This window comes from Carassius carassius, chromosome 34, assembly GCF_963082965.1.
Source record: "Carassius carassius chromosome 34, fCarCar2.1, whole genome shotgun sequence".
Classification (NCBI taxonomy): Eukaryota; Metazoa; Chordata; class Actinopteri; order Cypriniformes; family Cyprinidae; genus Carassius; species Carassius carassius.
This window is the reverse complement of record NC_081788.1, coordinates 21,289,054-21,354,811: the sequence shown is the minus strand read 5'-3', so window position 1 is coordinate 21,354,811 and position 65,758 is coordinate 21,289,054. Positions and strand designations below refer to the sequence as shown.

Genomic DNA, 65,758 nt, shown 5'->3' with positions numbered 1-65,758 from the left:
TGCAATCAACATAAATTTACCAGTGAACTTACCTGAGGAAAAGTGTGGAAGTGTGCACTGTGTGGAAGAGTTCAGTCAGTCGCACAGTCAGATAGGAACTTTGAACTTCACTCTGAATCATTTGAGTAAATTGGGAAATAGGATGTTATCAGCTGTTATGCAGAAGTGCACATGTCTATTGGAAGAAAGACTTTGGACTGCCCCTAGTCCAAGTCCCACTGCGACCGAGAAAACACACTTTAATCTGAAATTTAAACAAACAGACCAAAGGATACATTTACATTCACGTTTCAAAGCTATAGATTATTTTTTATCTATTTGTGTTTTGTATTAGCAATAATTCCTGGTTTGTTAAAAATATTTTGCCACCCTATCAGAAATAGAAGGGTATTCTGGGCACCGACAATTAAATTGATATGACCATGTAATTTAATTTATCTGGCTGGCTAAATGCTTTTAAATTTAAAGTATGCTGCAAGTAAAAAAAAAAAAAAAAAAAAAAAAAAAAAAAAACAATCTTGACTGAATCAGGAGAAAAATATGTGAAAATAAAAGCACTGTTTACAAGTCCAACCCAGTTCTAAATAAATATATGGTTTAACATGTGAGAGGACAACAGGGGATGGACACCAGTTTGAAGTTAAAAATGCATTCATGATGGATTTGTTTTTTTTTTACAAAAAGCAGCTTTTCACTTCACAAGACTCAAGTTTGAATGGAGTTGTGTGAATCACTTGTGGATTGTTGTGATGTTTTTATCAGCTGTTTGCACCCATTCACTGTAGAGGAGCCATTGGTGAGCAAGTAATGTAATGCTAAATGTCTCAATCAAATCAAATGTTTTAACAAAACAAAGTTACCTATAGAACTATAGAACTTATCACCCTGGCGATGTAATGTCCAACCCCAGGCAGCTGTTTCATTAGTCCTGCTGTGGTCTTTGGCATCTGTCCATCCAGTTCTGATACTACCTAATGCAGGAATCAACATGTATGTTGTGCAGGTATGTGCAGATTACATAGATATATGAAAGCAAATCTTAAGTAATGCAGAATTTAGATAAATCCTATATAATTTCTGCATTACAACAGTCTATTTAAACCTACCTTACAGATCCACGACCCAGCCACATTTGGTTCACTTCCTGCAGGGAGACAATAATGCACCGCTGTCAGATGCTCACTATGTCTCTGTCTGTTTATGTCTATGGATTTAACTATCACCTCCAGTGTCGCTGCAGCAAGTTTTACCACAGTCGGCAATCTCTAAAAATAAAGACACAGAAACAGCATAAAACGTGGCATTCCAGAGGTACTGTGAGAGGAGTCAGACAGCTCACCTACCTTCATCCATCAAGTAGTCTATCACTGTGGAAATTTGATTCTGCTGTAACATGATCTCTGAGACCCACACTGAGTACGGCATGAGAAGAAAAGAAAAAAAGTGGGGACTGTTTTTTTTTTTTGTTAATCATTCTTTGATAACCATAGAAGATAAATGTTCATCTTACACACTTTTTGAAACATTTTCTTTCCATGTTTCCAACAAGAGTTTTTATGTGCATATATAGACCTTACCATAAAAGACTCAAACAGTCTGGTGCCCATAGCTCTGCATACATGCTATTCCACCATGCGCACAAAATGCTAAACAGACATTATACATTAATATCAGATTCTCATTGGTCTATTGCTTGCCCAGTATTGCATTTACTTATGGCTGATTCAGAATCAGAGTATGTAAGAATAAGTGAGTGAGTGTGGGTAGAAGGTGGTTTTAATTGTACCTCCAAAGCCAGGCTGGCTTGTCTCTGGGCATCTGTACATGTTCCTGGTTCCCCATTGCAGAAAAGTAAGAGATGGATCACTCTGAGAGAGAGCAGCTCTTTGGATATCTCCTCACTTGTCTGTGCCAGAATCCTGTAACATCATGTCAATATATTGTACATAATAAACACACAGATCAGCATGTCTTATATAATATTTTCCATGCTGTATGTCTTGAATGTATCCATTGTTTGACATACCTGATGGTTTTTGCAGAAGCTGCTTGCTGGAGAAGCACAGGGAGTGAATCATTCATTTTGGATCTAACAAAACAATCAAACTGTTTCGGCTGAATTTCAATTACAACACAGGACTGTTTATAACTTTTATGTCAGACAAATCAATAACTGAGAAAGATGCTAATTCAAGCCACAATCCATGTTTGTTTCTCGTCTCATCTGCATCTACAAAGCCCAAAGGGTAACAATTGGGAGGTTGTCTCCATGCTGCAACGTGATCATAATGCAAAGCAGTATTGTTATTGGAGAACCACATTTTCAGTTGCAAACAACAAATACCTTGCCAGTTAAACAAGTTTTGTGCCTTGTTTTAATTGAAAAAAGATGAGCAACAGATCATACCCTCCAGGATGTTTTGTTTGGTTTTTCTCTCTTTAGTTGGTTTGAGAAAAGCCACCAGACCCCTGAGCAGAGCCAGTCTAACCTCTGATTGCATGAGCTCTGTTATCAGTTCTATGGCTGGAAGTAAAAATAAAAGTAGAAATGAAACGGTGGGATTCACAGTAGGGTAAACAACAAATAATTTCAAATTTGAAATGTACACTTGCCTTCTTATTGTACTTCTAAATGTAGGACCTCAGCAGATTCAATAAGGGTTACACTATGCTATGATGGGCTGTTTTTAAAATGGGCTGGACAAAACAAAATTATATACATTGTAGAAATTATACAGATGTATACAAATTATAAAAAGATTTGATGCAGTGTGACATCCCATACGTATTATTTAAAATGATTTTAAAACCATTTTTCTAGTCCTCAAATAATTATTTATTATGAATGCAGTTTTCATGAGCTCATATTATTGGAGAGACTATCTGGAATAATTTTTATTATTTTTTTAAAAATTTACTTTTTAAAAAATGTATTTGTCATATCGCAAGATAATTAAAGTGAGCTGCAAAACAGCCAAAACGTAAAATGGTGACCCGTAATAGCACATACAATATATACTTTTCTCATATAAATTAATTTAAAAACTTGATGTTTGATACAAAAAAAAATAACTTTAATGCAAACTTAAATGCATATACAATGGTACAGATTTTTTTAAACAATTAAATATTCCTCTGATGCTTATTGTCATCCAGCAAAACAGTTGTACATGAACTATACGTAGGATATATAAAACAAGCTGCTGTGCTCTTGGTGAAGTGCAGGTCAGCAGGGCGACAAGACCCTTGTGCACCTGATTCTTGTATTTGGGGTTTTCATGGGCTAAAGATTGTAGCAGGGCGGCGGCGGTCTCCTGAGTCCCCTCTGTCTCAGATTTGGCCAAACATTCAGCTATGGCCTTCACACAAGTCAATCAGAAAAGAACAGATGGGAGAGCTGAAATCAGTTCATGAGCCAGTATATACTGTATGTGTGTATATAAAGTTGTCAGAGCTTGCCTGTCAAAATTCCCAACCTTCAAAATGGATCCAGGTTGGATAATGCAAGGTTTTAACCTCACAATATTTCATGGAAATGTTGCAAACTGTCATTCCATAATACATCACTGAAAAATGAGCTGGAGTTGTTTCACTTCTTGATTGGTAGTTTGCTGTGTAAGTACCGTAGCTTTCACAGATAAGCTCTTTATATTTTTGGCTAGCATTGGCGATGATCTGGAGCAGACAAAGAGCCTCGGTTTTATCCCCATCTTTGAGTTTGTCTTGTCCTAGAATAATAGGGTGTATGCACTCCACCCACCACCAGAAGCTCAATCATGTACTGGTGACTGATCATGAAAATAATTAAAATGAAACCATGTTAGGATATATAGTGTATCTGTTAGAGAATTTTCTAGTGTTTAATTTGCACAACGACCTTGGGTGCTTGACATCTAGTACTAACATTAAGTTCATAGCATTCATTTAGTATTTTACCTGCTGTTGGCAGAGAGGAAAACCACCACTGCTCTCAGCTGAGGGTCTAGACATGTTCCAAACATATAGCTGGAAACAAAACATGCAAGGAGGCATACATGGCATTACTGATATCTCTCAGTTAAACTTTTGTAAGTTTTAGTCAGATATTTAGAAGGAATCTATTCTTTTTAGAGCACAGATAAAGCATGATCATATGTGTGGATACGTTAGTTTTATCCAAGCAGTGAGCTGAGCAAGAAACAGGCTGGTAACTTGAGCAAACTCAAGCTCCAGTTCAGCACATGTCTTTCCTTTGTTCATGGGCAGAAAGTCACTTAGCATTTGACTGTGCACCGTCTTATTGCCCCGATCTCACTCATGGAGGAAACACATCACCTGACTGATGGACGCCTGCTCCTTACTGCTAGACATGACTCAAGCACTTCACAGACTGTGGGAAACAATTAACAAAATCAGCTTTAGTGTGTTACTAAATGTACTAGTGTTGTCCAGCACAGACTGTCATTAATAGATCCAGAGCAAAGATTTTAGATATATTTAATAGATTCAGTATGAAATCACAACATATAAAACATTTTGTCAATCAAAATGTGTCATAAAGAGACAAATGTACATTATTTCTAAATGTTTATTTAGATAAGCTTGGTTACTTCTTTTTTTTTACATAAAACAATGTAATGGACAATAAATGAAGAATTTCACCAAAAACCTCATATATCTCACATTGTCTATTTTTTTTTTACATAGGTAGAAGGAACGTAGACTTACTTTGCCAGTAACAAAGTGTTGTTTTCGTCGAATTGTGTGGTTTTTTCCCATTTGTTTTATAACGCACACTCAAAACTGAAACCTATTGACTTAACATTAACAGTTTTACAATCTCTATCATATTTGATATGTTCAAGGCATATCACACATGATATATCACACATGCTTTGGTTTGTAAATAAACTGTTTACAGGCAAGTTTCTCATCCTCACTTCCGCCGGTTTGTAGTTGCCATGGTTACTGACGCTTACGGTGTGTTTGGTGTGAATCAATTAGGAGATTATTAACCTTATTTCACTTCACTTTAACATTAAAAGAGGAAACAGATATAGAAAAAAAGATAATGAAGAAAAGCATGACTGTTGCTGTAGTTTCATTTTATTTTATTTCAGCTAACCCAGAATGACAATTTTATATTCGACACAAATTTAGCAACATGAAGGTGCAACCCATTCAGGTGGATACATTCAAACCTGTTGAAGGCTACCTGAGAATCAAACGAGCTGTAGCCTATAGCTTAGTCCTCTACAAAGATCATACATATTAAAAACAATAAGTTCTCTACTATAGAAATAATATGCTGATGATAAGCTATTGTCATCAGTAATAGCTAACTGAAAGCGTTTTTGTTAGTTTTCTCCCTTCATAATATAAGGTTCAAACCTGTTGCTGGAAAGGGTTAATAGAGATGAGTCTTTAACTGAGATTGAAATATTTTTTACATAAATGCATAGATTTTCTCTCACCCACAGAGAAACGCCCTATAGCACACTCCATTGAACATAACACCTGTCTTGATTACCCATTTAAGTCTGACATGAGAACCAACATCATGATTGCACCGTACAAGGCTGGAAAAAAGGCTTCATGTCTTGTGTTGTCGGGCAGAAAGGTCAAAAGTGCTATTTATCCTTTCCTAATTTTTGGCATCTTGCACTTTCTCAATTTCCTGTTGAAAAAAAAAACAAAAACTCAGTGTTATTTATTTATTTATTTATGAAATTAATAAAAAGTATGCAATCTTTTTACAGAGATAAAATAGTTTTACCTCAATAAGAACACTTTTGAGTTTCTCATAGGCTTCTTCCAGGTCATCATTAATGATTACAATATCAAAAACCCCAGGTTCCTTACCTACAGAGGAGAAAATGGCAAGGGAATAAAGGTTTTCTCCAAAGCACAAACAATTTACTGTAAATGTCACTTACTGAGTTCCATGTCAATCCTCGCTGCCTCCAAACGCTTCTGTAGACTGTCCTCTGTCTCTGTTTGTCTGTCTCTCAGACGCTTTTCCTGTAGGAAAATAAACCACCTTTCTGTATTTTATCACAATTTAAATGCTATATATCTGAAAATATTTCTATTAACTTACCAGTAACTCAATTGAAGGAGGTTGGATGGAGATATATATGGGGTTCAGATCAGTCTTTTTAATGTTTTTCACTCCTTGTATGTCAACATCCAAGATGCAGATGAGATTTTGTGCCTGAACGTCTTCTATGGATGATTTGCTGCAAGTGACAGTAAATTTAATGAGCAATAACATTTAAAAAAAATTTTGGTTATTAACTAGGCTATACACTTATGGACAATCTCAGCCATTTCAAAATGATTACTGTTGGGCATTGGCATGAAGACAAAGAAATAGCATTGAAGTACCTCTCTGCTGAATTAAGAGGATAATCAGAAACCAGGTGTCAATTTACAAATAAAATGTACCTGGTTCCATACATGTTCCCAGAAAACTCTGCATTCTCAATGAATTCACCCTTATCGATTCCATCTTGCATCTTCTCTCTGGTGACAAAGTGGTAATCTGGATTGGGGATGGAAATAAATAAAAATGAATCATAAAACCAAACAACTGTTGACAACTGTGACTGTTAACAAGGAAATATTGTAAGCTATTGTCATCAATTGATCTGAAAGGGTGATTATTTGAATCAGGTAAACAGAAAATATCAAAAGCAAGATCTGTAAAAAAAAAAAATAATAATAATAATAATAATGATTGATATTATTGATATATATATATATATATATATATATATATTTTTTTTTTTTTTTTTTTTTTTTTTTTTTTATTAACTTTGTGACATTTCTAAATTCTTTCTGCTCAGCAGGGGGCGCCAAATGTTTATTTCAGAATCTCTGCACGAACGGTTGATCTAACTAAATGATACGAATCGTGTGAACTTCTAAAATACAAAAATAGCTGCGTTCGCACATAAAATACTTTAATAATATCACAAAAAAACAGTCATTTTCGTAAAGGCAGTGAGAAAGCTCCAGCACTGCGTGTTGCTGGATTCATACCATTCTGATGGTTTAACTCCACAAACAGCACACCAGAGGGGATCTAAAGAGGGACGGAATGGTTCTGCAGGCAACACAAGACAAACAATTTACAACTACAGGAGGGCAAACACTGACATCATCCATGTCAGCACTGCAATGGAGACTCCCATTAGCATAACAACATTTGTCTGTGGGAAAACATAATAAGGATTACAAAACAATGAAATTAGCAATGGCTGTTTATAGGCTAGTTACACAGAATTTTAGATGCAGTATTTCCCGTTCCACCTTAAATGTCTCAAATAAACCTGTATTTCTTTCCATAGTTTTTTTTTGTTGTTGTTGTTGTTTCAACTGTTGTTTTTTAGTTTTTGAATTTGTGTAAAAATGTGCAGAATTCATTAATCTGCGACATACTGATGCTTATTTTTACCCTTGTTTAGGAAACTGCTTAAGATTGTTCATCAAATTTCCCCCAAATAAATTGTGATGTTAATGATTTCGTCTCTGAGTATCTGTGCTGTGGTGGGGAAGTGATTGCAAGAGTTCACATCACATGGAAAACCTAGGGATCACGGGGGGCTATTTTCAAAGGCTTTTTACTCCAAAGTGCACACTGGCATTCATGTCAGAGAGAACATGTGATGTCCACAATCATATCTTTGTCATTTTGGCCTGAAATGTAATTCGCTTACAATGTTTTACATTTTAGAAAGATGAAAGTAACCCCCATTACTCTCTCGTCACATTAGATTTGCCAATAATCAGTAACAACCAATAATGGAAACCAAATCTACACCTTTAGATGTCTCAGAGGACAGGACGTCTGCTACAGGAAGTAATGTAGCCCCCAGAAGCATTGGGAGACAATTCAGCCCTATAGAGAAAACAACAAGGCACATTGGGGAATAAAAAGAGAAATTTACCCCTGTGAAATGTGTTGAAATGAATCTTAACAGTTCACTTGGGAGTAAGAAGCAGCAAAGAAGAAAGTTATGGACAGGTATGGTGGAGGGGCTTTCAAACATAATGGGAGGTGGAAAAGCCTTTTTTCAATGCTCCACTTGCTTGTTTTCTTTTCTTTTTTTTACCTTAGTTTTTTAGTATATTTCTAAACTCGTATCTAACATCATTTGCTTTGCTGATAAAGCAAGCCTCTTAATTATTTTGAAGTGGGACATTCTGCCCTACCTTTTCCATTTTCCTCTCCTGGCCGAGGATTTCTGGTGGTGTCTGCAGAAGGAAAGAGATCAAACTATTCATACAGCATTCCTGGCATTTGGTTGCTTGTCTTGTGTCTTGTATTTGTCTGTAATGCTACATACGGGAGACGCTGAATCCAAAAACCCCTTCATATTCTTTCATGAGTCTCTTCAACAGGGTACTTTTCCCAGCTCCTGATGGGCCACTCAGAACTACAGGCCTGGGTCCTGACATTTCCCTGAGACAAACAAAACAGGTGCATTTGTTTTCTTAAAGTGTATGTGAGATGTTTAAGTTTTTTTGGTGAATAAATCCACAAACCAATGCAACACTTATTTTTAATGAGTTGCAGGTCTGTTCTAATAGGGTTGTAGGTAGCTGGGAAATGTTTTAAATGTATAGTAAAAACAGTAATATTTTGAAATATTTTGATAATTTAATATATATTGTAATTATCATGAATGGTGAACACCATTATGCTGATTAATATCTGTATGGATTTTTTTTTCAGGATTCTTTGATGAATAAAAGTTCACAAGAACAGTAATTAATTAATTGTAATATGTCACATTTGTTCAATTTAATGCATCCTTTCTGAATAAAAGGTAGTGTAATTAAATGCAGCTAGGACAGCAAAATAAAAAAAAACATTTCAACTTTTAGAAAGCAGGTGAAATGCTTCCCATATCTTTTGATGTCAATCAAACTTTAGTGTATTTTGGCAGAAATCCATCTGTCTCTACATTACCAGCCAACTAGCTTGCGTGATATGACTTCAATATCAAGAACACAAACAATTTAAAAGAAAATGTAAAATAGACTACACATTAAACAGGTTCACTTGCAATGAGGACGAGACCATGAAACCATAATAATACAAGAGAGATTTAGATTTAGAGCTACATCATACTATTTTGATAAACCTTCCATATTGAACATGGATTAGGTCAAGTAGGTGGCTTTGGTCTTGGTGCCCAGCTGAGAGAGAGAGAGCTATAAACTAGAGGAGCTGACATGGACAGACACTTGAGCCCGTTGCATGCCTGCGTCTCTCCAAGAGAGAAGCTCAGGAACTAATCCACTGATCCACTGGGTGATTAGTGATTTTTTTTTTGAGGTCTGTGGACTGGGTCTTGTAATAATGAACAGGGCACCTATTTCCTGACTAAGAAACTGTATTTATTTTTTATTAGTATTATACATTTATTTTTGTCAAAGTAACTTTAATGTGTTGATCCAAATGGCTCAGAACATATAAAAAAATATTCTGTTAAGTTTTATAAATAAAATTTATTGAAGAGTCTTTTTCACAGTAATGCAATTTAGCAAAGCATTTACATGATTTACATGACAGCAAAGGATTTACATGTTCATGTAAAGTGCCATGGAAATATCTTAATGAAGTCAGGTGAGGACGGTGAAGAGGATTACCCAGCATGTAAGCCAAATGACAGAGGCCCAGTGACCTGATGCCTATCTTAATGTTTTCTACAATGTCTCTCTGGAATCATGTTTGGTTCATTTTTTTAGGGACTATGCTGGAGACAAGACCAACCAACTTGACACACAATCTGATCAGGGAAAAAAACTACAGTTGCAGTTACAGTTGTACAGACTGTTTTCTGTTTATTTGATCAAATATCCCTGATGGCTCCTGAATGTTCCAGTTTTTCTATCTCAAGATTGTCTTTAGATGATGATTAAAAATAACAAAATAAAAACAATATTTAATGTGTGCAAATATGTGTCCATTATTCTTTTTAGATTGACCACATTTCATCTATGTTTAATAACAAAACCTTCTTATCATGAGACAGTCTTGCCTAGTTCCAACATGACAATAAACCATAAATTTGACCTATAATTTTTGAACACCAGAAAAAAAAAATCAAAGACAGCTCTTACCTTGTCTGTGCAGGTTAGATGGTGAAGTGAGTGTGTGTTTCTAACTCAATGACACAGCTTACTGCCAGTGACAATTACCACCTCCTCTGTTTACTCAGCCAATCAAATTGCTGGTTGCGTGTATCTGTTGTTATGACGGAGATAAGTAGTTACTAATCATAATCAAATTTTGAAAAGCCATAATCAATTATTTTTCTTGAGAAGTATTGGTGAAAATGTTCAAAAGCTTTTTGTAGTCTAGACTTATGTGTCCATATTAACTCCCGGCCCGAAAAATGTTCAATATATAACTAAATATATATCTATAAGCTAAATAACTATAACTATATACCGTTTACATATATATACCTACAGCATATAACTCAGATGTGAGACAACTAGCCCCAGTCTATCCTGAAATGCATTGTAAATCATCTAAATAGGGCAAAACTCTAATTATATAATATTTTTGTCAATTATAAATAATACTCAAACTATGCTACAAAACTCTATATGCATATATTTTCAAGCAATATGGAGTTTTACTAAACTAAAATTCACTATCAAATTTGAGTACTGATACCTATATAAAATACTAAGATACAATGTGCTAAATAATAATTATTAAAATGATATTATTGATATTATTATTCATAGTCAGATAAAAATGTTATTTAAAGATGTATTTGGGAGACAAATGTTATTTAAAAATGTTATTTAAAGGCTCTGCGAAATTAACAAATAGATTCACAGATCCGAATCAAACAATAATAATTTTGTCAATTAAAGTTTCAAATTTGTCTCAAAAAGTCTCCACAGAGTGTCCAAAAAGTTTGGTCTGCTATGATATCCCTTGCAAATTGTCCAAAAAAAATAATTTAATTAGGGTTGCTGGGGCTGGAAGTGTACATAAAATTTTTGATCACATTTAGGAGTAAAATACACTGTGAGAGTAGTGCAGCAGTTCCTTCCTTTTACATTAGACACAAGGCGAGGCTAATCCAAAGCTAACCTAAATTCACACAGACGATTGTCGGTATAGTGCTGCTAATTAGAGATATGTCAGGACACCAGCCTCAGACATCCTTTTATCAGGTCATTCATTACAGTCATCTGTAAGAATGGCTGAAACGAACCAGGTGGTGTTAAAAGATACTTGTGATGCAATAAACAAACTGAAAAGAAAGAGGAAATTCTGATTATTTATTGTACCTGCTACTTTCTCAGCTCAAACAATAGAGGTACAGGTAATGTCAGCGACATAGGTTTGATACCCAGGGAATACAGTACATCAACTGATGAAATGTATGCAATGTAAGTACTGTAGCTTTAGATAAAATGTCAGTAAAATGCATAAATGCACTTCCAAATAGGTCCAGCTTCACATTTGGAGCATGGTGATGGTGCTGAAAACTATTTTAAGGCTGACAATGACATTTGATAGACAACAACTTTAGATTTTATTGTATTTTTTTCTCAAAGAAAAACAGATGGGTCTGTACAAAATGTATCATCACAAAACAAAGCTGGTTTTATGTTTCATTCTATTTTAGTTCTATCAAAAGTGCTTCATGATCTTTCAGTTACCTGTAGTAACTTGACTAGAGTAACAAAACTATTGCTAAAATACCACAAAGGAAATTTAATTCCTTTTCTGTTAGTTCTGAGCTTAGTTCCTTGAGTCATAATGTCATAGAGTGACTCAGTGTTAACAGACCTTTATTCTGCTTGGCAGTGGAGAGGAGTGAAGGCTAAGCAGAGATCAACCTCAGCGTCCATATCCTGCATTTAGATTCAATTCCACCTGCTAAGGAAGGGGAAGCACGTGTTCTTCGATGCAGCTCTGCTGTACAGTACATATCAATACAATAACCTGTCAATCATTAATTAATTCATTACAGGAAAGTAGACAATTACATCTACACAGCATCTTAAAAGTTGAAGCAGAAGAGCAAAAAAAAGTCCAAAATATACAGGGAACTACTTCAACTCAGAATATCTGTTGCTGAACCTATTTTTATTTATGCGTGAACTGTTTGATAAAATTATCACTTTTTGAATCTACAAACCTTGTGAGAATGGCTTTGTAACTATGCATCATATTCAGTCTCCTGTCTTTGAGATTTTACGCATGCTAAGCATAAGGGGATAATGAAACAAAAAATTCCTAATATGAACAATTACACTACGGTACACCACCTGTGTAACAGCTGAAATGATCATTTATCTTAAACCATATTTAAAGAATCCCATTCAATATTAAATTACAGTTACATAAGTATGAATTTTTTTTCACATTCTACACAAAACAGTTTATAAATGATTTAGGAGTTAACTGCTTGCCATTTCAGATATAAGCACTGCTAGATCCAAATTAGAAAATAGCTCTTCAGTGTAAACATTCACAAAACTGTTTGACAGATTGCTTTAGAACTTTCTCAATGAGAATAACTTAATATTTTATAAAACAAGATTTTATACATAGAAACATTTTGTGATCAGTTTTACTGTCCTTACAATATTGTTACGGCAGATTTGTACTTTAAAACTTTACCATTTCATTAAGAAATGAACACAGTGGTCTTCATGTAACTGGGTTGCATTCTGAAAGGAACTTTTGGGCAATGACTCTGTTAGGCAAGACGTCCTCTAAGTTTTGCATCAGCCCAGAAAGGTTCTCCTCAGTAAAAGTGATCCGTTTGTGTAGAGTGCAAACAGGCAGATGACAGCACAGCTGTAACTCTTCACAAATACACTTGTCTCAGGTCCCCGGGTGAGGTGATAGTGTTGCACTGTGGACACAGTTTCTTGGCTCCCTGCAGGAATGAGGGACCGATCAAGATCATTTAACAGTCAAAAATTTGTTGAAGTCACATGGTTGTGCAGGAAATCTTTTGTTAAGTACAGTATGATACATGTTCATCTCACCAAGGTGCGAAGCCAGCATTCCTCACAGTGGACATGCCAGCACTGGATGGAGGTCAAAGGTACTGTGTAGGAGTCCTGAAAAAGTATATGTACACAATAAAATTACATGCATAAGAAAAACGTATTTTTCTGTTTTCATTGATGATAATAAGACACCTTTATTTAGTTGATTCAGTCATCAACCAGTTCAGCTTTCTTCCAATAGTGTCTGTGCAATCAGTCAAGCATCACCAACTAAGCAAGCCATAGCAAGCCTAATAATATTTTATGATATTACTGTTTTTACTCTATTTTTGATTACATAAATTTAGACTTGGAGAGCATTAGATACTTCTTTCCATAACATAAAAAAATATATTACTAACCCCAAACTTTTGAAGAGTAATGTCTACATAATTAATATATATATATATATATATTAATATGAATATAAAATATACATTTCATTAAATAATACATTTTAAAAAATCATTTTTGAATAAATATGCACGGTCAAGCTTACCATGCAGATGAGACACTTGAACCTGTCCCCTCGTGTGAGCTGCTTCTCCAGATCTCTGATCCGTGTTTTCAGGACCTCCAGCGTACAGAGGGAGGGGTCCTCCGGTAAGCTAAACGAAACAAAGAACGGATCAAAAATGGATCAATCATGCTTATTAATGATTCATTCCAAAACATAAGTCAAACACATTTCAGTGGTCCTGCCAAAATGTAGCCCCGCTGAGAAAGAACTGATTTGTGTGACTCTTGACTATTGAATGGGTCAGCCATATATAATTCCTCATGTGTCCCTTCTATGTGCAAACTTGATCTCAGTTGCACAATTAGTAATGCATTAAAATATCTCCCAGTGCACACAACAAAAGTTAAAACTTCCCAACAGGATTTAAGAAGAGCTGTATCATGATCATGAAGAGATCTCTTCCAAGAAAATGACATTGATGTTGGAGAGGAGAAGGACGAAGGAGATTGGGTGGAGGCACTTGAATCTTAACATGTATCTCGCATTTGAGTATCACAGCTAATAGTGTCTGGAATACATGCACAAATCACAAACCACAGCTCGATTAGGATATAATAAATATCAATTAGGATTGATTAAAAAATTGCCATTTCAATAGCTTTGTAATGTCAGTTTTGTAATGAGCAAACGTTTTATGACGTATTAATGCATTAAAAATTGTGCATTAACGTCACAATTAAACAGAAGTAGGGACAAATCCTTTCTTTGTATTCTGATTTTAAAAATTACAAAATGGGACACTTTTTATTATGGATGGATGCTCTTTATTTGACGTGTTTTGGACTATTGAAAAATAACACCCATTCACTTCCATAATAAAGCTTGAAAGAGCCAAGACATTTTTTTTATATAACTCCGATTTGATTTGTCTGAAAGAAGAAAGTCATATACACATACAATGGCTTGAGGGTGAGTAAATTATGGGGTAATTTTTGGGTAAACTATCCCATTAAGGTATACTTACATCTCTAACTCGCTGTTCTTACAGGTTCTTGGAGATGTTGTGTTTCTATTGTTGTCAAACTCTATATTGCTTGTAGTAGGAGTTTCTGCAGACATAGTACAGCATTATGAATCATTTGATTTATGCAAAAGAGCACATGCACTATTATGTATATACATACAGTATAGACAGTATAGTATAGTATATATGTGTACTGTTGTACTGGTAGATGTGTGTGTGTGTGTGTGTGTGTGTGTGTGTGTGTATAAACTAACTACATTAAACATTTACTAAACTAACATCTGTAAAAATCTTTTTGCTCACCTGAGTTTGCCAACTTGGTTTGCTCTGGAGATAGCCTGCTAGTTGTGTCATCACTTTTAAAGCAAAAAAAAAAAAAAAAAACAGTATTAATAAAGTAGCGTATACGCCCTAATAATATGCTCTTATATGCGTGTGTGTGCATACTTTAAAACAGCTCCTCTTAACGCCTGCCTCTCCTCTGTATCTCTGGGTTCATTTCCTGAACAGGGAATCACATCTGCCTCTGTGTATCTGAGATAATTTGCTGAGGAAACATTTCTTACTATCAATAATGCTTTCATGAAAGAACAAAAGATCAGTGCACATCCTTGCTATGCTATAAACTGTGCTGACTGACAGCAAAAACAAGGATACTGTGCTTTTCCATATTCCAAAGTATCATCACCGTCCACATCCAGATCTGCATCACTGTCCTGATGTTCTTTCAATGTGCTGCTCACCAAACCTTAAGACATTTGACATGAGGATTCATTCAATGACAAAAAAAAGCCTTACAGAACAAGAGTGCCAAAGGAATAGAGAGTGTGAAATTCAAAAATAGGTTGAGACACAAATGCACTCTACTGATGAACTGCAAAGTGCTAATAAAATCAAAGTGCTTTTAAGGACACGGGGTCTGTATGACCTCTGAGTTCTTTGTGATCGGCTCTGTCTCTGTTTTTGACCCCTGTGCTTTTACAGTAATCTCCTTCTCATGAGGTTAACATCATTACCATTATCTCACGTGTCTGTTGTGAACTAATCACTCTCACACACACACACACACACACACACACACGCACGCACGCACGCACACACACACACACACACACACACACACACACACACACACACACACACACACACACAGGGGTGTTTTTGTGAAAAGTGGGGACATCCCATAGGTGTAATGGTTTTTATACTGTACAAACTGTATATTCTATCGTCCTACACAAACCCTACACCTAACCCTAACCCTCACAGGAAACTTTGTGCATTTTTACATTCTCAAAAAAACTTATTCTGTATGATCTATAAGAGTTGTGATTCTATACAGAGTTGTGTCCTGATATGTCACAAAAACAAGAGCACACACACACACGCACACGCGCACACACTCACACACACACACACACACACACACACACAAGCTCTGTTGCAAAACTAAGTGAGCTTGCTGTTTAGATAATACATATGCAGTCAGTTAAGCTCATAAGCAACTGATTTGGGAACAGTGTGCATTGGCATTAACTCTACAAATAGACTTGTCTTTTGCATTTGATTTCAATAGATTATTACTATATTTAGCATAATGCTATTAGCTTACACAAAAACTTATACATGGTTATATATATATATATATATATATATATATATATATATATATATATATATATATATATATATATATATATACAGTACAGACCAAAAGTTTGGAAACATTACTATTTTTAATGTTTTTGAAAGAAGTTTCTTCTGCTCATCAAGCTTGCATTTATTTGATCAAAAATACAGAAAAAAAATGTAATATTGTGATATATTATTACAATTTAAAATAATTGTTTTTAAATTTATTATACTTTATATTATCATTTATTTCTGTGATGCAAAGCTGAATTTTTAGGATATAAAAATTATAAATATGTAAGTCTGTATATATTTATATATATATATATATATATATATATATATATATATAGTCAGTCTTTTTTCAGTCTTTCTACTTCAAATTTCTAATTTAATTAAATGTTTTACTTGACTAATTTCTTTGTGGAATTTACTAGCAATTTCTGAATGAAAATAGTTTTGAAGTAAATACTACACATTTTTTTCAGTGTAGCATACTTAGAAATTGGATTAAATAATCCGTTTTCAGATGAATTTACTGTTCATAGATACATTTCAGTATTGCATTTATTTATTCATTTTTCAACATTAATTTTTTATTCAATGAATTTGTCTGTAGACAGTTTTGTAGGTTTTTGGACACAACAACTGATTTCAAATGGCCTTTATGTTATACATTACGATTTCTTAAGATATTTGTTTTTTTAATCTGATAGCTGACTCCAATCTGACGATTTATACTGTAAATATGGACTGATTTATATGGATGTATTTGATTTGTATTTGGTGTGTAGTTAAATTAATGTGAAGTGTTTGTGTTTTGTACCGCTGAAGCCTCTGAGAACAGAAACCATCTGTATTCTTCTCTGTTCGGCCCATTCAGAATCCCTCCCGGCTGACAGCACAGAGCCATCATCAACAACACACACACCGTCTCTCTGTAGAAAACACATATCAATATCTCTGGTGAAAATGTCTGCACCAGCCTCAAGACAACAATTTAATTTGGTACCTGCCCTGAATGCCCTCTTGGCACAGCTGAAAGGTTTAGAAAATAAAAAGAAACAAACATTTCACATGCAGGTTTATAGTTTGTCTGATCCTTATTGCCACATCTATCTGTCTTATACATCATACAACTGACTTAGCAGAACAGGAGAGCTGACATCTATCTCATACTGCCTGTCAGTACAGACATCTCAAACAGTCTGTGATCTGTCAGTGAAAGCAGATCTAGAGAAGATACAGGCTAAAGGGGAAGGACGGTTCATTGTTTTGAATGAAACCTTTAAACATATGCACAATGAGAAATTAGCTGCATTTTCATCATACCTGGTCTTCCTCTGCTTTCCGTCTTTTCAGTTTCCAAATTCGTGCTGTAAAAAAAAAAGAAGAAAAACAATGAAACAAAACAGCTAAAATAACTAAACAACAACTAAAATAAAGACAAATAAAAGATTTCCAGAATTCTCTGCATCTCCTTTTCTTGAACACACACACAGAAGAAGTACAATTCAGCATTGTCGAATTAAAATCTGTGTTTATTGCTGAGCTGCTAATGATGTTATGGGACATTAATCTATAGGAGCATCAGTTCATAATATAGTCAAATTAGACTGTAAAAACAGAGCTGAAGCTGTTACAATCACAGTGAAGTTGAGCATAACAGAGAGATGATCATTAATCAATTAGCTGCGACCAATCATCCAGTGCACCTTTTTTAGATGTTAATGAAATAACATAAAAATTAACAGTCATCGAAAAATTCAACATGATAGAGTATCAATATTTCACAGTACGGAGATTCAATACTCTGTATATTACTGTGCCAAGGGCATAATAATACATTAAATACTATAGAAAATTCACTGTCTCATTCTACATTTTCACTTTTTTTTTTCACTTACATCTGCAGAAAATGATTCTAGTCATTTTTTCCTTTTAGATTATTTTAAGTAACTGCTGATAGGTATTCTAGATAAATCCTCTTTAAATACCTAATTTTACTAAATAAAAGAATTAAGTGTTGGTTTTGTTATGTGTCATCTGTGGAGAACAGCTTACCAGACAGTGGGCAAGAGGAAACATGTGGGAATCCACAGTCAGGCCAATCATGAACAGATTTCACTTTCTGTTTGGCGTAGCACCTGCACCAGCAGAGCTCCTTAACTGTTAACATATCAAAAGGTTAAAGGTCAATAATCTGCTCTGCTCGTAAGGGTGCTAGGTCAAATGGCAAGGGTGGGGCTTTAACTGGGACTGTTCAAACTGTAAGTTAAAGTATACCAGTGCTGTCTTATTTATAATAATGACTAAATATCAGTTTCAAAGATCAAAGAATGTCTTAAGGAATATAACAAATGTTTGTATTAATCAATAGGAGATTCTTTAATTTGGTCAGATCCAAGCTCTCAATGAATGCTTATGACCCTGCATAGGAAATGACTGAATGAAAAAACTGAGAAATACAGTACATGGAGAATATTTTGAGATACTGAAAGTCATTGACAATATACCATTGAGTCTTGTTTGCCTGTTTGCTCGTACTCGCAACAATGTCTGAAATGAAAAAGAGAAGAACAAAAGGTAAACAAATATATATATATATATATATATATATATATATATATATATAGTAAGTGTGATATTCTAAGGACAGAATTATCTGTAAGATAATAAGTGATATTTATACTTGCACGGCACTAAAGCCAAAATAAATTATAAAATTATTATGTGATCAACATATACTTTGTTAGGTTTATTTTTCCACTCGCTATTAAATTGGTAAAATTATGTTTTTTTTAGAAACATTTTAAATTATATATAAATATGTATATTTTTTATTTTATTTCTTATAAACTAAATAATACATTTGTCAATAATTAGAAATCAGAATGAAATTACAATGTTAAAATTTAGCACACTGCCTTTAAGAACATAAATACATATATTTTAATTACATTAACGTCCAGTAGATGGCAGCACTATACTGAGATATGTAGTTTAGGAATGGATTCACAAATTCTGTGTGATTCCACCTGTAATTGTTAAAAGTTCAATTTTCTCCACAAGAGACGTGCAAGCTAATGCAGCTAGATGTATATAATATGTATTTTGTGCTCACCTGGTACCTGTCAGAGTGCACAGCCTCATCTCCGGGACGTGGAGAGGAGGCAGAGGAGGAACCCTCTCTCTTTATATGCATTGAGAACAGAGTCTGAGAGAGGTAGAGTGGTTATTATTGCCTGTAGACATAGATAAATTGTATATAACAAGTGTGGATAGTGGATAGTATGTACCTTAGGCGCACCAGCAGCAAGACACTCCTTTTGAGCGGGACCCTGACTGTAAACAAAAGAGAGTGTTATTAACACATATTTCATCACCACAATCCCATTACCCACAAACCTCAGCCTCATTTTAAACACAAAGGTTGAACCAGAATATGCAATGCTTGGAAACAAGGGATAAGGTTACATATTGTTCTCATTTGCATACTACATTTTTCTTCACAGTCAAATTAATATAATGTATAAAAAGCTGTCTCCACTCAGGTCCTGTAAAGCAGGAAGGATCTAACACACCCTGGGGCCGAGTTCAATTTTACACAATTACTGTCCACAGCTCTGACACTAAGCAGATTATGGCTATAATTTCTTTATTGGAGAAATCTTTCATGTGTTCAAAGTGGCTAATGTGCAGCCCTGCCTCGTCTGAAGCTGATAGCAAACGTTGAGGAAATGCGTTATTAGCTTGCTGTGAGATTCACAGGGACTGCCTTGAGCTTGACTGGATGTGAAATGTCAGGAACAATGTAACAGCATGTAATTTGTGATGTTGCAATGATGGAGGAGACAAGGAGAAGGGTGGAGGCATGGTGCACATGCCCAGAGGCTGTAGATAAATATGCCATCAAGACCTGGAAGCATTTAATATGCCTTTGGAAAGGACAGGATACAGGGAGGAGGTGTCTGGGAATTTGTGTGTGTGTGTGTGTGTGTGTGTGTGTGTGTGTGTGTTCAGAGTCTCAATCTGCTTTAATTCTGCCCTTCCTCCATCTCTCCTGTTTTTGTCTCCAGTTTTGATGTCTTTACTATGGGCGGTGATGCATTTTCATGAGCCTAGATGTGATTTAAGTAAGAGTGACAGAAGAGCATGCTGACTGTCAGCGGCACTTTACTGTCTACATGCTCCGACCGATGCAAAGAGACTAAGGCAGGTTGATAGACTGATTGTCTCAGTCATTATAAGGATTGTATTATGTTCATTACAGGAACAAGACAGGTTTCCTCTGTAAAAGACTGTAACAGCAGACAGCACTGGGATACTCTATTAATTTATTTACTTAAATAAATACATTTTAAATAAAACAATGTATATATGCAATAAATATATATTGTATTTGCATATATTATGCTCCAGCATCCCCTCAACCCAGCAGTTTGAAGAAATAATAACTGGAAAGATTTATGTATAAATAAATAAATGTTATTGTTAGATTTTTATTAGGATTTTTGATTATGGCAACAAAATACATTGAAGAACCACAAAAATTGGGTCATCATTGGGATACTCTCGATTTAAGTACTCAGATTAAATAAATAAATGTTTAAAATGTTATTGTAAATAAAATAAATTCATTTATTTCTATATGGTTTGAATGAATGAATGAATGAATGAATAAATGAATGAATGAATGAATGAATGAATGAATGAATGAATGAATGAATGAAAATTAAAAGGCTGCTCCAAGTGTGTGTCGAGAATGATTCGGACCATGTACCTATTGTGCAGCTGCATTAGACGCTCCATTTCCTGCTCCATGTGTTCTTGCAGCTCTCCTGGCCGCAGCACAGTATGACAGATTGGACACGTGGGCGTCTGAGTGTCGTAAAGGGCCTTCACTTTACCTAGAGAGACAGGTGACAGAGGGACAACAAAAAAGACATTCTTTATTATTATAAACCTTCATTGAGCAATAAAGAGAATTCTTTACAATGATAAAAATCATCTAGTCCAGGCAGATGTGTCACATAAATGAAGCTCATCAACAGCAAGACATTGAGTAGCAATACCTGTCTCATAGCGAGGCCATCACAGGCTAACAAGTGGCCAGATCAAAACAAATAGATCTGAATAAAACATGGATCTGCATGTAAACGTCAACTGGAGCCATGCCCTTGAGAAAGTGACAGTCAGCCCCACTGTGAGTCCCCTCTCTTTTAAATTTCATCTACGGTTCAGCTCAAATAAATTCACTGACAAATACTAACTGCTTGCATCTCTGCCTAAAGGCAACCAACATCAGTAAACAATGAAATTCCATGGCTGAAATTGAATTTATAACCACATTACCTCCACTGATAATGTCAGCAAATAACAAGATGATAAAAGGAATTTGATTTGATTCTGACACGAGCATGTCTTTTTTCCCTCCTCCTCCTGAAGGGACTCTCATCGGGGGAATTTGAGCGAAATAATGAAAAGAAGAAGAACGATATTTTAAACCTTAACATGGATACACTGCCTTAATTAATATACATAAAATACCTAAAACCAAGGTGTAGTTAAACTCAACTGCTTAAATTAAGGGAAAAAAAAGATAAGATAAGAAAAGACAGTTCTATTAATTTGGTAATTATGTTAATTCATGTTGCATCCTAAATGCATACTGTATATTACAAAAGTTTAAAAAGTTTTTTTCGCTTTCCCTAATTGCATTTATCTGCGTTTATTTGATCAAAAATACAGTAAATATTGTGTATTTTTGTACTATTAAAACTGTTAAATATAATTTAAAAAAATATATATATATATTTTATATTTAAAAAAAAAAAATATATATATATATATATTATATATTGAATAAAAATATATACTGTAATTGCAAAGCTTTTATTTTCTGCAGCCATTCTTTCAGTTTTTGGTGCTCAATTCACATTTCTCATTATCAATGTTGAAAAGAGTTGTGCTGAGCTAATGATGTACAGTATAATGTCTGCACAAAAAGGGTGTGCAGAGGTATGCAAATATATACGTTGACAAGCAAATAGGACAGCCTCAGACCTAACAATGTGATTGGACAAACTTTTTATGGTCCTGCACCTTCCACAGACAATACATATAAATAGATTTAGACCACTAAACTTACTGATTGCTATCAGGATGTGAAGAGACTTTCAACCAGCACAACAAAAAATGCTTTTGAACCAAATCACCTACCCTGCCTTTAACCCAAATTTTAGACACTGTATATAAAATAAAAAAGAAATGTTAACATACTCCTAACAAAAAAAAAAAAAAAAAGTTATAGGTTATTCCCCCAAGTTATAGGATGACTGCACATGCCAGTATCCATATGACAACTGCCACTGTCATGATGGGAGACGAATCGTGAGACGGGCCATGAACTGACCTTTCCAAAATGCCACATCTCATCCTGGTTTTCTGTCACATTACAACAATATGTCACAAGCCTGAAAAATACAATACTAAAGGCTTGTATTTCACAGAGCCACATGCAAAGGGGTAAATAGTCATATTACTGGAGGCCAGATGAACCTTGCTCTCTCAGTAATTGATTGACGTGAACTGTACTGGTTGCAAAGGCTTTTTCAAAATGTCACAATTTAGGATTTCAGACAGACTTATCAGTTTCTTATGTTCAGTTATCCATGTAGAACATTTTAAACTGAAAACTAGAATAGAATAGAATAGAATGGAATAGTGTGACATTAGAAATCAAGTAAAGGGAGGTCCCTTAATGGTTTCTGCCATGATTTTGCCTTTCAATAACTCCATAATGGGCGCGACCTTTCAGTAATCCGAGGGCATGCGAGAGGCAGGCGATTGGCAGGGGTCTTGTTCCCAGGCAGACTTTCCGAGGAGAGTGGCAGTTATAAAACAGAATTTGGCCACTCCATACCTGCCATGAAGCCTGTCAAGTAGCCTGAACCCGTCTGGTTTGTGTTTAAGACATCAAATGTTTCATTTTATACAGGGGATTTCATTATTCCTTCAATATGCTTTCTGAAGTGCAGGGAGTATGCAAGCTCCAGTAAGTGTTTTTATTGAGGAAAATAATGGGCCATTGAAAAAGGCTATTTAATAGGCAACATAATAGGCAATGTAGCAACACATCTGCTGTGGAAAGTCATTTATTTCATTTTCAAAGGAATTTTTTTTAATTCAGACCTTATTTCATTAATCGGCTTAGAAACAACTTAATCACTCTGGCACTGGACCATGTACATGTGGGAAAATGTCCAAATTTGCTGTTATTGAGGGTAATCAATGTCTGAAATGGGAGGCAGGGTGGAAATATTACTGTGATAAGTCCTAGAGCTCAGCTAAAATTGCGAGAGAATGAGAGACGTGAAGGGACATGCACTTGCATGTTCGATATTATAAAGCGATCTATTAGATTAAAGTGAAAAAAAAGTCAATGAGCTCATTCTTTTCTGTTCCCGCCTCCACATACTTGACAATCAGTATCTTGTTAATGAATATTTTTAAACAACTCCCGTCAAAAAAAATTATGGTACACTAAAAAAGCTAGAAAATACTACAATGAACCTGGGAATATTTGATTTTGATATAAATGTCTTCTCCAGTATATTACTAACAATGCATATTCTTTTAGTAAAACAACAACAAGGCACACGAAAAGCATGAAAAAATCATGGTCTCAGATACAAAGGAGACTGATCAATGTCTTTGAAATCCCTCCATCATAAATGTCCCCATAAAGATGAAGGATAGACATCTATACAGCTGCCCGATAAAACTGTGGCACTCATCACTCCAGAGAGCCGATCGCTGCTTTTTACTGTGTGTAGTGTCAAAGAGTTCAGCCCTGGAGAAACATTTAAGAGCAGGTTCAGCTCTACAGGAAGACAACAAATACAAATGATTCACTGAACTTAGACTCAAGTGTATCTCTTATGAAATATCGTCAAATTTACTAATTTTGCAATGAAATTAAAGTCTTCTCTTTTCCTCCATATTGTGAAGGACATCCAAATTAAACTTTTTTTGTATAGGAAAAAATTTATAGGGTGTATAAAATATATGGTAAAAACATGTGTGTTCTCAGTTATTCTTGGCAATTTGACTTGCCAATTACCTAAAATTAATAAGGTTTAAGGTTTTTATTTTATTTTTATTTCAGTTAGCATTTATTTTATTTCAAGTAATGACATTTTTTTTATTTATTTATTGTTTGTTTGTTTTAGTCTTAGTGTAATATTGTAAACCTCGCATGGATGAGTCGTTCACAATAAAATCAATAACATGCATATAGAAAATAGATAGGATCTTTTAACAAACCTATGTAACCACCGTTCTCCAGCAAATCAATATAATGTGTTTAGATCGTCAAGAAAAGTAGATTTAAGCATGCAATCCTTTAAGAGAAAGAGAGCGGACTACGGACAACCAAAGCTTTGCTAAATTTAAAAATGGGCATTTTTTGGGAGGATATTTTTTATGTTTATTTTAAAATGAGCATCTACTTGTAAATAAACACAATATATCTGAAGCAATATGCTGTAGATTTGGCCAGGTTGTCAGCAGAAAAGTCAGCTGGTTGTCAGCTGTCTCTTCAAAAGGTTATTCTGATAGTAACTGATATTAAGGGTGGGAATTATTCTCTAGATCTTCTCAACAGGCTTAATTGATGAGCACTCAGGGGATCTTAAATAACAGAGATCAATAGTAGTGACGAGCTGAGAGAGTGAAAAAAAAAAGCAAAAATAACACCAGGGAAAATGAACAAGATTGTGTAAGGTCAAGCCTTTGGAGGAACAATTATGCAGTACACATCACAACAATGTGATGCAGTCAGCATGATATTCTAATGATACCCATTAACCCTCACCCATCTCTGTGTCATGACTCAAACTGTGGTGTGATGGTCATAGATCATCATTCCCCTCTGAGATAAACTCCCATTATTTGATGGGTGGATGCTGCTTTTATGGTTTCCCCAAGAACTCATCAGCAGGAGTTACGCGGCTGTGAAGGCAGACACTTCAAATAAACCAAGTCTAAGAAACTGGCCAAAATTTAATTATTTTACAATAATTATTCAAGTTGGTGATGCGGCCACAACATAAAGCGTCAGATGCAATTATTACTGAAGTTATGAGAGAGAGAGAGAGAGAGAGAGAGAGAGAGAGAGATCTGTGCATCTCTCAGCAGAGTTTGACGGCAGCATCTCTACTAATAGCGAAACTCTAGTTCACCTGCTTCAAGAACAACGCCGTTATTACCCCGCTAGTGAGAAATGCCATATAGGTTTTTAAAGCTTTTAAGTTGTTAAAACCTGTTAGCCAGCACCCCCATTATGGGATTTACAGGTGAAAGTGCCCTACCTAACTTAAAATTTTAACAGTTCCCTACTTAAGTTTGTTACACACATAATGTTGGTGTCTTTGGAAAGAAGACCCTTTGGGCTTTACTTTTTATCAACCAGATTTGATAATCCTCAAAAATATTAAAAGTTATAGACACTGAAGTGCCTTTAAATTTTTTTTTTACCACACTGAATTTTTTTATTTATTTGATATAAAAATTCATGAAATGAATTACAATGCAAATAAGTGCTGATGTGCTGATGGCCAGTTATAGAGATGGTAGTAATACCAATACGCCATAAAGTCAATAATCCACTCTCTCTATTCATGTAGATGGCGTTTATCTATAGCTGTGAGAGCTGTGAATACACAGTAATAGCAAGCTGATTTGCACTGATTTGCACTCAAACAGATGGTAATCATGCAGATACATTCACATTCAACATAAAACACACTCACACATATATGAAAAATATTGAAATATAAAACAAATAAAGAAAACGGTGATCGCTAAGTTCCGCCTCCATTAGCTGACAGGTGCGTCAGAGCGCATCACGAGCCGCGTTACGAACTGAAACGTAAACAAAGGAATTATGATCCATATTAGAGGTTGACTGATATATCGGTCGGCCGATATATCGGGCTGATATTTGTCATTTTTTTATATATATTGGCATCAGCCGATATCTGTGTTTAGTAGCGCCGATTTAAAGTCAGGCACGTTGGCGGGCAGCCCCGTGTTATCAGTGCGGTGGAAAGTGCTGCTGCCGCATGTGAAGGACCCTGAGCCAAAACTTTTGGAAGATTCAACAACAGTCCTGGGAGATAAAGGTAGTCAGAGAATTTCACTCTGTAAATGGTGTGGAGAAGTTGGCAGCTCTCACAAACACTGCAGTGTGATTGAGGGCTACGTTACTCCGCCCCGCTCACAGACAGCACCGTGCGCAGAGAGACAGCTGTCCTGGAGCTGCCCAGAACGGTGAATGACATTTGTTCGGAAGCATGGTTTGATGCAGACAATAGACAGGTTTCCATCCAACTCATTTGCATTTAGGGATGTCAATATTCAATAATTTCCATGATCGATCGTCGTTTAAATTAACGATCGATTAATAACCTTAATGCTGCAAAATGCGTCTGCAGCGGTATTATTATTATAATGTGCATAAGCCACTATGGAAAAAAAGCTTTCTCACCCGAATTAAAGGGGTTTTAGTATGAATAAAATGCTAGTAGCAGGACTGTAAAATGAATAGATGTGATTATGATCATTTGATAAAATGAAGAGAGAGCGCCATACGTTTGCGATCATTTTACTTTGTTGACTGTTTCCCGTCAAGGAGACCGCTGAATGCGCCTCTTTAAATGGTTTCGTGCTGCTCGTTGTTGTTGTATTTTAAAACGAAATTGCAATATTTTCAAATAAAATTATCCCAAACATAACTGTGGCGCTTGTGGCTGTGCTGCGCAGTCAATGAACCGCTTTTTGCACATCAAACGTTTATGCAAGTATTATGACCAGTACTTTTTTGTTTGATCCTGTTCTACAAAATGTTCGATATAGAATTTTTGCGTTCCGCTAGGCCTATTTGTTTTAAAAATTCCTGCATTTACAGTGCATTAGATCGAGTCAGTGAATGAGTGCTTGTATACGAGGACGAGTGAGCGCGGGTTTGACTAGATGTATTTGGACGTTATTGCTCACGTCTCGTTCTGCACATATCCAAATTGTTCCATATTCGCAATGTATCTGAATTTTAAACTATAATATTTTTTATTTTTTTAATGTTAACTAGACGGAAAAGATCATCCTCTTCACATGAGCAAAAACATCCTTGGCATAACAGCAGAGTGGACCGGTATACTACGGTCTATTTAAACTGACCAGTGTAACCTTTTATGTGTTTGGTTGACTGTACTTTAGTTTAATAATGAACAGACTGTGATGTAAGTTTGAAATTAGAATGCACTTTAGATGTTCAGGGCCCTATCTTGCACCCAGCGCAATTGACTTTGTACACCGACGCATGTGTCATTCCTATTTTGCACCCGAGCAAAGCGCGCTTTTCCCTCCACAGAAGCACGTCGCTAAACTAGTGAATGAACTTGCGCTCCCTGGGCGGTTCAGCGCAAAAAAGGAGGCGTGTTCCGGCGCAAACAATCCCTGGTGCTATTTTGCTGTTCCATTAAACAATTGCGCCACTGACCAGAAAAACCTAGTTTAAAGTCAGTGGCGCGTTGCGCGTTGTTCATTATGCTATTTTAAGGGCGCATGCTTGACCATAATGTATAGCGTGCACAACGCGCATACACTTTGCTCATGTAATCTACACAGATGCAACAGTTATTTTTGCAAATCATAAATTGTTACAATAAAAAAAGATTAACACATGAGATGACGGAAATCATTGTGGTGTGCCACGAAGATGTGAAAAAATAGGCATAAATCTAGCTTACAAATTATTCAGGCTAATTGTAGTAAATAAGGATCAGACCTGTTTGCCCAATAGTGGCAAGACATATATGTATATAAGGACATCTGACAAATTGGTTTGTCCATCAAGAACCAGGAAAAAAAAATCGACTCCATAATGGAACTTGCGCACCTGCTTTTAAAGGGAATGTTGGATGACGCTCTGATTGGTTTATTTCACGTTACGCCCAAACCACACCTATGAATAATGAAGCTACTTCAGACCAACCCATTTTAGATTTGCGCCGGGCGCAAGAGCCATTTATCCCGCCGGGAAAATAGCAACAGCGCCGAGATCCGCCCACAAAGTTAATTGCGCTTTGCGCTTTGACACTTGCGTTTCAGATCGTTAAAATAGGGCCCTCAGTGTCATTTATACAAAACACAAATGCTGCTGGTTGCTAGTGTGTTTTCAGCACTACTATTATTTATTTTTTATAGATTACATTTTTTATATTTTTCAGTTTAATTATTTTTTATTTATAAAATTGTATTTTTTATTTAAATGTATATTTAAGTTTACATTTATGTTCCAACAAACTTGAAAAATTGTGCTTGATAAATGCTCTAAAACGTTTATGTAAATGATATATAAAACAGGTAATGTAATATATATATATATATATATATATTTTTTTTTTTTTTATTTTTTTTTTTATATATATATATTTAATACTTGGTCAGTTTATTGATTTCTTTGGTTAACTTTGAATACATTTTTTATTTTAATACCGTGCAGTGCACAAAATTATGATTCGAGAGATGATTCAAGTCAGTGTTCAATAAATGATGATAAGTTTAGAAATGTTGTGCATCCACTTATTATTAGTGTGACATTTTAGCATGAAAATGAAGGGGAAAAGATATCGGCCCTAAAAATCGGCAGCACATATCTCAGAAAAACCCATATCGGTCGATCCCTAATCCATATTACAATGTTATTGCTTCGTTGGACTAAACGTGCTCCATGAGATGTCATTCAGTGGACCCTTACCTGCCTAACTTAATCGGGATTTACAGCTGTGGATGTGTTTATGACTCGTTATTACGACAAATCTGGTATGTACTGCGTTTTCATTCTTCATGTTTTAATGTGTACTGCTTACACAAATGTAGCAAATACAGTCTTTATAAGCTTTCCATTGAAAAACAGCGATCTGTCATTGATACTTGAGGGTTAGATCTTTATAATGATATTTAGTTTGTCAAGATTAAATTTGTCCCGTTTCATTTAATCTATTTGTAAACATTGACACGTCCGAGTTGAGGGGTGTTGAGGACGCAGGTGTCAGGGTGCAGGTTAACACGTTAAACTTTTTTACGTAGTGTTCGAATTGGGTGGTGGGGGGGGGGGGGGCCCGGACCTCCCATAAGCATTAAGGGACCCCCATAACACCAAAAGAAAATATATTTGAGGGGTCCCCCTGGTTTTTCAATAAAAGTTTAATACTTGCTGTATTAAATTTAGACCTAAATTTAATTTTTACACGCTTTTGCAGTGTTGCGTTGATTATAATCAATCACACATGATTACTGAAACTCACGAATTCCCTTATCATAAGCAACAAAGTGCAGATTTACGTACGAAGTAAGAGATTTACTTTTCATATAGCGTATGGACAGCTTAATTGATTATAAGAGGAGTTATGAGTACTTAAACACTAGCTAGACTGAATGCTCAATGATTCAGTATAATAAAATGCATTTAGAATGTTCCCAAAATTCAAGATATGGGGGCAGATTTTTTTAAATGTATATAATGACATATAGTTATCACACAGAGTGCCATTTTTTTTTTACAAAAAAATCACAAAATTTTCAGTGAAAACTGTTCATTAAACAAGAAGTTAATATTAAGAGACTTACGTTTTAAAAACCATATAGCCTATTTTTTGCTCTTTTTCGGCAACAAAAAAAATATTTCGAACAAAGTCACAGCAAAAATATGACAGTGCTTCGTTGAACAAATGAATTAGTTCCTGAATTTATCAATCATTTAAATGATTCAGTTCAGTCACAATGACTCACTTATTAACAGTGACTTGCTGCCACCTACTGGCAGTTTTAATTTGCTAGTTTCTTACTTGATCTTAGTGCTGCGTTCAACACCATAGATCATGATATACTAATAGATCGATTACAAAACTATAAGATCCTACCTGTCCGCTACCATTTTGTTTATTTAAATGGAGAGTCATCTCATTTATCACCAGTAAAATATGGAGTGCCACAAGGATCCGCCCTAGGTCCCCTTCTATTTTCAATATACATGTTGCCCCTTGGTAATATTATTAGAAAATATGTGATTAGTTTCCACTGTTATGCTGATGATACTCAACTATATATCCCAACGAGACCAGATGAAACTTCTAAATTATCTAAGCTAACAGAGTGTGTTAAAAATGTAAAAGATTGGATGACCAATAATTTTCTAGCCTTATACCACACTACAATCCATCACGCTCCCTAAGGTCACAAAACAGTGGACTTTTGGTAGTTAGCAAAGTCCACTAAAGGAGGTAGAGCTTTTTCACATTTGGCTCCCAAACTCTGGAGCAGCCTTTCTGAATATGTTCAGGGTTCAGACACACTCTCTCTGTTTAAATCTAGATTAAAAACACATCTCTTTCGCCAAGCATTCAAATAATGCATCTCATAAATTGTAACTGCAGTTGCATCTGATTAAATGCACAATCTTATTCTTTAGCTTGGGTTAAACTAATTAATTTTACTTTGTTGGAACAGCAGCTATGCTTATGATGTCTCTATTTGTTTCTCTGTCTTGCCACGGGATTTACATCCCATTACTAGGATTTACACAAGCTCCAGTCTGGATCCAGAACACCTGAGAAGAGATGATGCTGACCCCCTCAGAGGACCCCAGATGATGCCAACCCGAATCAACAAACAGAACTAACAAATATTGCTACAAGTGTGATTGCATCCAATAATACTTTCTGATAATAATGTTCATCATCTGGCTGACTACGTCTTGTATTAATTTTTCTGAAAAATCCTGTTATATGCACATAAACTGACAGTAAACACTTATAAGCTACTACTAAATATTGTAGAAACATAATTTTCTGTAAAGTTGCTTTGTAATAATTTGTATCATAAAAAGCGCTCTACAAATAAACTTTAATTTAATTTAATTTAATTAATTTCACATTTTAAAGTAACTTTTTATATTTTAAATCGTTCCAAATATCAGTATTCAACATTTTAAGATTAAAATATCAAAACATTATTTATGCATTTGTAACTGCAGGTTAAATCATTCATGCCTTACATTAAACAGTGTGTATATGCATCTAAATGCCACTTCAGATGCAGCTTCTGTGTTTCCTCTGCTTTGCATCAATTTTGTTGATAATTTAATTTGTTTATTAACAGCCAGAGGTGGGTAGTAACGAGTTACATTTACTTCGTTACATTTACTTGAGTAAATTTTTTGGGTAACTAATACTTTTTTGAGTATATTTAAAGATGGGTACTTTTACTCTTACTTGAGTAATTTTTTTGGAAAAAATCTGTACTTTTACTTCGTTACTATGGGCGACGCTCCTCTCGTTACTTTATCATAATGCAAATGCAATAAATGTTATAAATGCTTCAGTTTATTCCAAACGCGCCGTCTACTTTTCTCTGGGCAATGAGCAATGCTCATTCACGAATGATTCATTCTTTTGAGTCAACTCTGTTGAAAAGCTTGATCAAACCAGTTGGCAAACGAGTGAATAGGTTCATGAATCAGTTTGAATGATTCGTTCAGTTCCCTGCCGCATGCGCTGAGCGTCTGAAGCGGTTCACTCAGAGTTGTAACGTTTAACATCAGCATCATTGAAAACGTGGCAATGGAAGTGCATTGAATTGAAAGCAAATCTGCAAAGGCTATTTGCTAGCGATGAAGATCTTTATTAGATGAACACCGCGTGCTGTCTACTGTTCAACAGGTAAAAACTTTGATTACAGGATACCACTATGACATTAGTTTGTTGTACATGTGACTTATAACAGAAGGGAACCAAGTTGAATGCAGCTTCCAAAAGGCAAAAAACAGCCAATTAATATTTTATTAATATTTATACAATCACACCGGCGTGAGAACGTTCAGCGAGTCATATCATCAGCTGCTAAATTCAGATCTGTGATCGCTTGCTGGCGCTGAGCCAGAGATAGATGCGTTTTTACAGCACTGCTCATTATAACCAATCACACACGATTCTGTTGAGCTTATGAATGCAATGGCCAATCAGAGGCGTTCAGCTAGTCATCGCTAAAATGCCGGTGCTTCCTTCACTCGCTCACTGACTGAATACCTCTTTCTGGCAAATTCTCTTGTCAGAAACAACAAAGTGCAGATGTGTATACGAATCGGTAAATAAGGTAAATAACAGTTTCAGTGATTTTAATGGGAGTTTCTGAGAGAGATTGAACTCTAGACTGTCAGTGAAAATGATTTTTGATAATGTAAATGTTATTTGCTCTCTTTATGAACAATGAAAAATTAGTAGCAGTTTTTATATCACATTGACTTGGAACCTGTGACATTTTGTTTAGGATTATGGCAAAAAGAACATCATTGATAGTAAATCAACATATTGGAATGATTTCTGAAGGATTATGTGACATTGAAGACTTGAGTAAATGCTGATGAATATATATATATATATATATATATATATATATATATATATATATATATATATATATATATATATATATATATATATATATATATATATATATTTATACACACACACATACATTACATACATTTTATCTATATATCTAAATAAAAATAGGCTCAGTATATATGACCCAAAGTAACTAGTAACTAACTACTTGAGTAGATTTTTTATCCGATACTTTTTTACTCTTACTCAAGTAACTATTCAGACTAGTACTTTTACTTTTACTTGAGTAAATATTTCTATAAGTACTTTTACTTTTACTTGAGTACAGTTTTTGGGTACTCTACCCACCTCTGTTAACAGCCCCAAATATCTTATTATTTTAATTGACTTTATTAATAAACACTTCTAGAAAAAATGGCTTTACAAAGGTACAAATACCCAGAAATGGTAAAAATCATTTTAAACTTGTTGGAAAATAATAATTTCTATCACTGCTGTGAATTGACCACCACACAGAGTCAGCTGTCCATGGCAGTCCTGCAGTGCAACACACTCACTCAAATATAGTTTGATTATCGATCGTTATTTAAGATATCGATAAAATCCCAGAAAAAATAGAGATATAATGTTTACTTATGAATTTTTACATCAAATGGTATAAATGAACAATAATGTATCACGATTATAAACAAACATGAATTAACAATAAACTATAGCATACTTATAAAGTAACATTAAACTAGGTCAGTAAAATGCATTTAAAAGCATACTTGTAAATGAACACTAACCTAGATCAATGAAATAAAATTGCTCATTCATTGTTAGTCTGTAAATAAAATACTGTCTCAGTATTTCAAAATTTCATGTTTACACACTCAATCTGAATGCTTCTGACTGTGTATATATATGTATATGTGTGTATATTTAAGTGTGTGTTTGTGTGGGACCAAACCCCAACTCTCCACCTGAGAATAACGTTCTGTCTGCACAAAGCGTAATGGGCCAGTCGGGAGTCAATGAAGTGGCAGCTAACACCTCATAAACCTTGAGCTTGAGGGGCTGCACTGCACTAAGCCTCACTGTAAAACTCTCTCACACACACACAACCAAATACACAAATATTCTTAAATCCACACAAACCCATATTAATAAATACAGGTCTTCAATAACCATTTTTAAGCATTTTTGAGTATTGCTGTCCATGGTTTGGTCACCAATCTCATATCTACAGTGCTAAGCTATGTTCTTATTATTTAACATACAGAATAACTATATGATTGTCATTATTTTGCCTCAATAGAAGTCTCACCCACCCACATTCAATACATTCTTATGGAGCAGGTGTGAGCATCTCAAACTAATGAGGCCATTAAACCATAATAATCCATTTCAATCTAACGCAACCAACTCCCACATACATGCTGATAAGATCAGATAGCCTTGCTCTCGCTGTGTCAAATACAGATACCCTGACAAGGTAGAGAAAGCATGGGATGCTTTGAAGATGATCTTGTTTTGGAATAATACAGATTTTGGAAGATGTGATCGGAGGATCCTCAAAGAGAGTAACAGGGCTTTCGCAAGCTTTCGGAAGCACTCTGAAAATTAATAATAACCCAATGATGAAAGAGCAAAATTGATTACCCTGATTAAGCACACCTGCAAGTTATCTGCATGGCGGAACTTTAAAAAAAAACACCATTAGCGAATTTAGGAATTGATGAAAGGGATAGTTCACTGAAAAATGAAAATTTTGTCATCATTTACTCACCCTAATGTCATTCCACAACCGTATGACCTATATTTATGGTTGATGTTCACGTTACTCTTTTGTATCCAACGAAAAGTGGATTGGTGACCAGGGGCTTTCAAGCTCCAAAAATCATCATGAAAATATTTAATTGCTATATTCAAAGTTTTCTTAAGTCATGTGATGATTTAAAATGAAAGTTATTCACTGGAAATCTTGCCCTGAAAACAATCCACCATTCATTTTTTATACGGAAAAGAGCAGCTTGCATAAAAGACGAAAGTCATGATGAGTAAATGATGATGGAATTTTCATTTTGCTTGAATTATCCCTTTAATGGTTTCCTGTATCACTCTTTGAACTGTTAGATGAAATCTCTAGATCGACATTGTCATGTTGACACACACTCAAACTGAGACAACTGTATTTATCTGGCTGGCCTGTGGATGGTGGCACAGTGGTTGATTTTCTCATTTTATTGGCCACCAGGGTAGAACAGGCCTGTGCTTGTTCAGAGTCAGCCAGCGAGACACAGTCAGCCTAAGCACACAACTGCCTAAATGGAGTCTCTACCAGTGCCAAACACACACAGAAAGAGAGAACGTCTAACATTGGACAAAATGGTTGTATGGTTGCACTCCACAGAGAATATAGCTGATGAAATGATTAAGAAATAATTGGGTGAAAATTTTTAGAGGAACAACTTTTTGAACAGTGACCCCTCCTCCTTCAAAGGTGCAAAAATGTCTAATAATTTGAAAACAAGCATACAGTATGTGAAAGAAGCAAAGCAGTCTTCATTTTAAATGGATAATTAAAAATAAAAATTCTGTGATCAAAAATATATCGGAAAAGCAATTTATGCTTATAAGACTAAGAATGGATGGTTGAGAAATTCTGGAAATACTGTTTACAACTCTTACTTACCCTCATGCTTGTCCAAAACTGTATGACTTTCTTTCTTTTGCAGAACACAAAAGAAGATATTTGAAGAATGTTGGCAACCAAACATTTTGGTTATTGTTGACTTACATTGTATGGAAGAAAAAAATGTCTCAAAATAACTTATATGTTCCACAGAAGAAATAAAGTCATACAGGTTTGGAACAACATGAAGGGTGAGTAAATAAAGACAGAATTTCATTTTTTGTGTGAAATATCCCTTTAACAGCATTTCAACTGCTGTGTTGAAATTCCCAGAACCTCACATTGGTTAATTCCATCAAATGTCAATTTTCATGACATAGGGAAAAAAAACACAAACACTTTGTTATCTTCTGACCTTTGTTTAATAGCAATTCTTGGTTTCCACCTGCTGTGGGAGCTGTGGGAGGACTAGGCCACCCAGTCTGAAGAGAGTTTAACACAGACGAGCTCCTGCAGCACAGAAAAACATGACATCATCTTGAAAGTCTAGAAGCCCATTATGGGCTGAAACAGCATCTGTGTTTTAATCGGCATTCGTCCATGTATGCTTGGGAATTTGGTTCTTAACTCAAACAGACAGTTTCCACAAGACATTATAAGTCAGCACGGCTTTGGTGGGTTTTTAATCCTAGAGGCACATTGACTGACAAATGCAATATTATATACATTACATGCATTGTTGCGGATGCAACAACATGCAACAAACCCATCTATTCCTCTCCCAATCTCTTCTTCAACAAGCTCCAATCAGATTGCATAAATTAATATACAACATCTGGGTTAGTTGCAACCAATTGCATTATGAGCAGAACCATATATATTTTTAATGGTGGTGGTTGGTCACTTTACATGGCCAGAATAACCTGATAAGTGTAATAAACCTAATTCTTAAAAGTCTGGATATGTGAGACTACTTTGCTAAATAAAATGGTTAACAAACTTTTTTTCATAGCAAGAATTTGACCTTACTAAAACATGTTTGTGGTTTGTATAGGAAGCCAGTTCAAATCTTCCTTTTGCCATTTTAACCCAAACAAGAGCAACACACCATCACCCTATAAAACTTCACTCTGAGAAAGGCCACAGAGCAAGGCATAATTCAAACAACCAATGGGAACACAGCCACCAGGCAACCAGTTCAGCACAACATCCAAACATCCTTTACCCCAACCCACTGCCATGCCCTGAACTTGTTGCTCCACTAACGCTGCATTGTTCAGCTCATTAAGTAGCTAAAGGCTAATTAGACAGCTTACGAGTGGAGGGTAGTAATGCTGTGCGAGGAGGGGGGCATGACAGAATCAGGGTTTTCTGCCAAACTGCATTGTCTTGGAGGCAGTAAACCCATGAAGTTTGAAATGCAAGAGATGCAAGAAACTGACAAGTCACTGATGCAGTAATGGTGAAAAAGAATATAAAGTAATTTTTATGGCACATTTTACTGATGACAGTAAATGTTTTGCTTGCAACGACTTTAAAACATTAGAGGCTCAAATCCTACACATATCTAGATATTATATATACTTATGTCGTTAGATACTAAAAGTTTATATATTATTAAATATGACTAAATATTACTTATAAGCTATTATTTAACAAAATTATTTTACTGTATCTAAGAATTAACATAATAAAACTGCAATATAATTTCTGATAAAAAAAATATCAAAACCATAATATTTAGTTTTGGTTCCATATTTTGCTTGTTACTGCATAATTTCCCCATTACAAAAAAAAGTAACATTCATTCAAATTATTATAGCACTATTTTCTATAGCATTATAGGAAGTAATTTTTTTTTATAAATAATAATAAATATTTTTGTTTTTCAGATTTTACTACTAAATTGATCAAGCTTAAGCTATAATAAGAATTATTGTTATAATAAGAAACAAATGTAATATATTTGTAAACTTATAATAATGGTATTTTTGATTTATTTTTAATATTACATACTTTGTGCATTTAATTTAGATTATGTTTGTTGATTAATGTAGATAACCTCATGAAAGGGTGTCGCTGTTGGACAGTGTTTTCTCTACTTCCTGTTGGCCGTCTGTAGCTAATCGTAGCTCCGTTTAGCTGTTTTTATTTATTTATTTTTTTCTCTAGAATCTTTATCTTACTATCACGCTCTGTTTTTTAAAGTGATAAAATGTAACTTAATTCACACCATATTTATGATATTATCGATCAATCTTATCAGATTAATTTTGATCGTTCACTTTTATTTTATACCCGTGAGTGCAGTACACCTGCAAAGCGTTAGCACTTGTTAGCTTGTCATTAGCGTTTTAATTCGAACCTATCGCTGTTTTCTTTTCTTTTCTCCTCTCCTCTCTCTCGCTCCAGTTTTTCACAAGTTCATCAAACAACCGCAGTAAGAATATTTCATCAAGCACGGTGAGTAATGGCTTCTCCTGCTATTGTTATTTGCACCTCTTGCCACATGTACAGTTTATCTATCTCTGTCGCAGATGAGAGATTCACATGTGATAAATGCAGGGAAATGGTAAGACTGACAGAGAAGATTTCAGAATTAGAGACATGCATCCAAACAATTGAGGACAGTAAGAATGTTAGGGCTCTACATACGGCTTTGGATGCGTCTAGCTCAGGGATTCCTGTACATTGTTCGGTTCCGGCAACAGAGCCCCTGCAGCAGGGCAACTGGGTGACAGTGATGCAGCGTATCGTGGGTCAAAACACCGCTTTTCTGTTCCGATCAAAACATTAAACAGGTTCTCCCAACTCAGTGATGCACCCACTGAGAAACCTGATGAAAGTGCTCTAGTTATTGGTGATTCTATTGTACGGAACGTGAATATAGAGACACCAGCCACCATAGCCAAATGTTTACCGGGAACCAGAGCACCTGACATCTTGGAAAATTTAAAAGTGCTGGCTAATGCTAAACGTAAATACAGTAAGATTGTTATTCATGCCGGCGCTAATGATGTTCGACTTCGCCAGTCGGAGATCACTAAAAATAACATTAAAGAGGTGCGTGAACTTGCAAGCACGATGTCAGACACTGTAATATGCTCTGGTCCCCTCCCTGCTTACCATGGTGACGAGATGCATAGCAGATTGTCATCACTCAATGGCTGGATGTCTAAGTGGTGCCCATAGAATAACATAGGTTTCATAGACAATTGGACGAGCTTTTGGGGCTGACCTGACCTGTTGAAAAGAGATGGTCTTCATCCCTCCTGGGGTGGCGCCACTCTTCTCTCTAGAAATATGGCAAATAGTCTTAGTGTTTAAACTTGACAAACTGGGGCCCAGGTCAGGAAGCAGACAGACTGGCTAAACCGACCGTCTGCTAGCTGCCTCACGTCACAGAGGTCAGTTAATTCTCAGCACATAGAGACTCTTTCACCTAGATATTACATTATAGAGACTGTGTCTGTTCCCCGAACAAGAAAATACAAAAAACGTCCAAACCAAGTTAAGATTAACAATTTAATTGAGGTTCAACAAATAAAAAACAGATGCAATAAAAACAATAAAACAGATGCAATAAAAAAACAAATGATAAAGCTTGGCTTATTGAATATCAGATCCCTTTCTACGAAAACACCTTTTGTGAATAATATGATCACTGATCATAATATAGATGTGCTCTGTTTGACAGAAACCTGGCTAAAACCTGATGATTACATTATTTTAAATGAATCCAACCCCCAAGATTACTGTTATAAACATGAGCCGCGTCTAAAAGGCAAAGGGGGAGGTGTTGCTTCAATTTATAACAACGTTTTCAGGATTTCTCAACCTAAATTAACGAAAAATAAAGCCTCAACAAGTGTTGACATTTCCCAACATCACAGCAGTAATGACTTTATGAACTACTTTACTTCTAAAATTGATACTATTGGAGATAAAATTGCAACCATTCAGCCGTCAGCTACAGTATCGCATCAGACAGTGCACTATAGACCCCCTGAGGAACAGTTCCACTCATTCTCTACTATAGGAGAGGAAGAATTGTATAAACTTCCTAAATCATCTAAACCAACAACATGTATGTTAGACCCTATACCATCTAAGCTCCTAAAAGAGGTGCTTCCAGAAGTCATAGATCCTCTTCTGACTATGATTAATTCCTCATTGTCATTAGGATATGTCCCCAAAACCTTCAAACTGGCTGTTATTAAGCCTCTCATAAAAAAAAACACAACTTGACCCCAAAGAACTAGTTAATTATAGACCAATCTCGAATCTCCCTTTTCTGTCCATGATACTAGAAAAGGTGGTATCCTCACAATTATATTCCTTCTTAGAGAAAAATGGTATATGTGAGGATTTCCAGTCAGGATTTAGACCGTATCATAGTACTGAGACTGCTCTCCTTAGAGTTACAAATGATCTGCTCTTATTATCTGATTGTGGGTGTATCTCTCTATTAGTTTTATTGGATCTTAGTGCTGCGTTTGACACAATTGACCACAACATTCTTTTGCATAGACTTGAACACTTTGTTGACATTAATGGAAGTGCATTAGCATGGTTTAAATTGTACTTATATGACCGCCATCAGTTCGTAGCAGTGAATGAAGATGTATCATATCGATCACAAGTGCAGTATGGAGTACCTCAAGGCTCAGTACTAGGGCCGCTACTCTTCACGCTTTATGTTACCCTTGGGAGATATCATCAGGAAACATGGTGTTAGCTTTCACTGTTATGCTGTTGATACTCAGCTCTTTATTTCTTCGTGGCCCGGTGAAACACACATATTTGAAAAACTAATGGAATGCATAGTCGATATAAAAAACTGGATGACAAATATACTGGATGACAGTATATTTCTTACTGCTAAATTCGGAAAAAACAGAGGTGTTAAATATAGGACCTCAAAACTCTGCTTGTAATAACCTAGAACACTGTCTAAGACTTGATGGTTGCTCTGTCAATTCTTCTTCATCAGTTAGGAACCTAGTTGTGCTATTTGATCGCAATCTTTCCGTAGAAAGCCACGTTTCTAGCATTTGTAAAACTTCATTTTCCATTTAAAAAATATATCTAAATTACGGCCTATGCTCTCAATGTCAAATGCAGAAATGTTAATCCATGCATTTATGACCTCAAGGTTAGATTAATGTAATGCTTTATTGGGTGGTTGTTCTGCACGCTTAGTAAACAAACTACAGCTAGTCCAAAATGCAGCAGCAAGAGTTCTTACTAGAACCAGGAAGTATGACCATATTAGCCCGATCCTGTCAACACTGCACTGGCTCCCTATCAAACATCGTATAGATTTTAAAATATTGCTTATTACTTATAAAGCCCTGAATGGTTTAGCACCTCAGTATTTGAATGAGCTCCTTTTAATCCTCTACGTCCTCTACATTCTCCAAACTCAGGCAATTTGATAATACCTAGAATATCAAAATCAACTGCAGGCGGCAGATCCTTTTCCTATTTGGCGCCTAAACTCTGGAATAACCTACCTAACATTGTTCTGGAGGCAGACACACTCTTGCAGTTTAAATCTAGATTAAAGACCCATCTCTTTAACCTGGCTTACACATAACACACTAATATGCTTTTAATATCCAAATCCGTTAAAGGATTTTTAGGCTGCATTAATTAGGTAAACCGGAACACTTCCCATAACACCCTATGTAGTTGCTACATCATTAGAAGAATGGCATCTACGCTAATATTTGTCTGTTTCTCTCTTATTCCGAGGTCACCGTAGCCACCAGATCCAGTCTGTATCCAGATCAGAGGGTCACTGCAGTCACCCGGATCCAGTACGTATCCAGACCAGATGGTGGATCAGCACCTAGAAAAGACCTCTACATCCCTGAAAGACAGCGGAGACCAGGACAACTAGAGCCCCAGATACAGATCCCCTGTAAAGACCTTGTCTCAGAGGACCACCAGGACAAGAACACAGGAAACAGATGATTCTTCTGCACAATCTGACTTTGCTGCAGCCTGGAATTGAACTACTGGTTTCGTCTGGTCAGAGGAGAACTGGCCCCCCAACTGAGCCTGGTTTCTCCCAAGGTTTTTTTCTCCATTCTGTCACCGATGGAGTTTTGGTTCCTTGCCGCTGTCGCCTCTGGCTTGCTTAGTTGGGGTCACTTCATCTACAGCGATATCGTTGACTTGATTGCAAATAAATGCACAGACACTATTTAAACTGAACAGAGATGACATCACTGAATTCAATGATGAACTGCCTTTAACTATCATTTTGCATTATTGACACACTGTCTACCTAATGAATGTTGTTCAGTTGCTTTGACGCAATGTATTTTGCTTAAAGCACTATATAAATAAAGGTGACTTGACATGTAATATTTAGTTACTATATTTAATTTTCTCAAGAATAAATGATCTTTTGATTAAAATGACTTAATTTTTCAAGGTAGTCATGCCCTATGTTGTGCCTTATTCTTTGAACGTGTCATTATATTGTACTTTTAATCTTAGGTAATATATTCAAATTTCAATTTACAATGTGTGCTGTCTGTCTACCTTTTTAAATAGTAATCAACAAATATCACAATTTAAGGTCATGGCCTTGTTCACCTAGCCAACGATGACCAAACATACAGAGCCTTTACGCAGCCCTAAATTAACACACAATAGCCGATGCTCCTCGTTTGCCCAGCCAGTCATTCTCTGGGTGTGTATGTGTGTGCTCACCTTATCCTTCCCCCATCAATACCCCAGCAATCCCACAAACCAATACTCCGTGTCTGCACAATCCAGACACTGCCAGCTGAGCTGATATAGATCCACAGGTCTCTGTTCTTTTTCAATCAGATCATGAATCAAATCAGCAGCTAAAAGTTCAATCTTCCATGTCATCTGCTCAGGATGCAGCTATCGAATGCCCGCTTAGTTTCTGCTAATGAAGTTAAAATCTCTTTGTTTTGGACAAGGTCTTGGCCTAATGCCTACAAAGCATAACAACACTTTCAAATACATTTCAGATTAAGAGAAATCAACACAACACAAAATATGTTTAAGCAAGAAAAGTTTGCAGCGAAAAACCACAGATATGCTCTAGAGGATGTGATGTGTGGCCTTTTGATTGCGCTAACTCATGGGAATTGTTGAGTCATAATGAGATTGAACCTTTCAAATAACACAGTACTTGTGTGGTCCCATGGGCTAATTAGGCCAATTAGCATACTAATTGCCACATGCAAATCAGGAGCATTTCCAACAACAGAAGCTGAAGAAGAACACTGAAGCTTATGAAATTCCCTGGCTAATTCCATGTCCACTCTGTGACACGGACCCTCATTAGTACTGTAGTAAAAAAAGGCACATAAAACATTATATACTGCTTGACTCTTGTTTTCTTACCAATTAGCAAAGGACTGATTTATGGTTATGACACAAATCCCCAATAGATTTTAAACTACATTTCCCCAGGGTCTTTCATGCTTCCGTGCAAATACACACATATCTCAAGATGCAAAAGGGTCAACAATGAAATTCTGTAAACCACAGAATGAATTATTTAATGTAATGAAGACTTTGAAATCATAGCCGACATTTCATAATACTGAATTGTGAAAGGGACTGATGTAAAAATATAAATAAAGGTTTAAATTTAAAAGTTAAAAGTGAATTTAGGTATCACAAGTTAAAAGTGAATTTAGGTATCACATCATCATAAAAATGGATATTCATTTTGAGCTTTGCTAAAGATTACATTTAAGTGTTATTAAGATTTTTTTTTTTGAGTTTATAAGAGAGCCTTTGATAATGGACAAGGTAATAAAGTAGCATGCACAATTAAATATATCTAACATTGAACATTAACAAGCACACTTAAATATCAAGATATTTAATTGTGCATTCTAATGTCCCATGTTTCACAAAAAAAAAAAAAAAAAAAAAAAAAAAAAAAAAAATATATATATATATATATATATATATATATATATATATATATATATATATCACAGTTTAAATGCATGCATTATTATACAGAAATTATGGTGTAAACAGCAAAATATTAATATATTACAACATATTATGCTTTTGGTATTTATATATGTGTTTTGATAAAATTTATATATACAAATTCAATTATAATGCTGTTTTATGATATCAATTGTTGGATAAAATCAGGACTATTAAGACCTCCGAGAATGAACAGGCCAAAAACCGTTTAAGACAACTGGTGTGTTTAAAATTAGCCACTTTTTATTCTAGGTTAAATTCGTTACTGAAATATAGATACTGAAAAACAATCCAGCAGCAAATAGCCATTGTTGTACCAATAAATCATCTTTACTTTTTTGGGGATCAATTACAGTAATTGGAAAAATACAAGCCATATGAACTGTAAAAGTGCCTTCTTCTATTGTATGAGAAAAGAAACTCCTCAGTACTTTGTATTAAAACAGTATTATTTTATAATGTTTTTAATTTAAAGCTCAGAAGTTAGTGAAACCAATTTACTTCATTACACATACAAAAAAGTGCCACGTGTTTTTTCAATATTGTGTAGAAAAACCTCTAAAATGCAGTTCAAGAGTGGTTTGTGGTGAGCCAGCTGTGTGTTTGGTGTGACTTGTGTAAAAAAGTTGAATAGCCATTTGGATACTATTACAAACATCAGCCAAGCATCAGTCACTAATTACAGCCCCAGATGTTAGAGGCCCTACAGGTGGACTGAGTTTCAAGGGTCATTCACAGAAACAACACTGTGCCCAAATTGGTGCTCTCTAAAGACCTTTGTACACAGAAACAATCATTAACAAATCTAAAATCTGATTGCCATTTTTAAACAATGATGTTTTTGATTGCTGCTTTAATGCAAGGCTGCACACATGCTCTTAAACTGAATGGCGTATACTGTACATTTAAGATATGCACACAGTCAAAGGATGAGACAGAAGTAAAGACAGTAAGTAAGAGTTAGACAGGTAGACAGAGCAGTAAATTTCATCATCAGTCTGTTGTCATTGACTCTGTTGGCCCTCTGTGATGATATTTAAACCCACGTTCTGCCTTTTCTGCCCTCTGCATTTGCTTGACTGATTTGTGGGCTCATGGGACTCGAGATGTTCTGTTTTGTACTGAGCCAGCAATTGTCAGTCTTTGCCGCCCTCCCTCTCCACCTTGGCATGCCCCACGTGCTTCCAGTCTTCTTGCTGCCGCTCTTTGATGTGAGATCAGAGAGGGCCGCTTTGGCACACACAATGCTGGTCAATCAGGTTTCAATGTACTTCAGAGCTGTCTATTGCCTAAATAAGCCAAAACTTCTCTTAAACACCATTTAATTAAGATTTTTTATTTTCAGTTTTTTTAACACTTTAATTTAGTCATGTCATTGCATTCAAAAACAGATGGATGGAAAAAAACAAGATATATCGACTTCCAAGACTACAATTATAAAATGTCCTTGAATTACTTCACTTGGGATTTTCTGAGTGAATAATGACATATGCAGTTCTATTGTATAAATGAATAATCGTATTATTTAATAATAAAAAGAAAAACAATCCAAATCAAAATTCAAGAAGATTCTGTAATTGATCTGCACAAGATTACTTCAATAAAGCAGAAAGGTGCAGAAATCTGTTAATGTGGTAGCTCTAACTGAGCTCCTGGGGCTAAAGCGCTTATTTTATTTGTCTCACGTTCCCATTAACACATAAAAGCCCTGGGTGGAGTAGCGCTGCTTTAACGAGAGCCCCCAGAGTCTGTGAAGCCCTCAGATGACAAGCATGCTGATCCTGCCAGTAATGGGCCTATAGGCCCCTTGTTAGGCATGTTAATGCGTCTGATCTGCAGTCAACAGCAAAAACAAAATGCTAAAGGGTTAAAAGGTTTATGCTAAAGGGTTAAAAGGGTTTGCTGTAAGGTGTCTGTATAAGATGCTTCTGAAAAACATTATTAAGTCACCATTCTAAAGCAAAAGTTTTGATGTAATCAAGTAGCATATCAGAATTTCTGTACACCAGCACAAAAATCTGCACATCTGGTTACTGTTTGGATATTCAAAACATTGCAATTGAAACCTATTAGGCATTCATAAACTCTGAAACTGAACTTTATGTAACAACCATAGTGTTAAATATTTTAATTATCAAATTAAGCACAAAAAATACAATAACTAAACACAGTCAAAGAAATAACTGAGCCAGGCTGACTGGAGTTTGCTTGAAGACAGTATGGTTGGTACACAGACCTCCCCATTAATACACATTCCTTCCCTCCGTAGATGATGAATTCGGAAGAAAACAAGAAAAGAACATCAAGCCCCTGACCAGGATGAAAGCTCTCCCTCTTCAGAGAATATTAGGAGAGTAAACTTCTTCAGCAGTGGGAGACAAAATATCAAATTAGCCTCATTCAACATCAAACAGAATAAGTGAAAGTAAATGACTACTTTTTTTTTTTTTTTGATGTTTTCACCTGCAAAAATATATAAATTCCACACTTATATACATCATATGTATTACATTAAATTATATTATATACAAAAAATAACTTAATATAACATCTGACTTTTTTGCTAAACCTGCTTACATTTTTTAAATCTACAGATGTCGCACTGTCACTTACTTTGCCCCACTTCAGAACTTAGATAATCATATATGTTACACATTATATTATATTTAACAACTAAATATCAAAATGACCATTGCAAACCTACAACACTAAAAAAAAATACAACACTAAGGCTGCTGGACAATCTCCCCAGATTTATGATCTCTATGGCAGCCAGCTGAACACAGTCCATCTGCAGCTCTCACAATGAACAACATTTTACAGCATCTGCCAGCTGTAGCTCATACATATGCTCTTTTTGTCGCTTACAGGCACCCTTAATTAGGCCGCCCAATCACTATGCTTCATAAAGGCTGTACTGCCATAGAGATAAGAATCAACTTCTCTTGGCACACATACAGGGAATAGCAGGCAAAATAGTGATAACATTTTTAGGGACTCTGTAGATTTATAATTTGACCCTCCTCTACCTACTGTATGATAAAAAACAAAAGAATTCACCGCCACAATTCACCACCCCCAGGCAATAAAGTCAAACCCAACAGGGTAAGGTGATGTACACCTTCACCTGGCTGTAGATTAGCTGGCTGATTTTTCCGGTTCATCTGTACTAATAAGCATCACTAAACAGAGGCGTTTTTCGGATTATAAATAAGCACCAGTCAGTGGAGCTGTTTCTGTCCCACTGATAAGCTTTATATCTTCTGACTTTTGTTTGCCTCTGTCTTTCTCTGTGAATGAGGTGATCTATGTAATTTCCAACATCAATAAAAACCAGACATCTTACAGCCGTCTCTGGCACAGAGAGAAAAGACAACAAATAGCTTAAATGATAAAACTGTCATTCTGCCTGTGAATCACTAAAACCCTCCAGATGAGCTGCACAGCATGGTCCAAATAACCAATTGGAATCAGAATTCCAAACAATGACAGCTTCGTTTCCATGGAAAACCCTCCAAAGCTGAACATGTTATGGAACGGCACTCCTGTATTACAATGGAACACTCAACTTATTAAGACCATTTTCTCTATTAAAACAATTGCTACAGAACTCAGATTTATTTCTACCTATTTCTACACATTCTCTGATCACACGTCTAACAGAAAGGGCACTGGATCCAATTAACACATAACTTCAAAACATCAAACTCACTGTCAAGCTAAGGGTTTCTGTTGAGAGTCTGCTGTTGACTGATACAATATATGATCCCAAACTAAACCTAAACATACCACCATACTGCAAACCTGATGTTTGCCACCAACACTGAAGATTTTTGGAAAGCATCTAATGTGCCTATACGACCGTTATACAGTACTGTATATCACAAACACACACACACATACATATATACATAAACCCAAAATTCCTCCAAAAATCTTCCACCTCTTTTCCTTAAGCAACCACAAAATTCTGTCAAGAGACTTTAGGAATAGGAATAATACATAAACTTATTGTAGGAACCCAGGTACAGCTCTGTAAATAGCGAAAAGCAATGCTTACAATGCTGTATGAACTGGCAAATTTCAACAAGTACACTGTCTGAGAAAGTTTATGCCAAGCACACACTGCCTAGACCCAGACAGCAGCAGGCATTTACCCACACTTACTGTTGTTCTTTCTTTCTCATCAGCTCCTAACAAAAAGCATTTAATAAAATGCCTCCCTAAGGAAAATAAATATGATTCGACCCAGTGAATACATCTGTCCTTTGAAAAGAATATAGAAGATATAACTGTTTAAACAGCTGTGAGGATACTCTGTCCTTTTGAACATTTTTGAGAGACAAGCACTGAAATAACACAGTTCTTAGGTGTCATGGCCAAAGGGTCAGATATTAGACAAATGACAGATCTCTTTCTGATGACACAACAGCATGTGTGAGAGGTTGCATATCGGTTATCAGACCACGTAAATCTAAACTCTGCACATTTTTAATAACACATTTTTTTGAAAGGACAATATGACCCAATATGCATACATATACAGTACACTCTCACACACACAACCAAGTATAATTTGGTGTACTGAGGAGTACGGATATGCGCTCTATCCCCGCATTTAAAGAGTAACTAAACCCTAAACCAACTTTTTTTAGTTAACGATCTATAAGAATGGGGCTTTATTAGTGCTGTTCATTGATTCGAGTAACTTTTTTGACATTTGAGTATAAAGTGTTTTAATTCTACAATATATGGTGTAAAAACGTGTGAGTGCTGCCCTCTTCAGGTTGAACGGTGGCTACTGCAGTTGATTTTTCCTATTGGATGTTGCGGTGGCAAGTGACGTAAGCGGTGGCAGGTGACGTAAGCAGTTTCCAGCTCACCACGCCCCTTGGTACGAGCTACCACGCCCTTGGCAGTATAAAACCATCAAAATCACTGTAGTGAGCCAGGAGCTGGAATTGCGAGTATTGGTAACGACCAGGATAGACTATTAAGTACGAGTTAAGACCGCAGTTTGAGCCAGCGGCTGGAATTAATATTAACAGACACCTCGAGACCCTCCACTTCAGGTGAAAGTGGGGGAGAAAAGTCCTCTACTTCAAATGATCGCTCTGTTGCAAAACTACTTGCGTCATTACAGTCACTCTCCATTTTAGCGTCTCTGACAGCAGCTGTCAATCAATCCGTCACTGCGGGTCTCAGGATCACGCCGCACTCGCTCAGCCCCGCCCTCGGTTCATCCCCTCTATCTCCGCTGTGATCTGCCCACTTTTCAGCATTTTTCAAATATTGTCAGTGGGTGGAGTCAGGCTCTGAGCAGGGGTTTAGTTACACTTTAAAAAAGAGCATGTCGGTATCCCACTTCTAGATGAGGTGAAAACTTTTCTAAAAGAACCTTGATGTAAGGCTCTTTTTGCCTACAATATCTCTTCTACCTGTCAAAGTCAGTCATTATTTTTCCTATTGACATTCGTAACTGATATAGGGTGGCTCATCGGCCCCCTCTGTCGTGTCTTTCATGTTGTAGGTTCTACCCCTCCGCCCCCACGTGAAGTTCTTATGTCCTACGAATTTAAGCTTGAGCATCTCTTTTCCCCGTCCCGCCACGCTGCATGAACGTGGGGTCCTTCGCCTCGGTGGCCAATTACAGAGCAAGGTAATGAGGAGCCACGTTCTCCTTACAGCCCAGACTGACACTCTCTCCCACTCATTTGTCAACAAATCAGGATGGATGGCGTGGGGGCGATACTGAGCTGGAGGTGTCGCACTCAGAGACGCGGTTGCCGAGCAGCATCTCCTGCTCGTTATCATTGACAAGTTGTCTGGAGCTGCGAGATTTGCAAATCCTTCGCCTTTGTCATCTCAAGATCATTTGTTCGTGAATCAGTACTTATTCCGGTTATAGCTACTTGGGTAGACTAGGCCTACTTTTGGCATTTATCTGTGCCATGGGACTTATATAAGGAAATCAGGAGCTGTAAGTTACACTTAACTCATACAAACAAAACTTAGTTTTCAGAAAGTCACGCGTAAACAAGTTGATGATCTTAGTCTCCTCTTTGGCAGTCCTGTATTAATACAGTAGGTACATTGTTTAAAACATTTCAATAGCAACAATAATTATTTTAAAATGATAAAAAAAATAGAGTAGACATGTTAGAGATGTGAAGCAGATGTGGCTTTACACATGCTCAGGATATATAAGGGCTCTAGGCTGCTGTCCCAATCCCATTCTCCCTTTTCCTCTCTCATGTCTGCTTTCCTTTCTGCACTATACTGTCCTATAAAAAAAGTCAAAAAGATCCCCCAAAATTCTATTTAAAAATGTTAATATTTAATTGTATATACATATATATATATATTATGTAAAAATATAAATACAACTATATATATATATATATATATATATATATATATATATATATATATATATATATATATATATATAATTATTACATATTATATAAAATGTATTGTATATTGTATCTATATATTAAATACTTATTATTTTTCATAATTGAATATTTTTCCAACGTTTTGGGGGAGTTTTTGATCTCTCTCTCTCTCTCTCTCTCTCTCTCTCTCTCTCTCTATATATATATATATATATATATATATATATACACACACACTGTATCAGCCAATAATTGGTAATGGCCGACAAAAGCTATTTATTTAATTATCAGCCACTGGCAAAGAATCTAAGATGTGATCTGAGATACTTACTTTGTTCTTTGTGCTCCTCTGGGCCAGATGAACCCTCTGCCAACAGTCCAGACAAACCAAAGAGCTTCTTCCCATCATCCTCAGCTACCTTCAGGGTGTTTGGTGAACCAGTAGGGACACGAGCACCACCAAAGTCAAAATCTTTTTCCTCCACATCTGTATAGCGGAGGTGGGGTGATGTTTCTGGTTCCATACAGCTCTTCAAGCGCTTGGCAGGGAAGAAGGCAGACTGGTAAGCCCCTGCATCACACTCCTCAGGTGGGGAGGAGAACGGCCGGAAGACCCCCACTGCTCTGTGGTTGAGCATACCAAGAGGTGAGCAGTCCAGATTGGGTGGAGCAAACTGTGGGTGAAGGTGGAGCAGAGGGGTAGGAAAGTCTTGAGAAGGAAATCCTCCTTGTCGATGATACACGGAGGCAAAGGTGTATGAGCCACTGGGGAACGAGAGGTGCATGTCCTTTTCCAAAGTGACTGGCACTCCAAACGGCCGACGGGGCTGGCAGGGTACAGAGGCATCTCGTCCAGCCTCGGCTGTTGATGCCAGGACCATGAGGGCAGGGGAGGTCAGCGGGCTGGGCATGTAGGAGGAGTTCTCCATCTTAAAGGCTGTCCGATGGAGATCCATTTGAGTAATAAAGTGTCCACACAAAAACTATGTAATGTGATGAAGAGGCCTGAAGAGCACTTGACTCAATGCTTATAGACTTGAGCGTTACAGATCAGTCATTCCCTGACTGAAACCTGTTTGCAAAAAAAATAAAAATAATAATAATAATAATGAAAAGAAAAGAAAAGCAAAAGAAAAGAAAAGAAAAGAAAAGCAGTTATTTAAGTAAACAGGCATCCTTAAAGTCTATATTTCATGCAGTCATTTTCTTTCTTTAAAAAAAAATACATAAAAAAATGAGACATGACTGAGACAGAAACATTTATAATTAGACCACAAATAAGTCCTTAAAGAAATGCCTAACAGTGCATGCAGGATGAATAATATTGTGTGAGTTTATGATATTAACGACGACGCTAGAGCACTTTTTGCAATGCTAATTTTAAATGCATAACAATCGTAACTCGACATTTTATATAAGAATTTAAATATCGAATATATTGTTTTAAATAACGAGCTATTTTTATACACTCTAGGTAATTTGGAAATAATAAAAGACAACAACAAAAGCCCAACAACAGCCCATCATAATAATCATTATTTGTAATAATTTGAACAACAATAAAAATTATAATAAATAAATTCTAAATAATAATAAAAAAAAACTTTGAAACTTAATTCAAATACTAATTAATTATACATAGGGAGTAATTTATTATTTGTGCCTGTCATTGTATTTATAATATAGTTAAAAACAAGTACAAAACCTGTTTTTTTTTTTTTGTTTTTTTTTTGTTACTATAGTTCGAATAAGCGATGTGAGACGGTGAACAAAGCTTCTAAATACTGCCTTACTGAATCTACTGAATCTGAAATCTGCTTTAGACTAAATTCGATCTAAATATTACCATTCGGTTGCTGACAGATGTTAAATTTACGCAACTTTCTGACTCGAAGGCGCTATAAATTGTCCAGGTCACAGGTGTTAGTCAGTTCTTTTCTTTGAAAGATGTAATTATGAAAAAAATAATAATAATAGTAAATATATATATATATATATATATATATATATATATATATATGTGTGTGTGTGTGTGTGTGTGTGTGTGTGTGTGTGTGTGTGTGTGTGTGTGTGTGTGTGTGTATGTATACATTTGATGTATCTTGTGCTCAAAGTTTAAGTGCATTCCAGAAAAGTTAACTCATAATGCTTAGCATACGACAACAAAATGAAACTGATCCTTATAAAACTAAAAACCTCGCATAACTCGACAAGAAAGACTTGCGAAAACATACTGTCCAGCAAATACCACATTAGTAATATATAGCCTAGTAAACAAAGACTCATTGTAATACTCACAATAAAGTAGTCAAGCATCTTTATCACCTCAGTCGGAAATCAAACTATTGTTTTATCCAAGCTCGAACGCAGGTTGATGCCAGTCAGAAGAGTTCGCCAATGACTGAAAGAAAAAGCGTGAAAAGACGCGTTAGAAGATTATTATTATTTTTTTTTTTTACAGTTTTGATAAGAATCACGGAGTTTTAAGAGTTGAGCTGTTTGTGAAATAGATTATACAGATGCGCGTGTTGTGTCAAGTTGACACTGTCAACATCCGATCCGCGCGCACTTCTGTTAAGGCTGGCGAGTCGCTCACTGTACCGCCACGCGCGCGCTCTCTCTCTCTCTCTCTCTCTCCCTCTCTCTCTCGCTCTCTCTCTCTCTCTCTCTCTCTCTCCTTTCAGTCCGTCCCGCACTGTTAACTTTATATTTATCATCTTTCACCTCCCTGACCAACTTGGATATTCTCTCAAATGTAAATATCCATCCGGCGCCTCTATAGTTAATGACAAGTTATCGGAGTCTTATAAATGAACATAAAAAAAAATTCCAATGCCTCAAACATAGGCCTACCTTTTTTACGTGTATTAGGAAATCAATTCACTACCACTGGTATCCATCTGCTGGTTAAACGCCAAATAGCACCTTTAGCAAGGCATTCAATTGACTTCATCTGCCATCCTTCACTCAGAGTTCCACAAATATTCAACCGTGACAAAACTGGGCTTATTGAATGTAAGACAGCATAAATGCTTCTTTTTTTCTCTTGTATTAGCATAAATGTTCAGTTGAATGATAAATTGAGAATTTTCCCATCTTTTTTCAACATCTGTTTCGAATAATTTGTTAAAAACATCAGTGTAATAATTTATCATTTGAATGCAGTCTTACAGTCAGCTGACCAATATTAATATAATGAAAAAAAGAAAATGGGTAATGTAAACATGTTTGACTTGGGCAGCATATATAAAAACAAATAAACCCATACATTTACTTTGGCCATTGTATCTCATAATGACAAACTTTGTATAGAGTGAGGGAAAATAAAATAAAGTTACTTTCTCATAGAGAACTAAGGTATTAGCTTGAGTAAATTAAATCACAGTTTAATAGAGGTTTCAGACACGCTAATAATGACTTCCAAGATCATTAACAAAGTCTTTTAAGTCTCTTGCTTCATAATCCAAGTCCTTAAATGAAAATAAATGAATACAATTGCATGCTAGAAGGCATGTTTTTGAATATTGAGTCTTACTCTTCTTCTTGAGATTCATTTATTCAGTGGTGAATCAAATTACATCAGTTAATTGGACCTAATTGGAGTTTAATTGCTGTCTGTAAGTTTGCGGGACAAGCAAGAGAGAAGTGTCTTTTGTCGTGTGGCCTTTAAATGCATTATATAATGTCATGCACTGGCAGAAAGCTTTATATAAATTGCATATATTTAGTTTTGGAGGAGTTGCAAATAAAATGTTATTTTCCCTCTCTCTCTCTCTCTCTCTCTCTCTGTATATATATATATATATATATATATATATATATATATATATATATATATAAAGGACTACAGAGAGAGAGAGAGAGAGAGAAAGAAAGATAGAAAGAAGGAAGATATTGTTGGCAGGATAAAGGATAAATAACTGTAGTAAGTGTCAAAGTGATCAGCGCTGCTCACCATCTCTGTGCGTGTGAACCAAAAACTCCCAGCACAGGCAGAAGACTTGAGTGTGACAAGGAATACAGTGAAACGCATTATGGTGTCCATCATTGATCGCTTCCTCCCAGGAGTCTTGGCGCCTACTACCAGGAAACAAAAGGTTCAAATATGATACTCCCCTTTTCTCGCCCCTCGATGTCCCAGCAGCACCTCTGTTTACGAATTCACATTGCATTCTCTTTCTCTCAGAGTATCCCACAACCACATCTCCACAATAGAAAGGAAACAATATGGTCGTAAAATCTGACATCAGAGTATTTTCTAAACAAGAATTGCAACAGAAAAACTGTTTATTTTCTTTCTGTGCTAAAATAATTTCACATGCATAAAGGTTTCTAAAATGGACAAGGACATGCAGCAAATCAGAGCTTAAGGGGCTGAACAGGAGTGCATAGGCTGTGAAGTGTGTAACAGTGAAAGGCAACGACAGGCTGAGACCCCTAAACCCACTGCCGCCTCCTCCCCGCCTCCCTCTGTAAGCTCTGTCTCTCCTCGCCATGGGCTGACATTGACATTACACTCCCAAAATAATGATCAACAAACACTCCTTGGCTGAGCACAAACGGTCTTCTCCCTTCCTCACAGTGTTAGCAGGGACTAACAAAGTCCCCTGCATCACTACAGACAGAAACACCTAACAATGGAAGGTGGAAACACCGAACACAACATTACCAACTTTCTTATACTGGGCTACTTTGTTCATACTGTTACCGGAAGGAAAAATACCTACCAAATATGGCTTTATATCAAAAGTGTAGGGGAAATGTGTAGGAAAAGTCATTATCCTCACCCGTATTCATGTCTTCAAAAGGCCTACAGACATACCAGGCCACACTTCTGTTCTCTGACGTTCCTACATGTTACCTTTAGGACACATAGAAGGAGAAAGAACGATATTACGTCCCTCCACAATTACCAAGCTAAGCGAAATATTAAAATGTCTGGCTCCATCAGTTGAGAGGCAATCGTGATAGGTATTTTAACCTTTGACTACAGTACAATGGAACCAGCTCTTGGAACCAATATTGGAAGGACAGAATCTAATTCTGGAATGATCCTTAGTAATGAGCGTGCTGCCGTGGGGGCTGGATAATGCATATATGAGATATTATATTTTAGGGCTGAAAGTGTTGGGGCAGAGGGGGCTCTTCGAGTTGAATAATCACAGGCAATGAGGTGTAGCCTGTGTGATAGAAACACCTTACTGTCTCGCCCGAGGACAGCACTCTTAAATCAAATACAAATGATTTTTATCACATGCAAATATCCCTTAGGTTTTTTTGTGCATGTGTCGTGGGGCTTTATTTTCAGATTTGTTAGTGCTGTGTAAAATTCTGTCTGTGACTTGAAAGGACAGTTTGTCATTGAAGAGCTAATAAATAAATAAATAAATAAAAGTTTAAAGGTAATGTAATATTTTAATGTTAAATACTTGTTTGAGCATTCTGATCAGTATCACATACTGTAGCAACATTGGCTCAACCAACAATTGAAGACAATGAAAGGCAGGGAAAACATGTTTGAAAACACATTATTTTTAAGTTACATTCTGTGATGATCCTGTTAACTAAAAGTATTCAAATGTGTGTTTTTTTTTCATTGAAATAAAGCCGAAATAAAAAACTAAAACAAACAAAAATAAAAATAAATGTTCCCATTGCAAACAAATGAAATGAAATGCAATACTAAATTACTTGAAGTAAATGCAAGCAAAATTTAAATATATAAAAAACAAACCTAAAAAAATGACAAAAGTATGTAAAACTAGGAAAGAAAGCCTCAGAAATTACTTTCACTTTTAATGTTTTGACAAAGTGAGAACGATGTAGATACACATCAGATATTTTCTAAATCACTCAAAAAAATTAAAAATAAAAGAAATACATAATTTACTCATCCTCGTGTTGTTCCATTTTGTGTGATGAAAAGACTAACTTTACCTATTTATTCACTCTCTGTCAAGTCAAATCAAATAACTGTTTACCTCCCTTTAAAACTCGAAAGCCCTCTCTCTACTCTGCTATGCTCACTGTCCCAATTAAACAATTCCGGCTGTGTGAGTGCGGGGGCAGTGGAGACAGCTCTAGCTCTGTTAAAGCCACACTCGGCTAGTCTAACGTCGCCCAGGACCTCCGCCGGCACTATTACCGGCCCCTAATCAATGTGTCAGCATAATATTAGGCTGGGTTAGGTGTCACCATGTTAGAAGCATTAATGGAAGAGCTCCATCTACTCAGCCAGGGGACGGCATTACTGCGGCTGTCACAGTCGACTGAGGACTGGGACAGTATTACTGCTGGCTTTCATACAACATTGGTCACTAAACTAATGGGAGCCTCGGTGGAGGAGACAGAGCTGGGAGAGATGGAGATGAGATGGAGAGGTGTGGAGGAGAGGAAATGAGAACAGGGAGTGGCAAAAGAGAGGGAGATGGAAAGGAGGAGAGGGTCGTCTAGCACCTTCTCCTAATTTGTAGGATCTAATGAATAGGAGAGGGGGAAAGCTCCAGATGTTAAGAGATTCAATCTGATGTGATTTAAGAGTGAATGAATAACTTTCTTGAGACTCGAATCCATGAAATGGTAAATGTTCGGCCGAAGACACTTAAGAACATCCAGCACTTGCCCTAACAGTTCACATGACACAATTCGGTGGCATCGGCTTCTGTGAAAGATATCTTTATTCAGGGTGCAGATATGCCAATTCATTTTGTGTCCAAAGATTTGACAAGCTAGACTGAGTCTGAACAGCGTCAGTCAAACAGTCCGCTGCTGCCAATCTCTCTCTCTTCTCCTCCTCCTCTTCTACCCTGACTCCTCAATCTTCTTTTCTCCAGAGATCCTTAAGCCGTTCACCAAGAAATCGAAGAGTCAAGGCAGCAACAAAGACTAATATCGAGAAGAAGAAAAAAAAGAGCTAATACCATTTTAAGTTTCTGGAATAAAATGAAAGCCTATATATGCAGCTTCAGAGCAAGAGATAACACCTTATGAATAGGTGACATCAAGTGAAAAAGAACTGATGTGGCGGGGGGATCAGTGGCCTAGGCTCAGAGTTGAGGAACTGACACGGTTTCTAATACAAGTGTTTAAATATTTGATGCACAGGGATAAAGAGGGCTCCCCTTTGAATGAAATTGAGTGTCTGCTGGAGAATCTATTACCAAGAGTCTGATGCAATTTGACAGTAGCAAAGCAGCCTGGGTGTTATTCCTCAATGGCTCCCCAATCTCCTTTCATTATTCCTCTTAAATGTTTCTCTGTCGTGCTTGATTTACTTCTGATTATAGCCTATTTCAAGGAAGGGAAAAGGGGGACAAAAAAGGAGAAAAAGCAATGGGGGGGGGGGGTGAATGCGTTTACTGATTCAATCATACAAAAGGGCAGACATTTGTATTTTGTAGTGGTATTATATTTTTCTCCACAACAGATCTTATCTGCAGTGCACTGGTGATCATATCTATGGGACAACAGGAACAAATAATTAAGCATAAAGACTACCATTCAAAATCATGAATCACACACTACCATTCAAATGTTTTTAGGTCAGTAATTTTTTTTTTTAAAAAGTGATGTTTTTATTAAGCAAAGACATTAAATTGACAGTAAGTGACAGTAAAAATGTCAATCTGTTAAACAGATTTGTTTAAAAAATAATGCTGTTCTTTTGAGCTTTCTATTCAATCCTTAAAAATATATATCATTGTTTCCACAAAAATATTAGGCAGCACAAGTGCTGTCCACAATACTGATAATTGTAAGAAATGTTTCTTGAGCAGCAAATTAGCACATTAGAATGATTTCTGAAGGATCCTGCAACCCTGAGTAATGGCCAGGATTTCCATCAAAGGAATAAATTATTAAAATAAAAAACCTTCATTTGAAATTGTAATATTTATATATATAATGTACTGTTGATTAAATAAATGCAGTCTGGGTGAGCAGTTTATAAAAAAATTTGGTTTACTTGCTCTTCAAATTATTAGTCTTATGGCTAAAACCTCACATGAAAAAAATTTACCTCCACAAAACAGAAGCTGTTTGGTGTATTTGATTTATAATATTCTTAATCATACAGTATCTTCATATTGTGAATCTCTGGTGCTGTGAGCTGTTGTGCATTATACCAAGCTGCTGCAATAAACATCAGTTTGGATTTCTCTCTATCACCCAGCAGCACCTGCTGTGGCAGTTGGTGTGCAGTCAGACAGGTGTGCATAAAAAGACAACAGCATCCTCCAGGACTGACACTGATGTATGGCTTGTTAACACTGCCACTTTCTTGTATCCTTCCTGATGGCCATTATGGCAGGCTTCACCCAGTGCTGGCGCGTGAGTTGCCTTTTCTTTTGCAGATCAATAGTTAATGGCACTTTGTTCCACAAACCAGGAAAAGCAATTAAAAGCCATTGATCATGTGCCACATCACTGTCATTAATATGCATGTCTCCTTAACCTTCCATATGAAGGAGTTTAATTTGCCCCTCTTCCTCTTACGTCAGGGGTGCCGAGGACCCCAAATAAGATGCTCCCTTTGCAATAACCCCCTTCCTAAATTATAAAGGTTTAATACATTTTCACATATGCAGAGTAATTTAGAATGTAAAAACAAATAGTAATTTTGATAACAAAGACAAGCAAAAATATTTAACTGAGTTAAGTCGACAAGTTGGTATGTGACTTTCTTCTTTCAGAATAATCGATTGGAGTAATATTAAATATTGTCCTTGCTCTTGCAAGCCTTTCAGTGGGAGTAAGCGGGCTTGTTGTCAACATTTCAAAAGATGTGAAATAAAGTGCTCGTCACTAACCACACAACGCTGATGTACTAAGTCATCCGCCTGCACGTCTTCCGTCTTCCGCCTGCATGTATTCCGCATCGCACAGTCAGCAGATGTTAGAAAAAAGTTTTTATTACATTTGAAATCTAGATATTTATCTTACAAAAATGCATGGATTCGCTACAGGGGGCCTTTATTCACCCCCAGAGCAGTGTGAGGGACGTTTTATTACAGATGCGCGCACTTTATTTTCACGTCTGTTGACAACAAACACCTGCTTACCCCCATTGAAAGGCTTTGAAGAGCAAGGACAATTTTTAATATAACTCAGATTTGATTATTCTGAAAGTAGAAAGTCATATACACATAGGATGCTTCGAGGATGAGTATAAGATGGATGAATTTTCATTCTTGGGTGAACAAACCCTTTAATATGTTAAAGCAACGCTATGTGAAATTTGCAATGTATATAATGAGTGAGTACATCATAAATTCATCTACCAAACCACCTTTTCGTCTTATTCCAAATCACTATGGTACATTTAATAATAAGTGATTTGTTTTTGGACTATTGCAGCCTGTTCGGGTCGTCACCGCTGCGGAGTAACCTGCGTGAATCACCAGACATAAACTTGGAGAAGTAGCTCCGGTTAGAATGTTCTTCCACGGGATGCATGCAGTTCTGTTTATTAACTGCTAGAGTGCCAAAGGGTTGCTTTAAATTTGGCGTTTTTTGTTTTCTCAATTTTTTTGTTGACCCCCAAACAACCTTTCTCACAATCCATTTTAAAAACATGGTCTAATCTACAATCTCACACACACACATACTTGAATGCACAGTAAAGAGATTATCTGGATCATCACTTTATAGATTGTATCCAGTTACAGTCATATGTAATCTATACAGCACAAATGCCTGTGTTAAATTACATTCTACTTCTAATTTCCTCACTGCTCTGAGGAGAGAGAGTGTCAAAGTGGAAAACGCCTCTGAACTGCAGCTTGCAACCTTTCAGCTTTGATTTCCTGCCTGGTGTCGCACCTGTTTTTTACTGACAATATTGTTACAGACAAGAAGTGGCAGGTAATCAGCAAAACAAGGCAAGAGGAGAGTCAGTGGTGGCCAGCAGTATTGCAGCAGGCAGGAAGATCAGATGGGTCATGCAAAGAGGAGGTGATCTAAATGATCTGAATCCAACAGACACAACATATCTGAATTACATGAAAACAGACAAGGCAAATTATATGATTACATCAGCCATGAACAAAACGATGCAGTGTGCATTATCTCTGTGCAAATAGCTTTGACAGGCAACTCTGATAAGTGAAACCATAGAATTCATAGAAAGCTTGATGATGCGATGCAGCACAGCCATTTTTAACCTTTCCTCTCTTTGTTGTTTGACTAATTTAGCAGACATCAGTCTGCTGCTCTTTTCAGGCTTGTGTAAAATGTAAAGTGGGAATGGGAGCAGCACCACCAAAGGGAAAGCTATTCCTGCCTAATTACCACAGAACTAAGGACATCTGCATGTTAGCACATACAAGCTGCTGTGACACATCACTTCATTGTCATGATGAGGCCCTCGGCCTTTGCCAATGCCTGGCAAGGGCGGCCTCATCCCACGTCACCAAGAATAAGTGGAGGCAATCTCTGAGCCTTAAGGCAAAGTCACAGATGGGAGGGGGTTAAAAATGAGAACGGTCAGGAACCTTACTGACCTGTAATACTGCTGTTCTTGAGGGAAAATCATGAAAACCCTTGGCTTTGAAGTAGGTATCAAGACAACCAGGGCTTGAAAAGCACACATTCATGCATCCATATTTCAAACTGCTCATCCTCTGCATACATGTAGAAGCAAATAAAAAATAGTTTACTTCAATTTAGAACATCAAATATAATTCTGACATTTAAATCTTCATTAATACGCAACATTGCACAACTAATATTACATATTAAAAAGTTGAAGAAATCACACTTACTAAATTGTTGTTATGTTTTTCAGCACTATTAGAACTGTCCTGTGTTTAGCTTGGCCAGAGGTACAGAGGTATAACAGTATAGTAATCAGTAGTATACAGTATATTAGTCTAATACAATAAAAAATTAAAAAAATTATAGTAATATATAGTATATAGTAATAATAAAAGAAAATTATATGACTTTTCTCTCTAAATTAATGATTTGTAACTGTATTTTTTGTGAAGACACAAAACTGCACGTGAGGTGCACTTTGTTTTTAGAAATGTCTGAAGGAAAAACAGGTTAAAATAATATACATAATGTCAAGGCAATAATTTGACAGGAATTTCTTTCTTTTTCTTTTCAAATAGACTTTTTATTTTAGCAGAGATTTCTTTAAATCATTGCTTATACCCCAAAATCTCTAAATGGACCAGTGCATGAAAAAATATGGTTTAGCATGTAGTTTTTTTTAACTAAGTAACATAAATTCAGAAAAAATTTGAAGTATTTAATAAAAAAAATAATTACAAACATGAACTTTTAAAACTTGTACTTTTAAACAATACTGTGAAATTACTTATCAGCTGTTTTGGATTTGCCATTAATGAAACAAATGTTATATCCAGCAAAGTTTAGCATACTAAATGTAATCTAATAAATCTAATTTAAACCATTTGTTTAAATATTAACATTTGACAGGAATTGTATTTAAACCCCTCGGCACCTTTTTCCTGCTTTTGTTGAAAAAGCAAAAGAAATGGTTCCTCTGCCCTGTGGATGTAATGCAATTCATAACGGGCAGAAAGAAATCCAGAACAAAGAGAACCACAGTGCCTCCTGTTAACCTGTACCCAAGTTAGGTGGTGGTTGAGGGGGAGGGCTGTGAGAGGTAGCGAGGCATCACATCTCCTCCATTTAATTGGCAACGGAAAAGAGTAGGGATGTGGTTAGTATGAATCCAGTCAGTCAGTCACATAGTCTATTACAGGCACGCTGGCATTCCAAACTGGCTCTTACTGCTCTTACAGTTCCGAGCATATATCCTCCCTCTGGCTCTAACGCCACTGTCCCGCTCTGTGCTGTCCAGGTGATGGTGATTGTCTCCAGGATTCTCGCGGCGGGACGACTCACCTGTCACTAACTGGTCACAAAGCATTTACCTAGTGACAGAATTCCAATTAGACTGTGATAGAGGTGACACTGGAGAAAGAAGGGCGGAGGTGAGATGCAAAGACGAATGCAGGCACAGAGTGAAGGGATGAAGGAAAGAGAGAGCTTATGTTTACAGGCTGAGAATGAATATTACACGTTACCTGTTTCACCAACATAAACTTTCAAAGGACTAAAGCAAATATCATAAGCTGTACTGTAGTAATCCTGTGTCTCTCAAAACCACTGTTGACAGAGCGATTAAATAATACTTTGTGACTAAAGGAGGCAAGGGAGACAATCCCTGAAAATGTTACCTTCATCTTTAATGGGCCTCCAGCAGCAGATGATGTTGATGCTCACTTCTAGAATGTTAAGCAATGTGTTGAGGTCTGTCAGGAAATCATCTGGCAGTAAAGTGTCAGAGGTGAGCGTAGCTCTGTGATGTGGACGAATGCACATTTACTCATGACACAGTTCTAATTACTGTAAACAGGATGTCATCACCTCACACAGATAGGGTCATAGGGGTGGATCATATGTTGATATAACTGCAAAACATCTATATTACCATGACAGGATTCTGTTGACCCAAATAGCTCACACAAAAAATACTGTCATTATTTACTCACCCTCAAGTCGTTCCAAAGTCTTTCTTCAGTGGAACTTAAAAAGAAAGAAGTTTATCAGTATGTTAACTCTTATTTAAATGAAGAATAAAGTATAAAAGCCCATACACACACTATTTAAAAAAATAAAACAAGCAAAGCTGAATTTTCATGTCATCACTCTTGTCTTCAGTGTCACATGATCCTTCAGATATTATTCTAATATGCTGATTTAGTGCTTAAGAAACATATGTTATTATTATTATCATGGTTGAGAACAGTTGTGCTGCTTAAAATCTGATGGAAACCATAATACGTGTTTTTCAAGATTTTTTTTAAAGAATTCTTCAAAATAGAAGTTCAAAAGAACAGCATTTATGAAAAATTTATATATTTTGTAACATTATAATTGTCATTACTGTCCCTTTTGATCTATATAATGCATCCTTGCTAAATAAAAATACTAATTTCTTTTAAAAAAATGATCCTAGTGTACATATAACTACTAAAGCTCAGCTATGAATCGAAGATTGGATTGCAAAAGACACTTTAAGAGCAGGAGCTGCTTTATGGAATACAATGCATCTTTTTTCTTGCACTGGTTTGAGAAATGAACCATAACGGATACTCCATAACGACTGAAGAGAGAGAATTATTGCTCCATGTCCAGATCGATAGTGAATTAGCCAGTTCGCTCATCTCTTCAGTGGACTGTTTTGGTGGATCGATTTCTGGCTGCATAGGGCAGCTGAGGTGACGCTGTCCAAGAGCACTGTAAAACTTCCTTGAACATCCCACTGGCTGCATCTTGAACTCACAAGTTAGGGGGAGTATGTTTACATACCATTTCAGTTTGAGGTGAACAAGTTATAATGACTGAATCCATGTCACCACACATGAATGAGAGCGTGAAAGCAAGCGTGACATTAAGCAATCCCCACTGTTCTTCATTGGTTCCTGTGATCTAAAACAAGCCAGGTATGTGTGTTTGTGGTTGCAAGTTGGTGGTTTTTGATAGATGAGCAGGAAGGGATCTGATGGATGAGTCAGTTCTCTGTTGGGACAATATGATGAAGACTATAAGCCAACATACCCCAAGAAAGAAGTCTCATCTCTGGCCCTTCCCACAGTCCATTACACACAGGCATGCACTCTTTCTGCCCACTGGTGATAGAATAATGATTTACTGAGATGTACTGACAGTAAGCTGGTCTGAACTGGTAAAGAAAAAGACCAACAACTGTACTCTTGTATTAAAAATACCCAAACAATCATTAAAATTGATATTAATTAGTCAGGTATCTGTACATATTTTGAAATACTAAGCAATTAAGATTTATAAGCACTCTGTTTGATTAATTTGATTTTCAGTTCCAATGTCCATGTTTTTACAAACAAAATACACACACCTATACATATATATTCTCTCTATGTGAACAAAGTTTTTCTGACCGGATTCAAATCAATAGCATGTCTACTTAAAAAGTTAATTAAGAGAACTGACTCATAACAGTCATTCCATTTGAGAATCAGACAACGTTGGACATGTTGTAAGCTTTTGATTCACTACAAAAAATAAATAAATAAATAAATAAATACTTAAGATTCATTCACTTGTGAATCAGACTGGTCACATTCATATTCGACACAGACTTCAAACTCAGAAATTATTTCTAGCTCTATACAAATAAGTTTTCACACAGCCACTGAAAACAAAGTAAAAGATTGATCTTGGGGTTTTAAATTACAGTAGTCAAATTTTGAAGTGGATCAAAACCTTTCGTCAAAGTTGCCCTAAAACAAAAATGCTTTCTTGTCTTAGGACAACATAAACTTTTTTGATCCACTTCAAATGTTGACTACTGTGTATATATATATATATATATATATATATATATATATATATATGAAGAGTTCAGATGCAAAAGCCTCTAAGTGCCATCTGAAATTTTCATCTAAAATTAGGATTTTTATCAAGCTTAGGTTGAGTCATTTTACTTTAATTGCAATGTGCAGGTCCTTTTCCAGGCTATTAAAGTGAAATAACTGAATATAAATATAGGAGCCTGATAAAAATCCTAATTTTAGATGAAAATTTCAGATGGCACTTAGAGGCTTTTGCATCTGAACTCTTCATATATATATATATATATATATATATATATATATATATATATATATATATATATATATATATATATACACACACACACACACACTTTCGAATAATTACTGTTTTCATTGGATTTTCGATCTGAATATGAGAATTTGAATTGCTTTTATAAGTACAACAAATCTATTTTACACATACACACACCATCCAAATAGATGAGCAGTTTTATCTATTGTGGTGATAATGGCTTTTACAAAATCCCTCTGCTTTTAGATTAAAAACGTAGGCTGGGGACATGTTTGCTACCTTCCCTTTATCTCAGTCACCTCGCTGTGTCTCATGCCATCAGATTCTTCAGTGTCTTGGTGGCATCAGATTCCTCAGCCAATCTATTATGGCCTCACAAGGGGAAGTGCAGCATTGTCCTATGTCGTTCTATAACCGATTACTCTTGGCAGTATTGATCAAGATGCTGTCGGGTTGCTTGTCACCTTGGTGATAAATTATAAGTGTGTGGGTATTTGTGCTATGTGTGTACGTGCCCTTTATCTCTCTGAGAATTTGATCAAATGTGATTGATCTCTCCTGAGGCTGCCAGAAGCTAAAGAAGCCCTAGGAGCATTTGTTTTATCATCTTATAATCAGATGATTCCAAAAAATAAAAAAAAAATAAAAAGCTAATCAGGGATAGTATAAACCTAAATTCTCAAAATGGTGAACCAGAACCCAAGAGGAACTCTGCACACTTCCAAGGGGGCCAAGAGATGGCTTAAAATGATTGAAAATAGGACAAAAAGCTTTTAAATAAACTAGAACAGACACAAATCAAGATGCAAGCTGACATCATATTTTTATTCGTTCTCTAAACTGTCATTTTTAGTTATGAACCAGGGTTCTCATGTATATTTTTCTAGTTATGTCAAGCTAAAAAAAAATTCATATGGTAAAAATATAATTTGAAAAAATGACTCAAATGACTCAAAAATTACTCACATGACTGTCAAGTGAAGTTTTTTTTTTTCAGAAGATTTTTTAATACAGCAGAGGTACCAGAAATATAATGAGGTGTCTTGAAAACAAAAAGGATAAGAACCACTGGTCTAAACACAATTAGAATGCCATTAAAACAGTATTCATCAAAACTAGCTACGGTACAGGCAGTAGTCAGTAATACATCATAGGTTATTTTAATGTAACTGTAAAGCAGTCAATTAAAACAGATTCAGAGTGGCTCAGCAAAGCTAGAAAACCTCACCAAATCACAAGTAGAGAGAAACTACACAAGTTTGAAGAGATGTCCTAAGCAGAAAACATTTTGTGATGATTCTTAGACCACTGACTACCAAAAATAAAAATAGAGCCAATTACTGCAACATCCTCTCTGAGGGATGCCATGATAGGTTGTCAATAGGCAGGCTAAGTGAATGAGTTTGCATTGTCAGTGCAATGCATTCTAATTGACTCCATCTCCTCCTAGTGGCAGTCTGATACTGAAGTGGGCAGACTCGAGTTTCTCATTATAGC

At 36.0% G+C, this 65,758-nt stretch overlaps 3 protein-coding genes and 1 pseudogene across 6 annotated transcripts in view; all 4 read right to left on the bottom strand.

The window, feature by feature from the left end:
• Positions 1 to 128, bottom strand: part of LOC132114721 (elongation of very long chain fatty acids protein 4-like) — a 2,574-nt gene extending 2,446 nt beyond the window's left edge. Inside the window, exon 1 of one of the 2 annotated variants that reach the window (XM_059523000.1) lies at positions 33 to 128. The gene's annotated coding sequence lies outside the window, so the exon portion shown is untranslated. The remainder of the gene's footprint in view (positions 1 to 32) is intronic. The other variant, XM_059522999.1, reaches the window with a different exon arrangement.
• A 1,084-nt stretch (positions 129 to 1,212) lies between these two features.
• LOC132115028 (armadillo-like helical domain containing protein 1) lies at positions 1,213 to 4,350 on the bottom strand (annotated as a pseudogene).
• Positions 4,351 to 5,069: 719 nt separating this feature from the next.
• On the bottom strand, positions 5,070 to 10,151 carry LOC132115220 (guanylate kinase-like). Of its 2 annotated transcripts, XM_059523609.1 has the most exons (9): positions 10,114 to 10,151; positions 8,331 to 8,446; positions 8,197 to 8,238; positions 7,805 to 7,882; positions 6,427 to 6,523; positions 6,080 to 6,218; positions 5,916 to 6,000; positions 5,756 to 5,841; positions 5,070 to 5,656 (listed from the first exon to the last, which is right to left on the bottom strand). In XM_059523609.1, the coding sequence occupies exons 2-9, from the start codon at positions 8,440 to 8,442 to the stop codon at positions 5,624 to 5,626; spliced, it is 672 nt and encodes a 223-aa protein (XP_059379592.1). In that variant the 5' UTR covers positions 8,443 to 8,446; positions 10,114 to 10,151; the 3' UTR covers positions 5,070 to 5,623. The 2 variants fall into 2 exon arrangements, with proteins under 2 accessions (XP_059379592.1, XP_059379593.1); XM_059523610.1 differs by lacking the exon at positions 7,805 to 7,882.
• A 1,170-nt stretch (positions 10,152 to 11,321) lies between these two features.
• LOC132115219 (E3 ubiquitin-protein ligase RNF220-like) lies at positions 11,322 to 52,080 on the bottom strand. Of its 2 annotated transcripts, XM_059523607.1 has the most exons (16): positions 51,920 to 52,080; positions 49,953 to 50,693; positions 20,920 to 21,046; positions 19,436 to 19,481; positions 19,261 to 19,353; positions 18,653 to 18,695; positions 18,201 to 18,305; positions 17,469 to 17,512; positions 16,963 to 17,074; positions 15,165 to 15,255; positions 14,955 to 15,041; positions 14,811 to 14,863; positions 14,508 to 14,592; positions 13,523 to 13,631; positions 13,021 to 13,095; positions 11,322 to 12,908 (listed from the first exon to the last, which is right to left on the bottom strand). In XM_059523607.1, exons 2-16 carry the CDS (start codon positions 50,575 to 50,577, stop codon positions 12,837 to 12,839), a joined length of 1,767 nt encoding a protein of 588 aa, XP_059379590.1. In that variant the 5' UTR covers positions 50,578 to 50,693; positions 51,920 to 52,080; the 3' UTR covers positions 11,322 to 12,836. The 2 variants fall into 2 exon arrangements, with proteins under 2 accessions (XP_059379590.1, XP_059379591.1); XM_059523608.1 differs by lacking the exon at positions 18,201 to 18,305.
• Positions 52,081 to 65,758: the final 13,678 nt, after the last annotated feature.

Coding starts and splice junctions, on each gene's coding strand:
- LOC132115220 (XM_059523609.1), bottom strand. CDS start 8,442: ATGTCAGGACCCAGGCCTGTAGTTCTGAGTGGCCCATCAGGAGCTGGG. Junction 6,524..7,804: donor GTCCTCTGAGACATCTAAAG/GTGTAGATTTGG, acceptor TCCCCAATCCAG/ATTACCACTTTGTCACCAGA. Junction 5,842..5,915: donor GAGGATTGACATGGAACTCA/GTAAGTGACATT, acceptor TCTCCTCTGTAG/GTAAGGAACCTGGGGTTTTT.
- LOC132115219 (XM_059523607.1), bottom strand. CDS start 50,577: ATGGATCTCCATCGGACAGCCTTTAAGATGGAGAACTCCTCCTACATG. Junction 18,696..19,260: donor TGCACTCTGACAGGTACCAG/GTGAGCACAAAA, acceptor TTTTCATTTCAG/ACATTGTTGCGAGTACGAGC. Junction 15,256..16,962: donor TGTTCTCAGAGGCTTCAGCG/GTACAAAACACA, acceptor AAATGTCTTAAG/GTTTGGTGAGCAGCACATTG.